Here is a 68,799-nt window from a genome sequence, read left to right as displayed (position 1 = left end):
AGCGCTTCCGGACTGTTCTGTGATGAGTCCGTCAAAGGAGCCAGCCTGAATCCTGACTTTGACATTGCTGTGTCCCCTCAACAACTCTTCTACACCTTTTATGGCTTTGTTTTAATGCAAGACAAAGAAGGGCTTTGACACTGACAAGATCACTCATTTGGTTATGCTTGTTACTCAGTGACTACAGCTTTTTGGGCTTCCTACGCTCCAGAATCCAACCTGTCCACATGTACTTTCTAATCAAGACCTGAAGCGGAACTTCTTGTAAATAGGATTTCACTCAAATGTAGCTGCCCCGCAACTATCACCACTAATGGCCATTTCCTGACAGGACCCTAACAGTGAAGACAGAAGGCAGACAACACATGCATAACACAGTTTAGGAACATGGTTGACAGCAAGTCAGTTGTAGACTAATGTTATTGTTACTGACTCTGTGACAATATCATTGCATCGTCATCGTCACCATGGGCCATCCTTAATGAGTTTTGTTTGAAATCCGTGTTACCTGGGACGACTTCAAACAGAAATTTTCCACCTTCATCCCCATTGGTTGGGTGCTCTGTAACCCTGTTTCCAGGTAAGAAAATGGTTCCCTAGAAACAAGAGGAAAGGAGAGCAAATGGGAAAAAGAGAGAGAGAGGGTTAGGTGAAAATAAACAACTCCAGAACCCATCACATTCTAGCTTGTGGCCAACCCTTCCACAGCCTGTGTGCTGTCCGAGAACAGACCTGCTACTGTATGCAGCACATGCACTGTTTACATTTGTGCCAAGCTTGCACCTCCAGCCTTCTTCTCTGGTCAGAGGGGACATACATTTTTAACTCAGCATGGTTTGGAGCGATTAACATAGAGAAAAGTGCTTATATCATCAAAGCGTTTGTTGGAGGATGCGGTTGAGCCAGGTGGGGGAGGGGCCAGGGGAGGGAGGAGGAGCCAGCATCTCTGCAGACTGTGTGCTGAAGCACCACTCCCCCAGGGAAGGGGGGGGGGGGGGGGTTAAGATGACAGAGTTGATTTGTTATTCAATGTGACAATGTGACAATGTGGTAGCTTTATGGGGAACACCAACTCCTCTGCAGCTCCTGATGCTCTGGCACCAACGAATAGATCAATGTTTGACACTTGTGACCTGGAGTCAGCTTTAAATAGTCCCAACATCAGCATGTTCCAGCCCCCCCAAACCCACTCCACTTCAACAACCTTGCTGGGCTATTCTTAGAACCACGGTAGTTACAGCTCCACCGGTCTGTGTGGGGACCACTGGTGAAGTGTGGAGCCAGCCTTCGGTCTCCTCCTCTCCTCCTCCTCTCTCAGCTGCTCCACTTTCCACAAGTCTCTCTTTGTCCTTGTAATTGTGTCTCCCTCTCTCCATCGCTGACTGTCAGCATTAAAGCTCAGGACTGACCAGATTAAAGCCTATTGAATATTGTTATTCAACCCGTGTAGCACTCCTGGTTCCTTGTATATTAGAGGGATCACAGTATGACATTAAACAAAGAAAAAGACAGGTTTTTATGTGGGTTGATGTGCATCTGTGGCCAGTTCTCTAAACCCCAGAGTATGATATTATGTCCTCTCTTAGAGCAGAAAGGGGCCATTCATAGAACTTTCTGCAGATTGGATTACCAAAGATAATGCATGATGTAAAATTATCTCTGCTGGACCCATCAAAGGTAGCAGCCTGTATCAGTTTCAGTAGACACACAAGATGGAGAGACTCTTATGTCTCTCTTCCTTTGATTTGGATTTTTGGATTCTTCCTCCCCTTTACTGGCTTTTACTTCAGTAAATGTGTGGACATTGTATCTGTGCACTCATTCAAACTATAGCTCACTTCAGAGTAAACACCACTAGTGATGTAGTCGATCAGACCGACAAACGTAAATGTCAAGCTTGGATTTTTTGGTAGCAGTACCCTTTCTGTCTATTCATGTTTGGACCATATTGGCACCATTAAGATGTATTCTATCTGGGAATGTTTTTAATGTTTCCAAGATGTGTGCGGATGCGTTGGTGCTAAAGGCCCATAAAGATAAACAGGATCTGAGGGCGGCTTCCTGCTGTGAAAGAGCCTTTAATGAGCCATGACCGTGACAAGAGGAAGTGGAACCTGCACCTGAAGCCCCAGATGTAGAGCGTTAATGGTGCTCATAAAGACAGCACAGACTTGCCCCCAAAATGAAGGGACATTTTTTATGTGGTCCACAGGTTCTGCCAAACATCAACGTCCCGACCGGAAACTTCCGTAAGGGATTATTAAGTACAACTGTTTCTCAAATGACAATGGTCTTTCCTTCATGTCCTTTTGCCTCTGGTGTTTAGCAAACTGGCGATGACTTGCATCAAAAAAGGCTTCAGCACATGCTTCCCTCCCTTGTTCCTGACTGCTTTTTCCATCGACAATTAAGACAAGAAAGGCCTGTGAAATGAAATACAGTTTCAGAGCACAACAAGCAAAGCCACAGCCAACCCAGTGGATGACTTCAGCCTATAAAAAGCTGCTTGTTGTTAACACACCCTTCTGATTGCTAAGTGTGAGTGTAGGGGGTTGCAGACATACTGTAAGGGCCTGCTACAAAACCACAACACCAGCCATATTATTCCTTTCCAATTCCCTACCACACTTTCCATAATGACACCCTTTTGGGTTGATGTTGTTTGCTGCACACAAACCCAGTTTCAGACAGGGCCCTGTTTACCCTGTGCAGCCCAGCCCAACACAGAGGGGCTAAACACAGTTATTTAGATGCTGCACCGTAGCTACTGAAGCCAGACGTTACAATCCATCACAACCTTGTTGCCAGGGCTGTTTCTGGGCTTCTGTTACTTGTGGGCCAGCAGTTCGATTCACACTATGACATTGCCCTCTGTAGTCAGGGCTGTTTTATTACGGTCATTAAGAACAGGGCTGTGGGCCAGCTCCTCTCTGACAAGTCAAAACCCAGCATGTGAGGCTCTCCCCCTTCCTCTTTCTCCCTTAAGTATATTGTGGCCAGTCCAGACAAGGGAAGTTGTGAACGGAAGTATGACGGACAAAATCATGTCCACATTTCGACAGTTCACTGTGGTGCATGCCTTTGGTGACAGAAGTTAGTGCAGTGTCTTAATTTGGTCCCCCCCCCCCATTCCCATCCAAGTTTGGGAGATAAATGGTGTGTAATAAGAGAAAGGCATCATTATGCCATAGGCATTTCCTACCAAGGAATGTTTGTGGTGACGTTTTTTTTGTCAACCCTTGTTGGGTGGCTAAACTTATTTGAGGCAGAGATGTGAGACCAACTGTGAGTTTATTTACTGAAAAGTCAGAAAGAATAAATCGGTGGGCTATGAAACAATGACCAGGCAAAGTTGAAGACTTGATAGATTTCAAATTGTAAACAGCCGAATGTGAATGGCCACTAGTAATGAGTCAATTAGGGAGCAGCCATTGATGAGGCCCAGTTCAATAAGAAGGTCATTAACTTTGACGAGTCGACCACTGGTCTTTTCATCCACCCATCATCATAGCCCTGTCCCAGTGGCCTCTGCTTGACTTAGGAAACGGAGGGAAAAATCTTACATACATATGAAACAGCCAAGGTTTCTTCTACAAGTTACTTAATAAAAACGAATAAGCTGCTGCAGTGTGTGTGTGTGTGTGTGTGTGTGTGTGTGTGTGTGTGTGTGTGTGTGTGTGTGTGTGTGTGTGTGTGTGTGTGTGTGCGTGCGTGCAAATTAGTAGTACATGGCAAGTAACTTTGCCAATACACCATGCTCTTTTTTCTAGGCATATCAATTCTGTCAGTATGGCAGATAGGCCAATCCAATTATCCAGCAATCTCGTAAATGCAGTAAGGACACAGATTTGAGGTTTTTATGGTACATTTTGGGGGGGATCACATTTAAACTTCAATAAATTATGAGCTGGGTAGAATGTTACAGTTCAAATGTGATTAACCTCAGATTTTCCATTACAGTCCTATTTAAATCAACCACTACTAGCTTCATATGTTTTCTTACCCTTAAGTAATGTATTCCATCTTAGGTATTACCAGTTCCATATTGCTTCAGGACTTCCTCCCAGATTTGCACAATTCCATCCACTTTGACACCAATTGCCTTAAATTTGTGTGCTCGAAATGCCTACATTTCGCAAACTAATTTCTGAGTGCTCACTAGTCATTATAACATCAAGTCAAATGTCATTTCTGAAGTGGGGAACAGGCTATCTAAAGAACTACACTCAGTTAGCTTTGAAGTAGAAGGGGATCATTGTGGAAAAAGTCTACAGTGAGCATACTTGATCTCCAAAGGCCTGTGATACCTCTGCTTTGAAAGGTTGAAAGTCTCTACTCCCACAAGCATTTCACCATCATCTGTAGATACTGTTACTGCTTCTGACAGCAGAGTTTTTAAAGTGCTGCTTTGGAGTTGGACTATACATTATCGATGATGATGATATGGTCTGGGTTGATCAGGGGATTCAAGTCAAATCAAGTACCTAACACAATATTAGAAGTATACCAGTATACCAGATACCAGATTAAAACCCAGTCGATGTGGCTCATATATATTGCATCTTATGTTTATGTTTATTACCACATCTCGGAAAGATAATATTTTTCATGGATTAAGCATATTTTTATTTGTGATTAAAAAGACATTGACTCTGTGAGGATCATCATGCCCTTCATCTCATGGGAGGGACTTAGATGTACAGCAGGTATAATGACAGAGAGAGAGATAAAGTCTTCATAGATGTGCAAACTCTAAGCAAACATCCTTTGAAGGAACAAAAGGTAATCTTATGCTCTGCTAACGAATGTTCAAAATCTGTAATAATGTGCAAATATCCCAAGGATAATAGGTAATATAATCTCATGGTTGCATCTGACTCGCACGTGCAGCTAACCACATAAACTCAGCCACCCATAAGCTAGCAATCTGATGGCGTAGGTGGGCTTTATAGTAAGGAATTATTTTCACCAATTCAATGTCATTACAGTAAGGTTAGGTTTAGGCTTGCAATGCCCCCAGAAAAGTACTTCAAATGTGTCCTTGTAAATGACTGTTATTGTAGTAGTAGTTGTGGAGTTGGTTAATTAATAACCTTGGTAGTCAGGGTGCTTCACCTTCATCTACCCTCAGCCTAGACCCCTTACCTCGTTCTTCTCCTCTGGCTTAATCAGGTCTTACTTAATGGTTGGGAGGAATCAACAGTTGCTATTTATCTTCAGCAGATGGGTATATCTCAGTGGTACATTGTCTAGTGTTAGAGAGAACATTGAATCTGACCAAAACGTTGGCCCCGTGTGAACCAGGCTGTTCCTGTTGCGATTAACAACCCTGTGAAAGCCTCTATTGATCTTATGGAGCCCTGCACAAGCCCCATAGCCTCCATCTTGCTGCCTAGGGCACTGCAGACATCGACGTAAGTGAGTGCTGTATCTGACCTGAGTTCAGTGTCCACACCCTCTGTCCTGAGAACATCCTCAATGATTGATACAAGGCTGGATTTCAAACAAGCTTTGAAAAAGTACCAAGAAATCATTTTGTAGTCTCTTTAATTAGTCTCGGCCACAGGAGAAGCCTAGCCTCAGAATGGTTTGATACATTTAATACGTGAATGTACACCTTCCACCCTATTCACGTTCATCACTTCCGCTAACATCTAAGAGAACTAAAGGGTGGAGGTTAACAAAGAGAGAAGGCAAGCTGTAAAGGACAAAGGCAATGCCTCAAGCCCAGACGTGGGCCACAAATGTTTGACCTGGAAAGCAGCCCTTCATCTTCTGATGCTAGCTTCAGCGCAGGAGTGGGAGGTAATGCTGCGCTTGATGAAATCAGAAATGTTGTTATGTGTTGACAGGGCAACACGTGTAAAGGTTTGGCCAGTCACTGGGGTGGGTAGAAGATGCACTAATGATTCCACTGTTGAACTCTGCAAAATGCAGCAGTCTGAACAATTATAAATATGTTATGGGTTTGCTAAATGCTGAAGGTGGAGAAGTCCAACAAATACTTTATCAACCGTTTTCTTATTCAGTTCCTGTAACTGGTATTTCCTCCAGATTTTAAAATGGAGTAAATAACATTCCTTTGTTCTTTTCACATCAGGTATTAACATAAATACTGCGATAAAATGTATCTCACTTATATTAATGGATTACAACAAACAAATCAGCTCAGTGTATTTTTGTAGACACTGTCTCTGTGTTGGTCCTAGGATAAGATGGTCCATCTCCTCTTCTTGAAAAGGGTTTTCTTTGTAAAAAATATGAGTGTGTGTGCGAGTGTGTGTGAGCGCTGGACGAGCAGGGGCATGTAGAAGGCGTGCTGATGCCAAGCCCACACGTGCCAAGCCCCACACACACACTCCAGTGACCTTTCAACTCTCCCCATTCCCATTCCTAACATTCCAACCATGCCTGAGAGGGGTTGGCCTGGACTCTAGGGACACAAAGTCCTTCTTCTGTGACAATGGCAACATCAAACGCTCTATATCCTCCTACTTGCACATCAAAAATCAAATACTAGACAACTATGGCAAGCATGACTGGGTACTGTGACATGCTATTATTGACTGAACGTGAGGCACACTGTGTGTATGTGTGTGTGTGTCTAGCCAGTGCTCCCTGTCGCATGCCAGTATGTCGCAAATCCCCTAGGCAACAGAAGAGGGCAGATGCTCATGCACCTGTGTCGGAGACAGCAATTAAGCTAACAAGGCAGGTAACGAATGGAGATATCACGTCACATGAGTGGTGTGATTAATAGACACTCTAAAGCCTGCTCCACATCATCTCCCTGTATCGTCTTCAGCGCTCGTCGACTCCTATTACAGGACACACACACTGGCTGGGCCTCACTGATGTTCAGTGTTACACAAAGGGGGGTGATGTGCTGTGTGGTATTCTGGCCATGTTCTCTGACTAGCGGAGACTCAGCCTTTGCTTATTTGTTTCAATGATTTGCTTGCGAAGTGTTCTTCAGGTCACAGATTACCAACTTTGAAAGAACTGCTTGCTGCCTGGCCTAGTTTCACTCCAGTTTTTTTCCATGCAGACAAAAAGGAGTTTTTGGAAGTATTGAAAATGTTCTGGCATCTTTTCAAAACTGGGCCAGGGTATGGAAAATGTAGTCGCATGGAGAATGAGTCACTAAGGTAGGTCAGGCTTAAATAAATGACAGAAAAACACAGAGAAAAAAATGTATGCGTAGCACAAACAAATGAGGAGAAACTTTGTCAATGCATTCATTCATGTACAGTACATTTAGCCAGTTAGGTGTAACAAAGAAACAATGTAATATCAAAGAAGAAACTTTGCCTATTTTCCATGCTCACTTCAATCCAATACTTTAGCATTCAGAGTGGAGCAGCATACTGGGATCAGGGGCCAGCATCAGACTGAGGTGTGACAGTTCTCTCCCACCAGCTACACTTTGGGGTTTTGACTTTGTTTCACTTGGTGTGACTGACTGCCCACGTTCACATCTGCGAAATTTGGCCCTCAGAGGCTTCCATTCCATATTAGTCCAAAGATCCATCCATCTAATATGCATTCTAGATCTTCCCACAATGAAATACACAGACTTAAGTACCCCTAATGCACTCCAACACGTTGTCATGCATTTGTGTTCCGCACTGAAAGTTGGATGGCTCACCCTTTAAAGCCACTTTTCATCCTAGTTTTACACTACCCAGCCAGTTATCAGCTTATTAAAATATCCCTCATTCAGCCAAGCGTGTGACATCAAAGTCCAGTACCTTGAGCGGACTAAATTGAGCTTCACTAATGAGCTGAAGGGAGCTTGGTTTTCTGTGTCTTCGATTTTCATGCTGAGTTACTGGCATCAGTACTGAACTGTATGTTTCTTTGTACAAATGTAATTCACAAAACTGTATGGGCCACATTTCTTGCAACTCATATTCAATGTAATACACTACACTGAGAACTTTATGTATCAATTAGCTTCTTTGTGTGTGTGTACGAACGCGCATGTGAGTTTGTGCTTGTCTACTCCCAGGGCCTTGTCAGAGCATGCCTAGAGAGCAGGCTGCCTGGTTACAGTAACTTGAGAGACTGGGCCTCTTGTCTGCCTCAGTCATTGTCTGCTCTCCATTAGTCAGTCTGAGTCTGTTCTGAGGACACAGCTGACAACTCCTACAGACGCTCTGCAGTCAAATGGAGTCAAAACAGCCACACCATGGCATCAGACTCGACTCTCAGACCATTTCTTGTGTTACATCCTCATTTGCCCACTATCGTATGACATCTGTGCTTGGCTATATAAATTGAACCATGGCTGGTGATTCTTATTTAGCTCTATTGTGAGAATTTAAAATTTATATTAGCACTTCCTGTCCTGCTGCGTTTGAGTACTACCCCACCACTCAACCGTAACAGTTTATTGTCGGTGATCAGACAAGTCTACTGCTAGGCAAGCTATGTCTCATCATGCTAAATGATGTTCTGAAGCACAGGTTGGAAAATAAAGTCCTTCAAAGTATATTTTATAAAGTAGGTGGTTTTACTGTAACAGAATGCAATCGATGATTTCCTTCCATATCCATTATATTAACATGCTGAGTCACAGTACACTGTTTAATCAAAGTTGGGTTTGAGTGATTGAGGTTTTGTGATACTTCAACATGAACCAGGTATACTCATAGCTCACTTGAGCCACTAGCTAAGCGGTGATGCTGACTAACGCAGACAGCACACCACTTCAAGACAGAGGGAGAGAGACAGAGATAGAGAGAGACAGAGAGAGAGAGAGAGAGAGGGAGAGGAGACACGGATGGAGAGGAGGAAGGTCCATTGTATTTCCTCTGCAGTTTTGTTAAGACAATTAAATACATGTTCCTCCACCCCTCCACACCCCCACGCCCCTCACCCCCTCACACCACTCACCCCCCAGTTACTGTATACAACAAGAAAGGGGTACTGAGGAATCTAATCCCGCATATCAGCGCTGCCACTTGACAACTCTGCAAACCTGACGTATTAATTAGTGAGCATTCTAATGGAAAAAATAGTGCATTGAGCCTACGGAATGCCTGTTGAAAAGAGGATGGTGCTTCTGTCATTCACAGTGTAACATGATTTAAACTAAGAGTGTGTTGAGAAACCCAGTCGTGTTGCGCGACTGGGAGAGTTGCAGGTCTGCTTGACTTACCAGGGCTTTGGTCTCTTCCTCATCTTTGTAATAGTGGAGCTTGTCTCCCCGGAGCACGAACCAACGGGTGTGCCAAGTCTTGACAAAGCCCCCTTGCTTCCTCAGCCACCCACACCTGATGACATTGTGCTTGGCCTGGCTGTGGCCATGGCCTCGCCCATGCTGGGGACTGCTGTTGGACGCAGCCTGTTCCTCCATGAGTAGGCTGCTGGATCTCCCTGGACACACAAAGCAGAATAGGGTTGGAATGAAAGGGAACTTGACTGTTGTTGATGATGGACCAATGGGGTTAAGGCCTGCTAACGCGCAGCTTTATCTTAAGTAGGCTGCTCTTCGAGAGGGAGAGGCAGTAATGGTAGGTAGTGGGACAAAGAAACCCAGATATATCATCCATTCACCAATAACAAGAATTGACATTGACTGTCATATCTGATATACAGTACATCCGGGCCCATCTTGTTTTGACTGTTTTCTGTTTTCTTAGTCCACAAAGCCTCTATTTGAATGTATCCAGATAAGCAAATGTGTTATGGCTTGTGAGACAGCAACAGAGCCCCATGCTGGCTGTGGGATGTGAGTAAAGGGTGCATGGAAATGTAGGAGGGAGGGAGGGAGAGGGTGTTCAGAGGCCACATAATAGACATTACCAAACTTTTACTTGAATGAATCTGCTTTCTTCACCTCTATTTCATCTTTTTCTGTCATTAACTGTCTCTCTCTCTCTCTCTCTCTCTCTCTCTCTCTCTCTCTCTCTCTCTCTCTCTCTCTCCACCTATCTCTTAAAAAGACAGACACACACACACCATCTCTCACTTTTTGTCTCACTTTAAGTTTCTCGTTCTCTCTCTCTTTCTGGGCTTTGCTTTTGTGAATTGTGAATGTCAATCTACTTAGAGTAGGGCGGATCAACTTTGTTCAAATACAATCGGCACATCAAAAGCACACTACAGTATATTTGAGGTCAAGGCTTATGTAAACTAGTACTGCCTCCCTTCGTGTAGTAGTTATCATTAGCATATGATAAGGGTAAGGAGACTCTTCTCACAGTTTGTCACAGTTTATTCACCCCCAGGGCTCTCTGACATGCATTCTAAAACAGTAAGCAGTCTATGATCCAGACTGTATACATAAAAACACATGACCTTTACATGTAGGGCTATGGAGGTCCAACACCATTACTCCCTCTTTCATTTGATAAAGTTGAGAAAAAACAGACTCCCTCAACGCAATAATAATTTCAACAGATTAAACCACCCTCCACTAGAACATTTGGATGTGCTGCTCGTGAGTACACTCACACATGTATTTGTATTGTCTGTGTATGGATGGGAGGGGGGATGCTCCCATGATGATCTGATCAACCCAAACGATTCCCTCAAAGATCCCAAACATCACATGGATGGCTGCCATTGTTTTCCAAGACAATCTGCACACCCATGCACTAATGAGTCCTGACTCTTTGGATAAAGCATATTGCCACGTTGTCATCAGAGGCTCTGGCTGTGCTTTGCCTTAACAGCTCCAGAGAGAGAGAGAGAGAGAGAGAGAGAGAGAGAAGAGAGAGAGAGAGAGAGAGAGAGAGAGAGAGAGAGAGAGAGAGAGCGAGAGAGAGAGAGAGAGAGAGAGAGAGAGAGAGAGAGAGAGAGAGAGAGAGAGAGAGAGAGAGAGAGAGGAAGAGAGCGAGGAAGAGGGAGAGCCCAGATGAGGACCAGATGTGGCCAGGCGTTCCAGTTCTTCTATGGAACAAGTGCAGTAGCTTAGCTGGTGCAGTAGTGTTGATGGTGGTGAAATTCAGATTCCATCACCAGACCATTGCTATGGTCCTCAAATATCTGACTTGCTTAATAACATAGTTTGAAACTCCAATATTGTGGGTTTCTAAGCAGGGAAATCAACATGTTTGAGTCCTCAAATTAATGTTATACTTTTAGTTAAAGTGTTTAAAGTGTCAGTGTCTACATACTATGCCTTGAAAAGTGTTTGTTGTTATTGTTAAGTCATGTTGTCATGATATAGATAAGTTGATGGATAGAGCTGTATGAAAGTAGAATGACAGAGATCTGTCAACCAGGGTCTCACAAACAGTATATCACAGTTTTAAAGGATGTACTCTTCACGTCTGGATGTATTTGATGTTCCTCTTATTCTGTGAGTACCAACATGCCATTGCAGAAGATAGCACAGCAGAAACTAGCACAGCAGAAGTGAGCATGCAAAGATAAGCTTAGAGTGACAGTTCATCCTGGCCACTGCTCTGTTATCTAAAACAACATGTGAATACATACTGTACACTGCCACACAACCACCAAAGACCACATCTCCACACACTCTGACACACACACACACACACTCACCCACATACACATTCCCCCACTGCCACACACACACATACAAACAGAGCAGAGGTGACACACCCATCTGTTGAGGAAACCCCTGTTGTGGCTGCTGCCTGACTCGTGCCACAGGGTTGTCTTCATGCCAGACTTCCTGGTCTGTGATTTATAGGTCTTGTCTAATGCCACTGGTTCTAGCTGCTAAGGCTGGAGCTATGTCCACACAATAAACAAACTATATGTACAGTGCTTAAAAGTTTAAATGTGTGTGTTCGGGTGTATTTCAATAAATCCTTAGTGCACATACGGTACTTGGGAGTCAATGGGATGTCCGATTATGGGGGGGAAAAACAACAAGGAACCATTTTCTCATTCCCTCCCTTCAGATGTATCTGTACCCTATGCTCAATAGGGAAATAGATGACTTTGCCCCAACTCACTGTTCAATACCTCACGACTGGTTGTCATATCTTAAAAAGAAGTCACTGCAACTCTGTGAGGGTCAGTGTCACAGTACAGTACATGACACTATTTGACCACCATCCTGAACATCAAAGTCACTAATTGGCTCCTGTGGAGCGACAGACCATCCCTGTGTGTCGGTCCTGACGCGTACATCATGTGGCTTGTGGGCCAGCGCCCCCCTGTTTCTGACGGAGGTTCTGATGCCCCAGTCACACTGGCACCCTGTCCCTTCTCTGTCCCCAGAGCCCTGTGCCCTGTCGAACCTAAAAGGCTCTATTGATGAACCCTCATGAATAAAATATCCACTACTGTTTGGCAAATAAGCAATGAGGAGTTGAATGTTTTATTTATGACTTTTTTCTTCTTCATCAGCACTAGAGAGAGGGAAAGAGAGAGAGAGTGAGCGTGAGTGAGTGAGTGAGAGAGAGAGAGAGAGAGAGAGAGAGAGAGAGAGAGAGAGAGAGAGAGAGAGAGAGAGAGAGAGAGAGAGAGAGAGAGAGAGAGAGAGAGAGAGAGAGAGAGAGAGAGAGAGAGAAGAAACAAAGAAATAAAAAATATAAGCCTTTGAATAAAACTCATGCTTACTCCCACTCGTAAAAAAAGTTTTTGAGGTTGTAGGTTTAACCTCTTGAAATGCCATCTATAACACGACCACTGTTGTATCCGATTTATTTATCCTCTCTATTTTCTGTACATTTTATTTTTTTATTTTTTCCTTCTTATGGAATCCCAGGCAGAATATGCTTTTTTGGGGAATTTCTCTCTATGGTATTTCTCTCATTTTTGTATGTGCATGTGTGAGTGTGCATCTTTGTGTGTGTGTGTGTGTGTGTGTGTGTGACTGAGCTACAGAGTCAATGGGAAAAACACCCTGACCTTTGCCATAAGATTACAGGACAAGGACTAAGGATGGGATTCTGCGATGGGACACATGTAAACAGGATGTGCCATATTCCCTAGAGCTCTGGGTTTCAAGGAACAAACTCTGAAACAAACTAAGTAAATTTATGGTCTCTATTTTTGCATGTCTGGAATACGTCAACGTTAAAAACAATTTTCAACATAACCCATGATGTTACTATTGTCTCTTCAGTGTTCACATCACGAGTAATCTTGCCTGCGATTGTGGCACGCATTTTGGCTCACCAATCTATCAACTGAGAGTTTGGCTTTTGCATACTGTACTAAGTAAGTGGTGTGGTGTGAAGGATACTTCCATCTGTGGATGTATCAACTGATGGACATGGACGTTTGCTCTCAATCACACTCCAGATATTGCTGCTTCTGAACAAGCCACAGTTTGTTCTGTTGTGGGCTGATGGGTCTCTCTCAAACAAGTCCTGAGATAGAGAAAAACACTGTGGTACAGCCCTAGATGACATTCCCAGCCTGATGGAAGTATGCATTGTCCATTTTCATTTCAGACAATAAGGCTCTCAATTAAACTTGAAACATTAATTCTGCTGATAAGACCAAACTCATCAGCAGTGGTAAACAGTATGCAGTATTGAAGGCATGGACTAGGGGAGGAAACAGACTCCAGCTTGTGTACCCTAAAACAAGAAATTTAAATACAACATTTAGAATTGATTTGCCTATTTGATAAAAGACTGAGTTAAGCTTCATTAAGGGTTTCACTATATTGTATATACAGTATGTGCCTTCTGCAAGTAGGTTGACTGTTGGGCTGGTTTGATGGTGAAGTTTCTGCTGTTTTCTATGCTTTCTCAGGGTGTTTGCTCTCTGTATGGGAATGTAATGAAGCTCACTGCACACAAAGGCCAGACTGGCAGTCTCAATGTTTGACATTTCTCTGTTGGAACCCTTCATTCTTGAGGGAAGAGAGAGAGATCTTACTTGCCTATCTTACCCTTTGGGAAGCCATAGACAGAAGAAGCTGTGTAGAAATTCAGTAATGAGACCAGTAGCGTAGCCAGAATTATATTTTTAGAGGGACCCATCTTTAAATGAGGGGGTCACTAAAATATAATATTTATACACTAATACTACAATTTTTCAAATGTATTTTTAATCCTAAATCTGTGGAGGGGTCTGACACGTGAATGAGGCGTCTAGGTCCCCTGGGTCCCTTCATGGCTCTGCTGCTGAATGAGACTCACAGAACTGCTTGCTCTTGCTAAGATGGTGAGAAATCAATTTTCTTGTCTTACTTGGAGGGTGAAAGCATATTAAAAAGATGAATGACTGCCTTGTTTATATTTATGATCAAAACAAGTGCAAATGACTCCCTTAATCCACTGTTTAAAGCTGCACTTAAGACCTGTACAATAATTCCCTGCTGAATTTCTGACATAAATTCTTTATTTACCAAGCTGATGAAGCCATTACTGTGACCATCTGTCTGTCTGTCTGCAGGCCTCAGTACTGCAGCCTTGCAGCTGTTGCTCTGAGATACTACCAGGGCTAGGCCGCTAATGCCCATGCTCACCAGGTCTCTCTGGGTGATGCATGGCCAATGGGGCGTGAACCTACAAGGCACTACGGCAGGCCAAAGAGCATGTACCACAAGACTGAGCAGGTTGATGATATCTCTTTTGGCAGACTAATGTGCATGTGTCTACACACCAGAATGCCTCCTTCACAGACCAGCATTGAAATGGTTAACAAGGAGGCAGCACAGAGGTTATATCAGTCACCGTGGCAATAGACAGCACCTGAGGATAGAATAGGAAAAGGCTAAAGTACAGGGGGAAATGACTACTGTAACTGACTGCATCCCATGTTCCTAATCTCCATCCATCAGGAGAAATTCTAATTTAACACTTAAAATATTCAGTGTTAAATCTAGACACCACTGAAAGAAAGAAAAAACAGATTCCAGCTAGCTAGATTACTAGATATTAGCCTAGCTGATCTTAAAAGTATTGCTTTTCAATAGAAGGGCCCCAGACCATTTCCTTAGTGGGTGCCTGGCTGGCCTCTGCTAGACCTTGCGCTGAAGACAAACAAAGCCCGAAGATACCCCAAGACTCCACCACAGGACACAACGTTCTGGAGAGCCCCTGCTGAAATCACACCAGGGTGCGAGGAGCTCATTTTTCCTGCACAGTGTTTGCCTGTGAGGGGTCGGACGGAGGGTGCAGAGGAAGGCATCGCATGGTCCATCAGCCCACCAATATGAACGTGAGTCCTGCTGGATAACTAAGGGTGACTTCATCGCCATGAAAAGAGAGAGACCTGTCGATGTTTGCTCACACCTTACCACTAACTGTCAGTCATAGTGGAGACATTGAGAGACGATACTAGTTCTGGAGAGATAGGAGGAGGACGCATGAGAGAGAAACCCTAACCCCAAGAATGAGACGGTGACCGAGACAAGTAAACATGTTGATATTTGTATGCATGTGTCTATGTCTTTGTAGGAATAGACACAGACAGAGAAAGGGCGAGTGGGAGAGACCAGCTGCCTTGCTTCTCTATGGTGGTCTATTTAGTCTAAACCCATTCACAACGGCTTTCTACATAGAGCATATGGAATCCCTTTATAGCTGGGATGCAGCTCTGTTTTTTTTTTTAACTGTACACCCTTCCATCCTCCTCTCTCCCCATCTCTATTCCACCTTCCTTCTACTGACATGTGTCGCAATATGTCTGAGCTGAGATTCTTACAAAGGAAAGAGAGGAGTAGAGTCATGCTGAAAGTGATATTTCTGGAGAGCCTCAGTCTGATGTGTTTGGTACCGAAAGGAGGACAACGTCACCACATCCTCATGGTCTTAAAGCAAAGCAGTGTGCTTTCCTTAAACATATTGCATAGCCACCGTAGGAACTTCACTGACCTGAAGGCAGCGGCGAGTAAACTCAGCTTCTCTGCTGCCTTCCTCCAAGTCAAAGCTGCCCTGGAGTCGCTACACCTCAGCAAGACCACATGAACACCGTCCTGCTCCCCCCCCCCCTTCTCCCTCCCTAGATAAACAGATATGACAAAGCCAGACCTGGGGGCCGAGTGCAGCAGCTGACGGAGGGAATCTGATCCCAGGGCTCTCCAGCGGAGCAAGGGCCCTGCAGACATTCCTCACCCAGTGTGGGGGGCTGGATCTGGCTCTCCCTCCCTCGCTTCCACCCCCTCTCACCCTGTCTCGTAACCACCTCTGTGCACAGGAGGAGGACAATGTTGGAGGAATGGGGATGGGGGGGGGGGGGGGTTATGACATGTTACAGGATAGCACATTTATCCAGATATGACTTAATAATGTCATGTGTTACAATGAATTAATATGACTGTGCGTGTCACTGCCTCCCTCTTTGTGTGTCTCCAAACAGGGTCCGTGTGTCCTTGAGAGAGTACCTTCGGACAATCCCGTTGCATGAGTATCATGTACTACCAGACTAAAATATACTCTACCCACAGAGCTGGCAATTATAATGCTCCCTCTTGAGAGATATTTCAAGAGAATATATATCTCAAGAGAGAGATATATTCTACAATGTATGTGCTGTTTGTCCTGTGTGTCAATAGAGTTTTCACAGTCACATATAGAAAGGTTCTGTCTGAGAGTGTTTGTACACTGTTGTGTTCATATAACCTCATACTGGTCTATGATCCTCTCTTCATTGCAGAGTGCCAATGACCCAATCTGAGTTTAAGAAAGAAAGAAAGAAAAAGTATATTATGCTCAACCAGGGAGGTGAATATCTCAGCAGCTTTCTATGTTGAGCACTGTTGAGATCTGTTGCACTAGAAAGTATTTGGAGAACAGTTCTGCTTTAGTATATATAGCACAGTGTGTCAAAGGGATATGACACCCACTGACTCACATGAAGGGAATTAAAACCTCACAGATGAGGATACAAGATGGCAAATAGTGAGGCTTACTAAAACACAAAACATGACATGTACATTCACAATAGTAGAGTTAATGGCTTGACAATGGGAAGGATGACAACGCTAAACAGTCTTTTTTCTCCACAGAGAGGCTGATAAATGACGGCCAAATGACTACGTTCAACTCTGCCTACAGTCTGCAGGCATGCCACAGACCTGAAGAACTTGCCTGGTGAAAATAGGACACAACCTTTAAAACCAAATCAAAACACCACCAGCAGGTGTACGCGTAGCCCCAGAGTCCACATTGTTCAGCACACCACTATGCTCAGAGCAAAATGCACGCAAACACTTACCCCGTGAAAACAGCCCCTTGGGCTCTCGAAGATGCGACGCTTGGAGGAGAAATCAATTAGATCCAATCCGGGGACAGGTTCAGTCAGAGAGAGGGCAACAATCCTGAAGAGAGAGAAGCTCGATTTTAGCCCGCTCCTGCCTCGCTGTTGTCACCTCCATAGAACTGGCCAGCTGTCTGACCGAGTGCCTGCCTGCGTAGGCAGAAGAGGCTGTGACACGCGCTGTCAAAACCTTTCTCCTGACTGCTCACACTATCTGCATGCTGGGAGCCTCCGCGGGGATAGGACGGCTGTTGTGATCAGCCAAGCAAAGCCACACGGGGCTCCCGGTCACACACACACATCTACACTGTACCCCTACACCCACTTGAACACACACACACCCCTCCGGTTCAGTACCGTCCACACACACTTCCAGCCCCAGCTGACTGTCTACGCACTCATACTGAAGTTCAGCTCTGCTGTCTGTGGGAGCAGGGGCTGGAGGAGGAGGGAGGGAGGTGGACGGTGAGGGGGAGAGAGAGCGGAGGAGGAGGAGGAGGAGGGGGGGGGGAGCAGGCGTTTGCGCGAGCATGTTTAAGGAAGTCTGAAGATGAGTGCCCCGACTGGGCTGTCTCCACACAGAGTTTTGGTTTCAGGTTCCACACAACTGCTAGCCCACTCTCACCCCCCCATACACACACATACACACACATACACGTTTACACACGCATTCTCTCTCCCTCACTCTCTTACAGACACACACTCCTTACGCTCTACCTCTCCTCGTAGGAACAACTGCCAGCTCTGTGGCTCACACTGTTCCCTCACGTTCCTTGTTGTTCCTCAAACAGAACATTTAAACATATGTGAGGGTGTTCCAGTCAGTACATTTGCAGCTAGATGACTGTACAATGAACAACTTTCATTACGTTTTTTTATGTCCAGAAGTATTCTTTCACAGAAAAGAAAGCAACACGTGCATGAAGTTGCCCCAGATATGAGTGATTTCTAGGGTGGCAGGGAAAAATGAGTTTTTATGAAGCCTCAGGGACAAAACAATTGGTCTCCTCAACTCAGTTCCCACACAGGTGTAAGACCAGCTGTACACACAACCAAAGAGAATGCACCTTGTTTGTCTGCTCCCATTGTCAATTGACTCTGTCTATATCTGTGCGTTTGCCGAGAGAAAAACTGGAGAGTAAGGATGGTGGTTAGTGCACTGTGAGAGGTGCTGTCACATAAGCACATTAATCGTGGCAGCTGGAGAACACAAAATACATACCAGTGAGCAGCCATGCCTCACTAAGCTTCTAATCTAGTCCTTATCATCTACCTCATAACTTGTGTATGAATAGTGTTTTATGACAAGGTTATTGCTGATATAAACTTCTTACGGAGGAATGAATCACTGGGAATGTTATTGGTATTTTAGTACAGCTATTAATACTATCTTTGAGTACTTATTCTGACAGCACTGAGACATTATGGTTTAACACTGCCCCAACATATTGTACTTTCTGTATCCTTCATAGCAATAACATTCATACTGTTTGTCAACTGATAACATATGACATCTGTGTCACATACTGCAGATTCCAAGTTTTCCAGATATTACAGTGACTAAATCAATTTAATGTCAGCATTTAACTGCCATCTACACCTTCTCAGGATTATTTTGAGCTGCCTGTGTCTGAAATGAAATCTGCTACTTGAATGTCATTAAGACAAGACATACTGTAGCTATGACAGAGAGGGCTGTGTGGGCGTTCTTCCAAACTGAAATACTTCCAAGGAAGATATTTGTCTTTTAAAGAATCCAATAAGCTAAGGTATTTTACATTATACTAATTTGACCTTACTTCACATGGATAAGTGAATATTCTTCAATAGCGGTTTCTTTGTGTTTTGAGTAATTAAAACAAAGATTTCTACTTTCTATGCTTAATTTTTTTTATTTATTTTTTTACAGTAGAACAATATTGATACAGTACATCTGCATAGATACATAACACATATAATATACAGTAGATGGTTACAATTAAAAATAAATAAATCCCAATACAAAGAAAACACAAGAAGCTCGTTCAGTTTGTTGTTCATTGTGCAACATGTCCAGTGAGTTTACAGAAGATGGTTAAATACAGGAGTTGAGGTTCCATCCCCAAGGTTTGGTCCTCTAGAGCCATCTGGTGTTAACATGTATTACTCCTCTGATTCCTAGATTATAGTTGCTTCCACCATTGTCGCTACTTCAGAAACTTTAGTGCACGTCAGGCATGGAGGGTGATGATGTGCACTGGTAATATGTAAATATTGAGAGGTACTGTAACTATAGAAGCCAAGGAAACTTCTTAACCTTTATGAATGTGATCATGCGAAAGGTTGTGTCAAAAGAATGAAGTGCTAAAAGGGATTTAGGTTGTGCACATTATTCAATTTAAATTAACCTAGACTAACAATCTAGGCAGTCTGAAAGTTAATGGATGTACATTCAATTGTCTAACAGATATCAAGCTGTACTGGTGCAGTACTGAATGGGGTTACCCTGACTGCAGTGTACAGTACTGAATGGGGTTACCCTGACTGCAGTGTACAGTACTGAATGGGGTTACCCTGACTGCAGTGTACAGTTCTGAATGGGGTTACCCTGACTGCAGTGTGCAGTACTGAATGGGGTTACCCTGACTGCAGTGTACAGTTCTGAATGGGGTTACCCTGACTGCAGTGTACAGTACTGAATGGGGTTACCCTGACTGCAGTGTACAGTTCTGAATGGGGTTACCCTGACTGCAGTGTACAGTACTGAATGGGGTTACCCTGACTGCAGTGTACAGTACTGAATGGGGTTACCCTGACTGCAGTGTACAGTTATGAATGGGGTTACCCTGACTGCAGTGTACAGTACTGAATGGGGTTACCCTGACTGCAGTGTACAGTACTGAATGGGGTTACCCTGACTGCAGTGTACAGTTCTGAATGGGGTTACCCTGACTGCAGTGTACAGTACTGAATGGGGTTACCCTGACTGCAGTGTACAGTACTGAATGGGGTTACCCTGACTGCAGTGTACAGTTCTGAATGGGGTTACCCTGACTGCAGTGTACAGTACTGAATGGGGTTACCCTGACTGCAGTGTACAGTACTGAATGGGGTTACCCTGACTGCAGTGTACAGTACTGAATGGGGTTACCCTGACTGCAGTGTACAGTTCTGAATGGGGTTACCCTGACTGCAGTGTACAGTACTGAATGGGGTTACCCTGACTGCAGTGTACAGTACTGAATGGGGTTACCCTGACTGCAGTGTACAGTACTGAATGGGGTTACCCTGACTGCAGTGTACAGTACTGAATGGGGTTACCCTGACTGCAGTGTACAGTTCTGAATGGGGTTACCCTGACTGCAGTGTACAGTTCTGAATGGGGTTACCCTGACTGCAGTGTACAGTACTGAATGGGGTTACCCTGACTGCAGTGTACAGTTCGGGGCCAGGCTCAAGTGGGCTCCACATGGGCGAGGCCAACATTGTGATCGACATTCACAAAAGCCCCCATATGTCTCCCTCATCAAAACATGTATAGAAGCATGCTTTTTGCTATGTAATAATCATGTCAGACCATCTATCATCCATCCATGCATCATCTTCCACTCATCTGGGGCTTGGTCGCCGTGGCAGCAGGCTGAGCAGCATATTCCAGACATCCCTCTGGAATATGCCCATCCCCATCCCCTTACGCTATACTACACACTGAAACACACTAACCTCTCTTATACTTTCGACAGAGTGGAATTATATTAATAATATTTACATCTGTACCTGTTCCCCTTTCCACAAATATTGTCTACCATGTAGGCATACATGTCAAATAACCTGTGTCTCATTGCTGTAATGTACTCTTATTCCCCCTGGTGGTGACTTGCAGCACTTGCATGTTGAACAATCAAAATGGGGCTTTTCCTAACAGGTCTGTAGTTTGTTGAATGATATAACATACGATAACAATAATAGCTGTAGCTAGTTGATTTCAAACTCATATTTATTCTATACTATAATACCATATTTGATTCACTCTGTTTTAGCATTCCCAGCTGATTAATGTTCACATCTATTGGCTCTCCTTGGAATGTCCTTGCAACATTCTGGTCACCTTCAATATCAAGAGTCTAAAGAGTTGACCTTAGTGACCCCAGGACTGTTCTATCAATGCAAAACAATTATTAAATGGTAGAGATGCGTTCATGAGAAAATGTTTAACTATCATCCAATGTGTACAATTTGTGCCTGATCTAATTGTTTACAATAATCAGCAACTAAAATGTGTTTGTAGTTATAGTATCTGGGTAGCATTTAAAAAAAGAGAATGGTTTGTTTTATACTAATGTCAACATTAAATCACATCTGTAGTTGCTCATTGTATAATATGCCAACGAACTCCATGACCAAATTTCTAATCAGCAGATTCATAAGAGCATCAAAACAAGATTGATGTTTATGGTTTGACAGGGAAATGGTAATGCAATGTCCAATGTGGTTATCATCACCCAACAGATCCACTGGGTTTTCCCAGATAATATTATGAATATAGTACTGCAGGAGCAACAGGGTGTGGTTGTAGAAGGATAACATTAATTTGAACCATTCTGTAGAACAGGAAGAATATACGTTTATTTACACAGAATAAAGGCCACCATGCATTTAGACCAAACCCAAAGGTCAAATAAATCAAGAGAAATATATCAACAAACATGGTGTGCGTCAATTGGTTTCCAAAAAACAAGTGAGTTTGTGTCTAGACAGTGTCTATTCTTTGCAATAATGCTTTCTCAAAGCTACAGCTGACAAAATGCAACATCTGTCCAATCATCCAGTGGAATTGATGACCCCAATAAGAAGATCTGCATTAGATGTCATACGACTTCTAACTAATTCTGGGAAACAGGTGACACAACTAACCTTTAGACTTGAATGTGCTTACCAAAACAAGTAAATAAAGAGATCATTGCTTGCAGGGGGGAGGATGTTTTTAGGGTCACTGAGGTCCACGTTACAGCTGCTAGGAGTCTTGCTATGGAAGGTCACCAGAATGTTGCGAGGACACCAAAGAGTCAATACAATTGAACATTATTCAGACTGAGAATTTTGGGACAGAGTCAACCCACCCCAGCATTACACTCCCACAACAGGCTTCATACGTGCAAAGTTGCCACTTATCACATCAAAAGCGTGCCTTGGTCTTTCCAAGGCACAGGCCAACCTAGGGAGGCAGTGGAATTCCAAACGTCCAATCAGTTTAGATTTTCTTTTGATTCCTGAATTAGATATCCGACTCATTGTTGTTCTCAAGTGTCGAGACCCAGACATCACTTAATTTCCTAGAAGGTCACGGTGTATGTTGCCTTTTATGATCCCTGCTCCTGTGCTAACAAATAACCTGTTGAAGTAGAGCCCGTTGTAAATACCAGAAAGGGCATTTGCCGTAAATCATGGTTATTTACTGCTTCATTCAGCCACCTTTGTTTCTGTAGGACGGTGTTGACGTGTTCAGGGAGCCAGATAAAGGGTATTTCTCACCAACACTTTCCTGTTATTTTGCAGTCCTGGCCTTTGTTTGGTTGTGAAGCCCCTGTGTGTTGGTTCTCAGGGGAATGAGAGGAACATGCGAGCAAATAGGAACACTATCAACCCCCCACCCTCCGACTCATGCACGCACAGACACATACACACACAGCCCTCTCCTCCTGCTACCCCACCTGTCTGTCTACAGTACTACATTCTGAAACTCAAGCAGACCCGATGCTATGGGCTCTACCAAATGTTCAGAGTTTTACTATTCTATCAGTTTTAAAATGACCTCTTTGAGACTTTCAAATTGGGAAAAACTAAACACGAATATACCATGGCTATCATTAATGCCTCTCTCATTTAATGACGGCAAACCTTCACCACAGAAAAGGCAAGTCTAAAGTCAAAATCCTCATCTGACAAGAAATGGTGTACAGTTGGTGCAGAGGTTTAGAGGCCATATATCCCCAGCCACAGTAACATAAACTGCCATCAGGCCTAGAAAAAACCTTATAGTTAATGAATTAAGAGTAATACATATTCCAATTTGTGTTATTGTATCCACGTGCCTCTTAAGGAATGTTTTCTGTTGTTAAGCAATTATATTTTCACTGTGAGAACTTGTTAATGTTGAGGTGTCAGAGTTGTGTCACAGGAAAAAAAGTCAGATAAACGAGAGAGGAAGCACGGTATCTTTCTGCCGCGACAGTCCTCCAGTGACGTGTGTCACTTGACAAATTCCTGTCTTTTCAATTCCTGTCCTGGGCAGACACAACAACAACAGGAAGAGTGACCATTTTCACAGGTGTCAGGAAGCACAGGAAATAAACAAGCTGGATACTGGAAAACTGTTGTGTACCGGTTGTGCATCGTAAAGTATTGGAGGTGAGGCTCATAACATCTATTTTTAACACCGACCGGGTATTTTCAGCACTTCATGACAGCAAGTGACTGGGACAATTGGTTTTATCATAAGCATTGAATATTACATATTAGTAAGAAGTCTAATATTATTATTGTATTGTTACTCAGTTTTAATATACACATGTAAAAAGGTAATCCTTTTATTATCTAAAAACCTCTTTAATTTTGTATTTACTTGAGCTTATCTAAGACAAACTGTTCATTAAAGTAAAGACAGAAAGTAATCAACAACTCACACAAACTAAATTTCATTCAATGGTAACTTTGGCTTTAATTTCAAGACTATTCTGTACATTTGCTGGTGAACATGTCTGAGTATAAAGTATAGTTATGTACTATAACATTAAAGAATAACAAAAGCTCCTCAGAATTCACAATATAAATGAAATCTGTGAAGAACAGAAAATATGCTACTTTGCTTCTTAACAGATCATTCGCTTTGCCAGATACTCACAAATGCTCAGATAAAGTGTGGTCAAATGAATGTTAAATGATATTCTTATGTTTTCACTGATAATCTTCCATCAACAAAGCGCCATGGAAAGGACATGGAATATGAAAGTACAGACCTAGATCATGGCTAGATTAAAAAACATTTTAAGTAGTTCTAGAACCACTCAACATTAGTCTGAGGAACCAGTCCAGTAACCATGGTATAATGACTTTTCTAGCTCCTACAGGAATGATTATAGGCTAAACCGGCTGTAAAGCACTGATTTTTTGTACAGTACTTTTGTATTTATGTACTGTACATCAAGTGTTAATCACCTACTATTGTACATTCTTATTTAGCTCGTATCACGGTGACGGATATTGGTTTGAAACATAAACAGAAATCAACTTTCAAAATACTGTAGAAAAGTTGCTTCTCTTAAATCATGATAAAATATATCCTTCCATCATTTAAGTTACTACTTTGCTACATTGTCACAGAATAAACTAGAAAGTCCTGACTATTGCTTGTCAGCGAGGGTTCAACCACTTAGGAGCAGTGGACCTGTCCGCGTTGTCATCCCCGTTCATGCTCACTTCACCTGAGCCTGTCTCACCACCTGATACAGAAATGAAAGAATACCCTTTAGTCAAAATAAATAATGAGTTAAGATAACGGCATATGCCTCGTTCAATTTGTAATGGTTTCACAATTACTCATTGAAAACCACAGAACTATTGAAATAAGAGGCTTTATGAAATATAATTCAAAAAATGATTGGTGCTGGAAGATGCCACACAAAAGCCCTGGACACTGATGAGAAGATGCTTCTCAGCTGTAACATATAACATCGCACTGTATGTTGCATGGACGTTATCTGTGTCTGAAAAGCATTACTAACCCTAACCTTATTATATAGATATATATGTCATCTCAATTACTTACTTGCTGGAGGCTGTGCCTTTAGCTTACTGGCGATTTTGGCAAAGAATTTGAAGGTGAGACAAGCTCCTGTTTCCCTGTCACAGAGGCCCCCAGATTTGCAGTTACACGTTTTGCGGCACTCCACACCATATGTTCCGTATGTGCAATCTGTAAGGGATGAATACCATAATTATGTGTATCAGAACTCAAAATGTATCTGACATATTAAATGTGAATGTATTATACTGCAATAAATGACTTTCCTTTGGCAAATGTTTTACTCTTACATGCATTGTGAAGTGTCAAGTTATGTATCTAGATTCTAAAGAAACTGAGTGTAACTTTAGAAGCACAATATGCTGACTAAGGTTGTTAAAATAATGTTTAAAGTTTAGAAACGTAATCACTGCCTATCACATTCTAGGATTGTTTTTACAATCCTTATTAATAATTAATAGGCTAATTACTAACATTAGAATTCAATAATTGTGAGAGTCCGGATCATGCCAGTCTGCTTTAAACGAACACTTAAATCACAGAATGATGAATTGGATATCTATTTGAAGGAGACAGCTATTGTGATCATGTTACAAAGATACCTATTTATAATTGTTTTGCCCTACCACTACTATGGTATAGGGCTAGGCTACTCGAAGGTTTAAATACTGGAATTTGCTTAAGGCTTTTTGTGATGCGCGCTTCAGGTGCGTCATGGACTGTGAATCATACCTTTACAAATGCCATATTCATCTCCATAGTCATCCTCATCTTTGTAGAACTCGCAGAATAAACCTGGTCCGCACTTTACCCCGTGCATCCCCGACACAGTACGGTAACAGTGCTCTCCTCTGCCGGCAGTGCAGACCTGGCAACAGCCGCAGTCATCCAGGACAGTTAGTCTGCAGCGCTGAGTTCCACCGCACAGGTCAACGTTGCATCTGTCCGGGCAGTTGACGGCGTACTTCACACTTGCGCCCCATGCTTCAACGTTTCGCACAATTAGTGCAGACAACACCGTGAAAAACAGAAAATACATCACTGGAAGGTTTCACTAGCGCGCCTATGGCAAATGCTTGAATGAACAGGCTAAATCGCAGTAGAGCTATTGTGGAGAGGCTGACCACAGAGCTACTTGGATAGAGTGACCTTGGGGATACATCAGGTTGCATAGTTATCTGCTTTAAAATAAGTTTGTTTTGTACATGGTTTGCCCTCGTCAATTTCCTCAATCCGGTGTTGTCGTCGATTTGCCAGCTAGCCTCCTTGTTTTAGAAATCCGGCATGGAAGTGGGATTGACACTAACCAGCCATCCAGGAATTGAAATTCATGCTAACTGATGTCATGAGTTATGTTTAGTTTGTTATTGTGACTGCATTGAAGTGCCCCTTTGACCTGCACTTTGCAGTTCCTCACCAGGTCTGACCTAAGAAGAATCACAAGTGCAACAAAACTCAACAAAATAAGTGTTCATTCATAAATAGTGTATACACGCTCTCTCATACTGATGCTTTTTTGTACGTCAATTTTTTTGAAGCTTAAATGTTAGACTAGATGTCATAAGTAAATTAATTTATGTGGCTGTTAATAATGTTTTTGGAACGTAGTTTGATAATAAAAAAAATTGCGGTAAGACGTTGTGGAGTAGACAACCTATGTGCTTTTGGACAGATTCTGTCTGTGTGGTGTGCTGTTTCTCATGGCACCCACAGCCACACAGAGCAGAATGTTTTGATCGCGTCCTGTCCTAGGAAGACTATCAGCGGGACGTACGGGGACATATTTACAAGGAGTGTCGACTCCTTCTATTGCTGTCATCAATCTAAACAGTCAGTAATCTTTGCATATGTGGACTAATTTTAATTGTTAATACAAACCTTAACTACATAGATCTAACTAATCATTCGTGGAACTAGTTGGTTGCAAGCTGTCAGCTAGCGGCTTGGTCAACCGTTCAATCTGACACTGACAGTTTGCAGCACTTAGGCTAGCTAGCTAGTGCTAGCTACTGCAGCTACCGTACCGGCTGTAGCCTAGCTAAGTTATGCAGCAAACTAGCTAACGTAGCTTGTGAGTGGAGAAAGCAGGCAAACACCGGTGTGACTGACACACTGGAGAGAGGTAGCTATGCCAGCTATGTATTATTTTATGTCACGCGAATGTATTTTGTTAGGTTAGCTAATTGTAGATGGCAGTACTATTTCGATGGGTACATAGTATGTACGTATAGCGAACTAGCTGATAATGCAATTACTAGATAACACCACACAAGCTAGCTTGTAGAGTAAACCGGATAGCACTGTGTACTTAGCCTATATAGGTAGCTATAGCTAGCTTACCTAGTTAGCAATTGAGCTAGCTCTTGCTATTAAGCAATCAACTGACTTCGTTGATAGAGCAACTGCTGGCGTGTGAGTGACAGTTATGCGTGACTAACTTGTTCACACTAACATCGAGCTAGCAAGCAATGAACGCTTCGACAAAGTTAGCATTACTGTACCTACAGTACATGTGATAGCTATAGCTCATAACATCTTTTTGACTATCTAGTCAGTTTAGCCAGCTAGCTTATTTGTCTTGGTACGTGCTTATGAGCTTGCTTATTCATCTTCTGTTCTCACGTTGGTGTACAGAAGATGACACACAGACACAGTACTACTACTAGATATCCAGGTGACTGTATGATTGCATAAATGTGACTGATTCGGTCAGCAAGTGTTGGTTCTTGTAGGCTACAGTAGTACCTGTCTCGTAGTACAGCCACCGTAAGCTGCAGTATTCAATCTATTATGATTGGCACTGGTAGACGTCCTTGAAGCATATGCAATCTGTACTGTGAGAGTTTTGGTATGGAGGTGACCTTGTATTTGAAATGTGATGATCAACTTTCCTCAAACCCCAGTTGTCACAATTGTCTTTAGTTTGTCATTGTCAATTTCACCACTTGATTAACAGTACCTTAGAACCAGATACGTCCTGGTAAGAGTGATGGGGTGATGCATATCTATGTAAAAGGTTGATTGACATTAGTGTGCATGTCTTATAATCATATCTCTTTTGGAACCTTTCTGAGAAGGATAAGCTGTTTATTGATAATATCAGCCTAAAATCATGTAGCCAGTTTGCATCCAAAGTTAAGCAAGTTGAAGGCAATTGGCTTTATCTTAATGCAATGTGGTCTAATAGTCTCTTACAGTGAATCTTTATTTCGTATGCCATGTGGCTAGCCTATTTTTAGTAAGGTGTAATTTAACCTAAGTTGCGCTAGCATATTGTAAATAATCAAGATAGTGACAGGTCTGCATTTGTTTACATGATACGGATTCACAAAGTGTATGGGTCAAACTCTAGGTTTGTAGTAGTTGTGGTCATGAAAAAAGTTGTCGATAAAGCAGTTGACTGAGTGCTTTTCATATGAGTGAGTTATTCTTGTCCTTACTGACTCTCTTGTACTGTAACATTGAAGTCTTGAAGTAGCTTCCTGTTATTTTTGTCTTCTGGAAACCATATAGCTTAGGACCAGGCTGGACTACATTGGGCTAGAGCATGCAATCACCCTGCCTTGCGTTAGTGTTGATGGGGCTCTTATTAGAGGGCTTCAAGACTACATGTCTCACATGCAGTATGGAAGCCTAGCCTAATTGCCCCCCCCCCACCCCACATGCAAAGTTAGCTTAATGTTTATAAGTAGAGCCATTAGGCCAAGTTGAAGTGCTGTGTTATGAAGGCCGGCAATGAGACTGATTGTTTGTGCCGTCTGTGCATTTAGTTATTAGCTTAAGTTTCAAATGTATGCAGAGAATGCAGACTGATAGAGGATAGGCCTGTTGTTTTGATGTTTGTTTTGAACAGGAAAAAAATGGCCAACAACTGTCAGTATGAGCTTGTTGAGTGTAATATCCTATATTAACAATATTATTTTATTATCTAGAGAAGTGAAACTCATTGACAACATTCCTTCATGTTTCCAGTTGACATGCCTTAGTTGCGTGCTTGAAAAAGTCCTTCCCTGGAACTCTGAGGATGTTGTTGTTGTTGTTTGTGTAGGCTTGTGTGAACTTTGAAAGTTGAGTCGTGCCCCGTTTGCCCCACACCCTCACTTCTGCACATGTTATGTTCCAATCTGGAACAGAAGTAGTTTGAAAATGTCAGGCAAGACATCTGAATGCAGACTGTGGGTTAAAAAAGAGGGGAGAAGGATAGTATGTCATATGCTCATGTGCCCGCCCAGCTGAAAGACTGGTGGTGGTGGAAGGCTGAAACATTATGTATTTATAAATCAAATCACAGGCAGCTCAAATTACCTTACTATCACTACTAGTCTCTGCTGTGTCATTGACCACAACAACTATATCAATACACATCCCCATATAATTGAGCAAAATTGTTATGACTGTCTTTCAAAGTATGGGAGTATTTTTGATGCAGACAGGTTGTGGCAGGCTAGACACATCGGGTTCAGAAGAGCCATTTGTTTAATATGACAGAAGCATGAGGTCATGTAATTATGTCTAATCACATCAACTCTTACTGTGCTAGATTAGAGTTAAACATCACAACACCCTGCTGGTGACAGTGCCCTAACCCATCCTCACCCACTGGGACAGGGACGTCTGGATTGCATTCTGGGCTGGGCTAGACTAGGGCTTGATACTACCTAGGACTTGATCAAGTTGTGATCGACTGGCTGCCACTGGCTGCCCTGCTTAGATTTTCAGCAGAAAAATGGAGCTAAACCACAGGCCTTCACATCCAATATCGATGATAGCCTAAGCCAATCAGCTCATGCCTCCTAGATGTCATGCATCGTAACAGTCGCATATCAACCCGTGTTTTCTCTCCTGTCTCCCCCTGCCAGCTGTGCTCCGGAGAGTAGACTAGATAATGCTCAGACATGGTGCCGTCCCAGACCCATGTCATGTTGAAGTGGCAGGAGCACCTGAACAGCTCCTGGGCTGCGGAGGACAGCATCCAGACCTCCACGCGGCAAGGCGCCGCCGGCCTCTACGCCAAGCTGCTCCACAACAAGGAGGTGGTGGGCCTGTCCGAGCCCGTCCAGGACCTCGTCGGGCCTCGCCTGCCTGATTTCCAGTACGAGTCCAACGCCGAGGAGGAGAGGGAGGAGTACCTGGGCGCCCTGCTCCACAGCCAGCGCTGCCTGGCCGTGAGGATGCTGGCCCAGACCCCCTACGCCCTGGGCCTGCACCAGAGGCTGGTGGTTCTCCAGAGGATCTACGACGCCCTCCACAGCAAGTACCACGACCGCTTCAGGTCCCCGCCGCCTCCGCAGGCCACGGCCAGCGCCGAGAGCGCCGCCCTGGAGCCCGTGTCCGAGCCCTGGCTACCCGGGGGGGCGTCCCGGCCCAAGTCGGGCACGGATGTTTTGATAGAGATGGGCGTGCGGACGGGGCTCAGCCTCCTGTTCGCCCTGCTGCAGCAGAACTGGCGCTACGCCCAGCAGGAGCCCGGGGCGGCGCTGTGCAACGACGTGCTGGCCACCGCCTCCTCCGTCCTGGCCTCGCTGCCGCCGCTCTCCCTGGCCAACGAGAACAAGATCCCAGCCGTCGGGCTGGACTGCTTGGTGCAGGTGGCGGACTTCCTGAAGAAGACCTCGGTGAGCTGTGGCAGCGGCGGGGCCGACCAGGCGGGACGCAGGCTGGCTCTGGAGCTGCTGCTGGGCCTGGCGGTGCAGAGGGGGTCTCTGCGCTTCCTGCTGGAGTGGGTGGAGGTGGCCCTGGCCACGTCCTCCTCCTCCCCGTCCTCCTCGTCCTCAGGGTCTCCGCAGTCCAAGTGGGAAGCGGGAGTGGGCTACGACCTCATCCATCAGACCCTCCTCCAGATGAGGCAGTACTCGGTACGTGGCGTCCTTCCTCTCCGCTCACGCTCTCCCCTCAGACCCGGCATCTGGAACAAAGCTGACGCGCGCGGCCGAAGACGCCCCGCCAGCTGCCCCAGACAGACAGAGTATTGATTTCAAGTGGTCTGAGCGGAGCGTTGGCGTTCCCACCGAGGCCCCACAGGAAGGAGGGATGAAGCCTCTTGACTGACTCCCTGCCCTCTGTCACATTGACACGTTCAGCACACTCCTAGCCGGCTTAGCAGCCTGCCTGCACGCAGCATTAACGACACGCTTTTAAATACCCTCCGTTTGATATATGTCCCCTGTAAAAGGAGATTTTGGAGTCCACCTCGCTGGGTGTCCTGGCCTGCTGCCGCGGGCTAAAAGCCTGCTGAAACCCATTTCTGCCTCCATAGCCTCTCTGAGTCCAGTTGATTTATCCATTCCTTAATCAATAGGAAAGGTTCCAGGAGCAGGCTTCTACAGGAGGCTGTATGTGTGATAAAGGACTCTGCCAAAGACGTTTCAAGTGGACCACAGTAGTCTGTATTGTGTTATGCACATAGGCCCACTGCACTCTTCATTAACAATCCATATAAAGAATCCATAGTGTATCGGTGAGCCAGCTGTCCTCCACTGGCTGGCTCCGTAGAAAGAGTTGGTGGATGTGGTGGGGCTTTGTAGGGAAGTGTGTCTCTGTCTGAACTCTTTTCCCACCTCTGCTGGTTCCCTCAGGGCTTCCGGGGTGACTCGCTCAACACTCAGGTGCTGAAGAAGGATGCGGACGGCCTCTGCAGTCTCTCCCACGTGGCCCTCTGCCTGTTTGAAGAGGTTTGTCAGATTTTGATAATACTAACGGTGATGTTGTTGCCTCGTATCCAGCCGTTCGTACCTAACCCAGAATGCCCGGGGTGTTATATGGACAGTCAGGACACCGTGACTGGCACGGTCAGGTTCACTCCCCAGCCGCGTGACTCCCACATCTCCATCGCTCCCCCCCCCCCCCCCGCAGATCTGCAACCTGGCCTCCAGCTGCCTGTGCTCCTGCAGCGCGGGCACGGCCGCGCCCGGCACGGACAGCGACGCGGTCATGGTGTACGTGTGGGGCAGCAACAGCAGCCACCAGCTGGCCGAGGGCACGCTGGAGAAGATCCTGCACCCCAAGCTGGCGCAGGGCTTCAGCGATGCCCAGATGGTACGAGCCCTCAGCGCCCCGCACAGGGCTGCTGGATGCTGTCGATGGCTTGTTTGGCGGCAAGGTGTTCGCCAGGTTGACACGCATGACACCTCATTAGCAGTGAATTAGCATTTAGCTTGACATCTCAAGGTGCTATGAAGCAATGGTTGAAATGAGAGGGTATATGGTCTTTGACTCTGGGATATCGCAGTGAACATTAAGCTCAGAATCACACACCATTAAAACCAAAGTAGAGAACATGTTTACTTCTGTTTTGAGGGCATGGACGCACTACTCACCAGGCTGATAACATGCGTCTCTAAACCCTTTAGGATCTGCCAACACATCATTTCCTGTTTCGAATGCCTGTTTCAGGCCTAATTGGATCAGCGTATCAGTTACCTCCACTTCCTCCTCCTCCTCCCTGCAGATCGAAGCAGGCCAGTACTGCACGTTCTCCGTGTCGGCTGACGGCTCGGTGAAGGCCTGCGGGAAGGGCAGCTACGGCCGCCTAGGCCTGGGCGACTCCAACAACCAGTCCATGCCCAAGAAGCTGGTGCTGGAGCCCCCGCGCAGCATGAGGAAGGTGTCCTCATCCAAGGGCTCCGACGGCCACACCCTGGCTGTGACGGGGGAGGGGGAGGTGTTCAGCTGGGGGGACGGCGACTACGGCAAGCTGGGCCACGGGAACAGCGCCACGCAGAAATACCCCAAGATAATACAGGGACCCCTGCTGGGCAAGGTGAGACTTGCAGGGGTGGGACAGCTGTGTAGTGGGAAACTGAACATGATCTTATTGTGCATGGGTAAGTGTGACCAGAGAGAGGGCCTCTGAACTTTGTTCTCCATTTGTGTGTGTGTGTGTGTGTGTCAGGTGGTGGTGTGTGTGTCTGCTGGCTACAGACACAGTGCCGCGGTAACAAATGATGGAGAACTCTACACGTGGGGAGAAGGGGACTTTGGCAGGCTGGGTAAGTCCGTCTGTGGATCACATGATTTCTCAGCTCAGCCTACGGAAAAAACACCGAGCGAGCTCTCAAACGGCAGCACGTCCGTCGTTGGGGAAGTGACTCGCGTGTGATGTTGTGTCCAGGCCACAGCGACAGCCACAGCCGGAACGTGCCGACGCTGGTCAAGGACATCAGCGGCGTGGGCCAGGCGGCCTGCGGGAGCTCCCACACGGTTGCCGTGGCGCAGGACGGACGCATCGTCTGGTCCTTTGGAGGAGGAGACAACGGTAGGACTACAGAAAAGCTCCGATGAACCAGACACAACTACAAGGTTTCCTATTTGTCATTTCAAACGCCCCCCGGCCCCGCCCCCAGTAAGACGTTACTCATGTGAGTGTGTCCCCCCCCCTCCTCTAAGGTAAACTAGGGCACGGAGATACCAGCCGTGTTTATCGGCCCAAGGTGGTGGAAGCGCTGCATGGATTCATCATTAGAAAAGTGTGTGCCGGGAGCCAGTCTTCGCTGGCTCTGACCTCTGCTGGACAGGTACAGTGTGCATGCACGTGAACGCACACACACACACACACACACACTCGCACACGCACACAGAGTTTGACCCAGTGTTTGTCTCCGCTGTCCCAGGTGTTTGCGTGGGGCTGTGGCTCGTGTCTGGGCTGTGGCTCCTCCGAGACGATCTCTCTACGGCCAAGGTTCATCGAGGAGCTAAGTGTCACCAAGATCATCGACATCTCTTGTGGAGACAGCCACTGTCTTGCCCTGTCGCATGGTGAGACGAAAAAACAAAACAAAAAAAAACACATATTCGGAGCAGTACTAGCACCATCTGTTGCAACCGTGCTGTGATTTTCCACTCCAGAGAACGAGGTTTATGCCTGGGGCAACAACGCCATGGGCCAGTGTGGGCAGGGCCACACCTCCACGCCTGTCACCAAGCCCAAGAAGGTGATTGGTCTAGAGGGAGTGTCCATCCAGCAAATCACGGCAGGCACCTCCCACAGTCTGGCCTGGACTGCAGTGCCGACAGACAGGTACAGAACAACGGCAGTCTCTAAGCCTGTATGCACTTTCGGAACTGATAGCTGCCTTTTGTCTTCCTGATAACAATGGAGGTCATTATGGCTATGTGTCTTAAAAAACAGGTTTCGTATGTGCTTATTAATAGCCAGGACTTCCTCTGTGTTCCTGTTGTGCAGGCAGCTGGTGGCGTGGCACAGGCCCTTCTGTGTGGACCTGGAGGAGAGCACCTTCACCTACCTCCGCAGCTTCCTGGAGCGCTACTGCGACGGCATCGGGGACGAGACACCCCCTGCCCCCTTTCCCTCTAAGAGGTAGAGGATCTGCTCTCTCTCTCTCTCTCTCTCTCTCTCTCTCTCTCGTGCTTATTCTCTGTCCCTCTCTCACTCTAACCCTCTCAACCTTCCCTCTTCCTGTCACTGAGAGAAAATCTGGCACCCTTCTTGAGCCCGACGGTGGAGAGTTGGAGGGCATACGGCCTGACACAAAGGACACTGCTGTCCTCTTAAAGAGACACAAGCACACTCACTCACTTCCTGTCACTCTGTCTCTGTGTTGTCTCCCCAGGGAACACCACCAGTTTGTCCTGCTGTGTATGAAGCTGCTGTCCATCCACCTGTCCCTGGCCCATGCGGGGGGGACGGGGGCGTCGGTCCTGGGGGCTCAGGGGAGGCCCCTCCGGAACCTTCTTTTCAGGCTCATAGACTCCAATGTGCCAGACTCTATACAACAGGTAAACTACCTATCCAGTCGCAGCCCAGTCAGTGGTTCCCCTAGAAATAGTTATATCTGTTAAGACAGAGAATCTGTTATGTGTTATTTCCATCAGTATTGGCCACCCAAAAATGGAAGCTAGTGTTGACTTTATCCATGTGATTCAACGTGATTGTGTTCTCTTTTGTGTGTGTGTGTGTGTGTGTGTGTGTGTGTGTGCGCTTGCTGAAGGCGGTCATGAACACTCTGTCCATCGGCGCGTCCCTGTTGCTGCCCCCCCTCAGGGAGAGGACGGAGCTGCTGCACTCCCTCCTGCCCCAGGGCCCCGAGAGCTGGGAGAGTCTCTCCAGAGGACAGGTACACACCATAGCTTGGCCCTCTACTACTTCAGACGCATTTGACTCGTTGCTTTCCAGAGAGAAAGAGTTTGAGCTCCGTGTTCTCCGTCCAGCGTCTACAGCTGGACATGGTGCTGAACAGCCTCCAGGAGCAGTCCCATGTGGCCTCCCTCCTGGGGTACAGCTGTCCCGGGGAGCTGACTGCTCAGGGGCCACCCGCAGCCCCCAGCCCGGACCACCCCGAGCGCCCTCCCTCCTCCTCCAGCGCCACGGAGGTCCAGGACCACCTCCACCTGGCGGAGGTGCTGCTCAAGACCCTGCTGCTCAGCATCGGCTTCTACACGGTAAAGCTGAAAGGAAGAGCGTGTCTGTGTGCGTGTCTGTGTGTTTGTGCGTGCGCCTTTTTGTGCACTTCATCGTAGAGTTCATCAAGTTACAAATATTATAATTGTTCACTTAGGAAGGGCCGTGACAAAAGTGTGTGTGTGTGTGTGTGTGTGTGTGTAGGAGCGGGCGTTCGGCGAGCTGGAGAAGAACAGTGATAAGCAGCAGTCCAGCCAGACCCAGAAGCAGAGTGTTCCTCCCTCTCATTTCCACCACCTGCTGTCAGCCCTGCACAAACACCTGCTGGCTCACTGCTACATCTACCCCCACGCAGAGGTACACAACGTTCACTCTGACAACCTCTTCTCTGCTCAACACAACACATCATGTAGTCACTACAGTTGGTATATCAACTATTTTTGTAGTCACTACTGTGTGTGTGTGTGTGTGCCTGTAGGACGACAGCAGCGTGACGTTGCTCCACAAGCACCTGTGTCTGCTGTTGCCCTATGCCACGGAGACGTTCCACAGGTCGTCCGTCCTGCTGGAGGAGAGCTGCCTCGACAAGCACGTCATCACCAAGCTGCACAGTAAGACCTGGAGCCTTCAGCCCCCGGGCCCCAGCAACCAGCACCACAATGATGATGGGGAATCATGATCATGAGGATGACGCCGATTATGTTCCTCGTCTCCCCCCCTCCCCCCACAGTGGTGCTGTTCAGTTCGGTAGCGGGCAGCCTGCTGTGCCAGGTCATGTACTCCCTGCTGCTGCTGCCCCTGGGCGTGGTGCGTCCGCTGCTCTGCCACCTGCTCACCCTGCTGGAGAACCTCAACCACTTCAACTGTCTGCTCCCTGACACGGGCCTGCTGGAGGACAAGGAGCTGGAACTGGAAGGAGCAGCCTCAGGTCAGCTGGCTGGGACGGCTTCTCTTTGCTCTTCTACCCCTGCATACATCGAGGAGTTAATGATATGTCCCTATTGATATGAATAACGATAATTGAGTATTAATCAATGTTTTTTTGTGTTTATTTGAGCCCTATAGATTTTCGGACATATTGGTTCATATTCATTTGTTATTAATTGAAATATTGATTGCTGAAAATTGTTTATCGATTGCTGTTATTGTATCTCCATTGGATCTTGGATGACTATTGATTGATATTGATATTACTTTGGAAGTTGTGTCAGATAAATCAGTGGGCGCGGGGCCTGATGCTGGAACTAAAGATGACGGGTGGGTGTGGCTTCTGGACTTGGAGCGATCTGTGGCGCTGGCGATTGGTCGTTGCCTGGGTGGGATGCTGCAGGGTCCGCCTCCGTCGGTACAGGAGAGGATCTCCGAGTTCTGGCTTTGTAACCCCCTCCTGACCAATGGTCTGGAGATGGACTTTGAACAGCTAGGTATGACCACACGCTGACCAGACATCAGTCTGACGTATAGCAGGTAACCTAGTTAGTTCATCTGGCATCTGGATATCTGGCCAGTACAGTACATTAGAGGGGAATTGTTCTGTTACAGAGGCACTGAGAGGCACAATACAGAATAACATGATCATATTAGGCCAAGAAAAAACCCTCTTAAAGTGCTCAAACAATATGCTTGCCTATTACATACACAGGGCAGTACTCATGACATGGCCCAAATTATACTACTAACTCACTGATGAGCCTGTGTCCATCAGAGATCCACAGCATGCTCATGCTGCCATGCTCTGTGTGTGTGTGTGTGTGTGTGTGTGTGTGTGTGTGCCCTGCAGACTCCAGCACAGCCTGGCTATCCGAGGCTGTGTTACTGGGCTGCTCTGACGCCAAGCTGACAGACCTGTTTCTGAACCAAGAGAACAGCCAGCTGATGGAGCTGGCTCTGGGCTCCTCACGGGAGCCTGCCTGCAGCCTATGGAGGAAGATGAAGGACTACTCCGCCAGCAGGGGTACACAATTATTATCCAACACGGTACCCCCACACACACACACACCTCTGCCAGTAATAACAAACGGATGCCCGTTCTGTAATGGCGATCCTTAAAGGCCCCCTTGATCATATACAGGAAGAGTGTCGAACCATCCTGAATCATTGAAAACATACATATAGCAGGAATCATTCTTAATCCGTTTAGCAGACCGTACCGTATGTAGGTTGTGTTCGATCACTTCTGTTGTTTTGCCAGACTGGGAGAGCGGCCTGACAGGCGACCCCCTGCTGGAGACCACGTGCCGCTGCAGCCTGGCCGCCCTCCTCAAACACACAGGCCTTCAGGACGAAGCCTACTGGCAGGACAAGTGAGTCACTGCTACTGCGGGGCCTCAGAAGGATTCCTGCTGTTCAGACGTTAGCTTCGCACAGCTTGTCGGCTTGGAGATACATCTCCTCTGGCCTTTTCCCCCTGGATATGTTCACTGTGTCATGGTGTTCATCACCTCCATCCCTGTTCTCCTTGGCAGGTATGAACCGTGTGAGATGCTGATAGAGATCTATGAGATGGTGTATAAGATCAGGAACACGCTGCTGGCCCTCAAAGATTTGCCGGTGACGTCCGCCAGCACTCAGGCCGCAACCAAACAGGTACCCACGAACTTAACCGTGCCCCCTGTCACTTCTGACCTTGGCAGAGGGGTGAAAGTTCAGGTTTAGGAAGTAGAAACCCTGTATTGACTGCATCCCAATCAGGGCTCTACCCTAACTTTTTCCCCGAGGAGTACATGCGCTCCTAAATGAAAAGAATCAGGAACACACAAAGAAATGCACCTCTTAGACTGTGGTAGGTGTCAGGGACATCTAAACCAAGTCCCGGGGCCTCCTCTGATGTTCCTGGTGTGTGTCTCTTTCCCCTCCAGAGCTCGCAGGGCTCCCAGAGTCCCGACGAGGACGGGCAGGAGGCGGGCACCTCCGGGGAGCAGGCAGGAAAAGACCCCGAGCTCTGCGGCCGAGGGGGACATTCTGCCCCCGCAGCCGAACACAACCAGGAGGAGGGGCCGGAGGAGGACACGCCCAGCATCAGCAGTATGTACCTGCCGGGTAAACATTGACTGTCTCTTCCTCTGCTTCGCGTCCCGTGTGTGGTAAGAGTCGTGAGGCTCGCCGCCGTTTTCTGAAAAGGGTGGAGAACTGACGGGTTCTGTGGGTGCAGGGGGTTCCACGGGGTATTGACAAAAGCAGAGGAAAGACGTACTTTTGAAAACCAGTCCTCTACTTGCGTGGCCTCATACTTCACACATAAAGTGTGCGGGTCACTTCCCCAGACTCACCATGTGGTACCTCTCCACCCCAGACTCACCATGTGGTACCTCTCCACCCCAGACTCACCGTGTGGTACCTCTCCACCCCAGACTCACCGTGTGGTACCTCTCCACCCCAGACTCACCGTGTGGTACCTCTCCACCCCAGACTCACCGTGTGGTACCTCTCCACCCCAGACTCACCGTGTGGTACCTCTCCACCCCAGACTCACCATGTGGTACCTCTCCACCCCAGACTCACCGTGTGGTACCTCTCCACCCCAGACTCACCGTGTGGTACCTCTCCACCCCAGACTCACCGTGTGGTACCTCTCCACCCCAGACTCACCGTGTGGTACCTCTCCACCCCAGACTCACCGTGTGGTACCTCTCCACCCCAGACTCACCGTGTGGTACCTCTCCACCCCAGACTCACCGTGTGGTACCTCTCCACCCCAGACTCACCGTGTGGTACCTCTCCACCCCAGACTCACCGTGTGGTACCTCTCCACCCCAGACTCACCGTGTGGTACCTCTCCACCCCAGACTCACCGTGTGGTACCTCTCCACCCCAGACTCACCATGTGGTACCTCTCCACCCCAGACTCACCGTGTGGTACCTCTCCACCCCAGACTCACCGTGTGGTACCTCTCCACCCCAGACTCACCGTGTGGTACCTCTCCACCCCAGACTCACCATGTGGTACCTCTCCACCCCAGACTCACCGTGTGGTACCTCTCCACCCCAGACTCACCATGTGGTACCTCTCCACCCCAGACTCACCATGTGGTACCTCTCCACCCCAGACTCACCGTGTGGTACCTCTCCACCCCAGACTCACCGTGTGGTACCTCTCCACCCCAGACTCACCGTGTGGTACCTCTCCACCCCAGACTCACCATGTGGTACCTCTCCACCCCAGACTCACCATGTGGTACCTCTCCACCCCAGACTCACCGTGTGGTACCTCTCCACCCCAGACTCACCGTGTGGTACCTCTCCACCCCAGACTCACCGTGTGGTACCTCTCCACCCCAGACTCACCGTGTGGTACCTCTCCACCCCAGACTCACCGTGTGGTACCTCTCCACCCCAGACTCACCGTGTGGTACCTCTCCACCCCAGACTCACCGTGTGGTACCTCTCCACCCCAGACTCACCGTGTGGTACCTCTCCACCCCAGACTCACCATGTGGTACCTCTCCACCCCAGACTCACCGTGTGGTACCTCTCCACCCCAGACTCACCATGTGGTACCTCTCCACCCCAGACTCACCATGTGGTACCTCTCCACCCCAGACTCACCGTGTGGTACCTCTCCACCCCAGACTCACCATGTGGTACCTCTCCACCCCAGACTCACCATGTGGTACCTCTCCACCCCAGACTCACCGTGTGGTACCTCTCCACCCCAGACTCACCGTGTGGTACCTCTCCACCCCAGACTCACCGTGTGGTACCTCTCCACCCCAGACTCACCGTGTGGTACCTCTCCACCCCAGACTCACCATGTGGTACCTCTCCACCCCAGACTCACCGTGTGGTACCTCTCCACCCCAGACTCACCGTGTGGTACCTCTCCACCCCAGACTCACCGTGTGGTACCTCTCCACCCCAGACTCACCGTGTGGTACCTCTCCACCCCAGACTCACCGTGTGGTACCTCTCCACCCCAGACTCACCATGTGGTACCTCTCCACCCCAGACTCACCGTGTGGTACCTCTCCACCCCAGACTCACCATGTGGTACCTCTCCACCCCAGACTCACCATGTGGTACCTCTCCACCCCAGACTCACCGTGTGGTACCTCTCCACCCCAGACTCACCATGTGGTACCTCTCCACCCCAGACTCACCATGTGGTACCTCTCCACCCCAGACTCACCATGTGGTACCTCTCCACCCCAGACTCACCATGTGGTACCTCTCCACCCCAGACTCACCGTGTGGTACCTCTCCACCCCAGACTCACCGTGTGGTACCTCTCCACCCCAGACTCACCGTGTGGTACCTCTCCACCCCAGACTCACCGTGTGGTACCTCTCCACCCCAGACTCACCGTGTGGTACCTCTCCACCCCAGACTCACCGTGTGGTACCTCTCCACCCCAGACTCACCATGTGGTACCTCTCCACCCCAGACTCACCGTGTGGTACCTCTCCACCCCAGACTCACCGTGTGGTACCTCTCCACCCCAGACTCACCGTGTGGTACCTCTCCACCCCAGACTCACCATGTGGTACCTCTCCACCCCAGACTCACCGTGTGGTACCTCTCCACCCCAGACTCACCGTGTGGTACCTCTCCACCCCAGACTCACCGTGTGGTACCTCTCCACCCCAGACTCACCGTGTGGTACCTCTCCACCCCAGACTCACCATGTGGTACCTCTCCACCCCAGACTCACCATGTGGTACCTCTCCACCCCAGACTCACCGTGTGGTACCTCTCCACCCCAGACTCACCGTGTGGTACCTCTCCACCCCAGACTCACCGTGTGGTACCTCTCCACCCCAGACTCACCGTGTGGTACCTCTCCACCCCAGACTCACCGTGTGGTACCTCTCCACCCCAGACTCACCATGTGGTACCTCTCCACCCCAGACTCACCATGTGGTACCTCTCCACCCCAGACTCACCATGTGGTACCTCTCCACCCCAGACTCACCATGTGGTACCTCTCCACCCCAGACTCACCATGTGGTACCTCTCCACCCCAGACTCACCATGTGGTACCTCTCCACCCCAGACTCACCATGTGGTACCTCTCCACCCCAGACTCACCATGTGGTACCTCTCCACCCCAGACTCACCATGTGGTACCTCTCCACCCCAGACTCACCATGTGGTACCTCTCCACCCCAGACTCACCATGTGGTACCTCTCCACCCCAGACTCACCATGTGGTACCTCTCCACCCCAGACTCACCATGTGGTACCTCTCCACCCCAGACTCACCATGTGGTACCTCTCCACCCCAGACTCACCATGTGGTACCTCTCCACCCCAGACTCACCGTGTGGTACCTCTCCACCCCAGACTCACCGTGTGGTACCTCTCCACCCCAGACTCACCATGTGGTACCTCTCCACCCCTTGCCCCTTGCCTTCCCCTCTGCATCTCCCAGAGGTCCTGCAGTGTTTCCTGGCCACGCGGGAGGCCATGCAGCTGCAGCAGAACGAGACGGTCTACGAGTCGTCAGGGACCTCCACTCTCCCCAGCAGCGCCGAGAGCCCCGGCAGCCCAGAGAGGGAGCCTGTCAGCAGGGCGTGGGACAGGCGGGCGGGGGCCGAGGAGGGCCTGTCGTTCCCCACGTCCTGCCAGCTGGTGGTCTCCCGCTGCGTCTTCCTGCTCCTGGGAGTGCGCCCCGCGTGGCAGGAGCCTCAAGAGGCGGACAGTGGGACGGTCGAGAACGCAGGATCCAGGTTTGTGTGCGCAGGATTTATGTGAACGTTTTCGAAGAATGACAATACGTCCATGTGACTACTGTCCTCTAAAGTGCCACCATGATTATTATGAGCTCGTCAAACAAATCATGTCTAGCCACGATTATAGCTTGTGTGTGTGTGTGAGAGTAAAGGAGGTTTGTTGTGTTTAGTTTGTGTTTCTTATCCTCATCTCCACCATCTTCCTCAGGGAATCCTCGTCCTCCACTGAGGCTGTGCTCAGTTCAAAGTCCTCAGAACTCCGCTTCACCACGGAAAGTAGAAAACAGGTCAGCCGATGTAATCATCTGTGTACGTGAAATGGGAATATATTCCAAAAGGATTATTTTCATATCCATGTGACCCTGCTTTTCCTCTCTCATGTAGACAACAGACCAGTCCAGAAACTCTACGGCGTCTTCCAAGAATAAAATGGGTAAGTGTGAACATGGTTAACATCCCCCCCTTGCTTCTGACTGGGCAGCTTGAACGCCGTGATCCACCGGCGACATTCAGAGGGCAGCGTTTTCAACGGGACACGTCACGTGACTAAACGTGCTAGGCCCACCTGTACACCCACTATTCGCACAAACCAAGCACATACGCAAGCGAAAATTGAGCGAAAAAAAACAAGTTTGCCAATGGATTGCCTTCACAGCAGAAAGACCTCAACAACTTTCCCCCCAAACCTTCTCCACCACCCTGCACCCCCAGGTCTGCCTCTGTGCTCCCTGGGCATCATGAAGGACGCCTGGGAGCGCCTGCGCCAGTGCATCAGCCCCACCACCTCCACCACGTGTCAGGGGGCCTCGGGCGGCTCGCCGGTCCTTAGCCAGGTCTTCCACTTCCTGTGCGATGGCCTGCTGGAAAGGGAGGAGGGCTGCCAGGCCAACCCCAGTGCCATCACCCTCGCCATGGCTCAGCAGCAACAGAGGGCTGAGGTACACTGACAGGCACACACACACACACACCACTACTCATGGCTTCCGGATGTTTCTTCTAGTTGGCCTCACCCTGCTTTGGTCTTCTTCTGGCCCTGTTGTCCTCAGATGCGTCTGGAGGCCATGTGCCAGATCTCCTCCTTCCTGGCGGAGATGGAGGAGAAGAGCAGCGGCTCGACGGCGCCCCCTGGCTTCCCTGGCCTGCTGCAGTCGGTGCAGCTGCAGTTCCTCTCTGGCTGCTTCGGCCTGGCCTCGCCCATCACCCGCTGTCTGCTCGGAGCCAATGACAAGATGCAGCACTACACTGTAAGCCCCCCCCTGGTCATGCCGACGACCATTAGATGGACGATCTGGTCCGTTCATTGGTCGAGCAAAATGTGTTGTGAATGTGATGTCACAATGCGGTGCAAGTCAGTGATGGATGTTGCCTGCGTCCGCAGTCCGGCACCCGCTCAGCCTCCATGGCGGCCCAGAGGGAGCTGCAGGCGGCGGCGCACACCCTCTACCAGCAGGTGGTGCGCGTCCTCAGACAGAAGGTCCTCCTGGACAAGCAACAGACAGGTTTGTCTGCTAACATGTAGCCACACAGGTACCCTCAGTCACTTCCTGTGCCGTTGGGATCGGAGCCATTAGGATGTAGAGCCATGGCTCTCTATCACCTCTCTCCGCCTCTCTCCCCAGGGTCCTCCCAGCACCTGCTGCTGGCGACGGTGTTTGTTTTGAACCTGAACTACCAGCCCGTGGACCTGGTGGTGGTCATCAACTGCGGCATCCTGGAGATCCTGTCCGCTCTGACCAACAACACGTGCGTGCTGATGAACCAGCGCTGGCTGGCCGCCTCTGTTTCGGGCCACCTGCTGCTGAGCGGCGCGGTGAAGCTGGCGTGCGCTCGCCTGCTCCAGATACTGGCTATGGCCGCCAGGTGAGCCTGACTGGAAGGGAGTCCCGATTCCGGTGACAACTCGAGTCGTTCCGCTGGATACGTGGAGTCAAAGTGAAATCTCTTTTCCGTGTGCCCCTGCGTGCGTTGTGTGTGTGCGCTCAGCTCCTGTGAAGAGGCGCTGCCTGTGGACGTGTCCCAGTCTCTGATGGACGTGATGTGCGACCATCTGCAGAGTCTCCTGCACTCTGTCCAGCTGCAGCAGGACTCAGAGACGGGCGCGGGCCAGGAGGCAGAGGTGGACAGCGGGGCCAGAAGGCCCCGGGCTAAAGGTAAAAGGAACATGTTGACATTGTTACCAAGGTTCAAGAAGTGAATGTGTGGAGATGTTGTGTTCTGCGTGTGGTTTGGTGACAAGGGACTTGTTGTCCATCGTGCAGGGACTGAGGTGGCAAGGAGCAGTCGCATCATTGAGTCTCAGCTCGCTGACTTCCTGGTGTTTCTGCGGCGTATCTTGTCGCTGCGCGTGACCAAGAGGATCTCCGCCTTCGTCAAGTGGATCGATCCACTAATGAGTATTATCTCCCACAAGTGCACTTTGGGTGAGACCTCATGCTCAGCTGAACTGCTTGGTTCGAATGATTCGAAGAAGTATTCCTTAACCAAGGTTGATGTTTCCGTTAGGTTCGCCACAGAATCTCCGAACCAAACTACTTGCATTCCACATATTGGAAGGCCTGTTACCTGGGTGTTCTGACTCGGCACAGATTCAGCAGGTAAAAACTAAAACAACACTAGTGTATAGCACCTGTACATGGATGTAGACTCTCACTAACTTATGTTTCTCCCTCCCTCCCTCTCTCTCTCTCTCTCTTTTTTTTTTTTTTGTTGAAGATTGTTGATCAACTGTTTGGGCTGCTATCTGCCTATATGTGGGAGGAGTCGTTAGCCACAAAGAAGAATCAAGAAAAGACATCTGAGAGCCATATCAAGGTATCAGGCTGGTCACTATAACAATATCACCATTATTGGGGGGGGCGGAGATGTTAAAGGTTGGTGTCACAGTATTGTTGCGTTCCAGGAGGCCGTCAGCGACGATGAATGTATCCCTATTGGAGATTTCTCCTTGGACCCCTACAAGCTGATATGCTGTTCCCTGGAGAGTGGGAACATCCTCTCCCACGGCTCGGGAGGGAAAGGTTACGGCCTGGCCACCACCGCCATCACTTCAGGCTGCTTCCTCTGGAAGGTAGAACACAAATCATTCCAGTAATTCAATTTACTGTTTAAAAAACCTGCCGAGTCATGACTGGGCCTCCTGACCATGTGGTCCCCCCTCTTCCCCCAGTTCTACATCACCAAGGAGAACAAGGGCAACGAGGGCACTTGCATCGGTGTGTCGCGCTGGCCTATCCGAGACTACAACCACCGCACCACCACAGACATGTGGCTGTACCGGGCGTACAGCGGCAGCCTGTACCACGGTGGGGAGCTGGGCCGGGCCCTGCCCTCCTTCACCCAGGGAGACACCATCACCTGTATCCTGGACATGGAGGCCAGGACCATCTCCTTTGCCAAGAACAACAAGGTCTGGAGCACACAGACGAGGCTAGACCAGACGAGGGCTATGGGTTATGGGATGTGCTGGGGGGGACAGGCTATGTCATGTTTCTTCTTGTACTGCTGCCCGCTAATGCGTGGTGTCTCTGATAGGAGCCCAAGCTGGCCTTTGAGGGTGTGGATGCGACAGAGCTGTACCCCTGTGTCCTGTTCTACAGCAGTAACCCTGGAGAGAAAGTAGGCACTGGAGGCTGAGATTATCAGCTTCAGTCGGTTCTCAAAAGATAGATATATATATATATATATCGGTATTGACATTTACGCCAATGAAAATAACCAAATGATTTTTGTGTCCCCCAGGTGGCCCTGCGAGACCTGCAGATGCGAGGCATGCCCAGCGACCTGCTCCCTGGGGAGCCCCTGTGCAGCCCCAGGGCCACCGTGCTCCTGGAGGCCACCGTCCAGCTGCTCCGCAGGCTGCACCCCTGCGCCCCCTGGACGCCCCACCTCAACCAGCACATGCAGGCCCGTCTGGAGCTCATTGGCCCACTGATGAGGGACGCCCGCCTGGCCAGCGCCACGCAAGGTCTGCCAAACACCCATGTGTTAAACCCCGCCCCCCCAGTCTACAGTATATTGCCAGAATGAACCGAAGCGAGGATGAAGGCTAACTGTGTCGTTTGTTCTCACGGCGCAGAGGACAGGGAGAGGGAGCAGGCCCTTGGGGAAGATGGAGGGTCAGAGGTGGTGGTGGGTCCCTCCAGCCTGTCTGAGGAGCAGCTGGGCGCCCTGTGCGTGGAGGTGTGGCCGGCGCTGGCCGTGATCGGAGGGGTGGACAGCGGGCTCCGGGCGGGGGGGGTGTGCCTGCACAAACCCAGCGGCCGTCGAGCCACCCTGCTGGGGGTGCTGAAGGAGGGAAGCCCCCTGGCTAAGCTCCAGTGGGAGGACGCTGATCTCTCTGTCAGGTATTGCACACACACGCACACGCACACGATGGTTGTGCGAAACCTCCATTTAGATCTTCACGTTGTTTCGGTTTAATTCCAATTTGCTTGTCTCTTGTCCTGTTGATTTCTGTCTTGATCATTTTTTTCCTTTTTGCCTCGAGCATCCTTCTGATCTTTCATTTCCCTGCTTTCTTCCCCCCCCCCCCCCCCCCCCCATATTCCTTTTTTTCCTCCTTTCTCACTTCGTCCGCCCCTCTCCACCCTCTCATCCACCTTCCACCCGTCTCTCCGTGTTGCATGTGCCGCCCCGTCACTAACCCAAGCTTCCTCAATTCTTGGTCACCCAGCGACACGCCGCTCTCTTCCCTGGAGCCCTGTGGCGCGCCCCAGTGTGACGTCACCAGACTCATGGAGCTCAAGCCCTCCGTCCTGCTGGACCTGATCCTCCTGACCGGCCTGCTGGAGGAGCGGGATGGGAGCCAGGGTCGCCCCCCTCCTCCTCCTCCTCCTCGCCCCCCCGGGGGGAGGAGCTACTCCGAGGATGAGAGCGTCCCCCGCGGCGAGCTGGAACGGCGCCTGGACGAGGACATGGCCCGCGTGATGTCCGCCGACGGAGGAGGAGGAGGAGGGGGGGGGGCGGCCGAGGAGGGGTGCGAGCAGAGGGCGGAGAGGGACAAGACGGACCCTTCCTCTCCCCCTCCCCCTCCCTCCCCCAAAGCCACCAGTGAACCGGGTGATGAGCAGGAGATCCTCGCCTGCGCCCCCCCGCCTCCCCAGGCCGTCCAGCTGGCCAAGCCGGACGTCTTCTCCCTGGAGCTGAGAGCTGTCCGGGTGTCCTACCTCCTCCTGGGGGCCCTGAAGTCCCTGGCCGCCATCCTCAGCTGCGGCAGGTTCACCGACCAGCTCCTGGTGGCTCAGCACGACCCGGCGTCCGCCGGGCCCAGAAGCCCCGACAAGGCCAAGGAGGACGGCGCCGAGCTGAAGTCCGTCCTGCAGTTTGTGGTGCGCAGCATGGTGAAGTGGGCCGTCCGGCCTTGCCCTATCAGGCAGAGCGTGTCGCTGGCAGATCTGGAGAGAGCTCAGATCATGATCTACAAGGGAGCGCTGAACAGGTCACAAGACAAAGGAAGCAAAGACCGGAAAGGTAATATATGTGTCTGCAAGGTGTTGGAATGTGCGGGGTTGGTTGATGTATCTCGCTGGTTTGGAGGTTACATACTGTACTACAGACAACACCATGACGTGCCTTTTGGAATTGAACTAGCATCCTGGGAGGAATGTTTGATGTCTTTGGTGATGGATTTCTCGTTTTGGCCCTGATGTGGATGTGCATGTGTGCTTGTGTTCCTCCAGAGTCGGGCCCCCGCTCCTCCTCCCAGCCCGTGTCCAAGTCCTCCAGCTCCGTGTCCCTCTACAGCACGGGCTCCGAGGGCACGGCCGTCTTCGGCCAGTCCAACGGCGCCTCGGCCTCCTCCTCCACCAACGACCTGGCCGCCTCCCTGCTCACGGCGCTGCAGGCCGACAGCCTGGACAACTTTAACCCCTTCCTTCCCATCAACCTCCTGCAGTGAGTACTCCTCGGGGGTCAGAGATTGGCATCTTTGGGAACGTGGAAGGGGGAAGGGAATTTTTTTTTTTTGTCTTTTTTTTTTAACGCCGTTCAGTGACGCCAAACCCATCCGCGCTCAGAGGGTAGCTTAGTGGTCACTGACTGGCCTGGGTTGTTGTTGCTGCAGATCTGGGGCCGCCAACAGTGGCAGCATCAGCTCGACAGAGACCCAGGGGATGGGTGAGTGTGTTTGTGTGCGTGTGCGCGTGCGCGTGCGAGAGGAACCGTGCACTCTAACCCCCCCGAGGCTGTGGTTGCGCGGCTCTGCCTGTCTGATGTCAGCTGACCTGGCTAACCTACTACCAGCTCCACCCCCGTCCCAAAGTTGAGCACATAGACAGCTCGTGGTAACACTACAGCGCCACACCCAGGAGAGCTCCGATTGAGAACAATTGGAGCGTGGCGCTGGAAACCTTGCAAGGGCTACTCACCGACGAACGGTGCAAATATTCCGTTAACAAGCGAGGGGAAAAAAAGGCTTTCTTGGAAGATGTGTCTTCCTCACATCCCTCAGGGTTCCACAACCTTGCTTTTTTTCCTGCCCACACTGGATCCAGACCTTCTGTATTTCAGCTCTCTTTATGCATGAGTGTTGTGCCTTACTACCAAGCTCTACCACCCTGTTGTGTTGTGTCGGCTCCCCCCCTCCCCCCCATAGGCGGATGGTGCTAGCACGGTTCCCCACGCTGGCCGGCCTGGTCCATAGCCCCCCTATGCTGCACCCAGGCTTCAGCCTGGCCAGCTCGGCCTCCTGTGAGGCCTTCACAGAGCAGCAGACCAGCTTCCTGGAGCCGGGCCACAGTAGCACGCAGGCCAGGAGCGGCGTGGGTAAGATCAACCAGTGATGTCTTTTACAGCTCAGCGCCACAGGCCTACGGTGCTGGGTCAGTACATCTAGCGGTGACCTCATTCAGGAGGCATATTACAACTACAGCTTTTGATTCATTGAAATAAATAGGCTACACTGTATATTATACATACAGCATACTGTATAAACACACACAGTATATTATCCAATTTGTCAAATCTTATTTTTCTGAACAGTGTAGTTATTACAGATAGCACTATATGTCAGGCATATGTTTATTTACTATAATATCGCTCTGGGTACCATCTGTCTGTTCTGCATGGTCTGAGATGTTCAGCTGTCTAAGACCGAGCTTCATTTTCGTTTGCCAGACACCTTCCTAAAGAAGCATGTGGTACAGTAATGCTTGTTCTGTGGAATGGCGGAATGGGTTTGTTACATTAACGTGATGGCCTGTGCACTCAAACACTTGAAAGGCAACATGGACCACCACTCCACTTTGGTGTTTGAAGACAGGATGTTTTTAACGTTCCTAATGGAACATTTGGTTTGGTTAGGCTGTAAAAAAAGATAGTGCCCCACCGGGTGGATTATCCTTGCCCTTAGGCCACTTAACTATCCTGGCCACTTAACTCAAGAAACCAAGCACTGAACATCTTTTCACGTTTCCATTGACCAAATGAGCAGCACACTGTGAAAGCCTGGCTGAAATATCATATGACACTCATGCCTGCAACTTCAGCATCTTATAAGACATTGACTTTTTGTCTTTCTTTCTATTGTTTTTCTATACTTTGCTTCTTCTTTTTTTCTTCCCCAATCTCTAGAACGACCTCAAATGTTTGTCCCAGTGCGCTTGCTAGAAATGGGCTTCTCAATGAGGCACATCTACAGGGCCATGGAGGCAGCAGGTATTGCTGTGTGTGATGTCTTCTGTCTGCTGTGTGTATGGGCTATCGAGGGCTGATTATTTCAATGCGTTTCCGTTTTATGTATCCCCCCTGGTCATCCCCGTGTTCCATTAGTGTCTCAATGGCACGGTCAGTCAATTAATGAGGTTTTTTTCGGAAGACAATCTGGCTACAGAAGAATTGTGTTACCTCCCTCTCAGGAGGAATGTTTTGTTGAGCGGACATTTAGGTAACTGGATCATATCACTATTCAGATTTTCAAAGCGTTTTTAAAACGTGCAAGCACAACAAAAAAAAAGGAAACCCTTTGACCTAATCTACTAGCCATGTTAGATCAAATCCTCACTCTCTGACTTCCCAGCTTGATGAGACAGCATCATTATAAACTCAGTTTATCCACAAATCTCCAAACCCTTAACCCATGGACCAATGTAACTCATCCTTCCATTTGAACAGTCTGACTTCCTGAACCAAACGTCTGTGATTGCAGGGGTCTCGGGCGAGGTGGACTCCCGCACCATCGAGGTGTTGGCCAGTTGGATGCTGGAGCACCCCCTGGTGGAGGAGCAGCTGACAGATGAAGGCCCACCCCCGGGAGCCCCCACTGACACCCCCTCCCCCGATGGACCAGAGACTGTGCAGTGTCCTGAGGGGCCCAGCAGTGAACCCAGCGAGAGGTCAGGAGGAGGCTTAAAGTCACCAAGAACATGGGCTTTGACAGGAAGTTCATTACAGGCTTTTGCAGAAGTCGTTATAATAATAATAATAACAATAATAATAATAATGGAAGCTTGTTATGTGGAAGCTTTGTCCAAGTGTAGTGTATTGTAGTGTGTATAACTTTATTCACTTATACACACTACAATACACCACGCCAAATAAGTTATGGACGTAGCAAATCTTTCCGCCGTGTAACGAATGGTCACAAACCCTTCATGCACCCCTTGGCACATCAATTCACATTGGAAAGAATCCACCACTGGCAAAAGAATTATGCATCAAACATGTTTATTCCAGCACTCAGCAATTATAATTCTATGAGCACTGTAGCTATGTTGTTCTACTGTATTTTAAGCAGGCATCACAAAACATCTTGTATGTGCATTAGGAGTTGTGTGTAAGGACTTATGATGCCCTCAAGCGGCCTTGCGGGTGAGCATGACCGTGGTGTTCCTTCTGCAGTCTGCTGGCAGGCCTAGACTTGGTGGAGCGAGAGAACTTCCTGGATGTCCACCTGACTAGGAACAGGCCTCCCCCAGCCCGGCGCCAGCGCCACCCCACGTCAGGCCTGGGACAGAGGACCTCTTTCAGGAGAGCAGGTCTGCAGCGCTGCTGAGCTGGTCTCCAGTCTGGTTCACTGAACCATTCACTTCCAATCCTAGTCTCCTCTTTGTGCTTTCAATGGAACCTCTTTATTGAAGATGCCTTTTAGAGCGCTTATGGAATATTATATATATACAGTACCAGTCAAAAGTTTGGACACATTTTCCCATATATATATATATATATATATATATATATATATTATAATATAATATGGAATCTTATTATAACAACCCAAAGGATAATACTTTTTTCTTGTATTTATGTAACCTACTGAATTATATATTTCCCTCTCTATCTGTTCCACTAGACTCTCCATCGCCCAACCCCATCCCTCCCTTGTACAGGCAGGACCCAGGAGGTTCAAACTGGCCGGAACAGGCGGAGACGCACCCCTACGCGGCAGAGGAGGAGTCGGAGCTCGGCTACATGGATGACCCGTACCACGAGGAGCCCTACGAGGAGCTGCTGACCCCGGAGTTCATCAGCTCAGAGAGGGACACCCTCTGGATGGTGGAGGTAGCTACAGTCAGCAGGTCAAACCCGCATCTCTCCCCCCCCCCCCCCCCCCCCCCCCGATATGTCTCCCATAAAGCTTAGTAACAGCAACGTCAGGTGTTCATCCAACCAGCCAGCCCAATCATGCTGTGTGTCAACGCCTAATCCATCCTCCTTTCCCCTTCCAAGGGTGGGGAGGAGCACCACGAGCACCATGAGATGGTGGAGTGTGAGCTGTGCAGCACCCTCACCCTGCAGTTCAACACCCACATGAAGCGCAACCACCCGGGCTGCGGGCAGAGCGCCGGGCGGCGGGGCTACCGCAGCACGGGGGCCTACGTGGACGGCTGGTTCGGGGGCGAATGCGGCTCCGGCAGCCCGTACTACCTGCTGTGCAGCACCTGCAGGGACAAGTATCTCGCCGCCAACCTGGGAGAGCTGGGCTCCAAGCACGACAGGTAATCACACCAAGATCCAAGGACTAGACTACAGAGTTCTAACTTCAGTGGCAATTTCATAATTTTGAGAAATTCTAGATTTCTTTGTACACAGTTTTAAGTCTAGATCAGAAGACCTGTGCTGTAGTATGTATACACCAGATGGATGAATGGATGTTTTTTTTTTTGGCCTTTCTTCAGGATGAAAGGCCACGCCTCGGATCTGATTGGTCGTTTGGACAGTACCTCAGACGGTAAGTGTCCGCTGGGTCAAGCCCTGGTAACGAGCTACCCCAGTGCACGTTTGACTGTGTCTGTGTGTGTTTGTTCTCTCCATAGACGACTGGGAGCTGGGTCAGCAGGGTGACTGCGACGCTGAGCGCCTCACAGGCCTGGAGGACTTCGGCCTGCTCCTCAGCCCCCTGGGCCTGAGTGAGAAGAGGATGGTCCCTGATCCCATCTCCTTCTCCGAGGCCGACCCCCTGGGAGCCATGGTCAACACCACCAGCAACACTGAGAGGGCCCTGGTCCACAAAGGTACCGTTAGTAGATTTACCTAGCTATGAGAGGGTGGCCCGATTCGATAGATGACGTTAAAAGAAAACACGGTTTTACAGGCTATTTTGATATTTGATTTCGGACAACAAATGCTACCGTATCATTCCAAGAATAGCAGAAAAACAGGACAGTTTGGTCGTTTTCTGGTGCATCCAGGGGCGGCCAGTGCTGAGCAGAAGGGCCCCCTCAGTCTGGGGGAACAGGCCTCCTTGCTACGAGACCCCCAGGACAGACTGCAGGCTTTGAGGCGGGTCACGTCCACAGCCCAGATCCTGCTGGCCTACAGCATGGTGATGAGGGCTCTCTCCCAGACCTCCTCCAGGTAACTGCATACCTACGAACCACCTACATACCTACAGTTTTTAATTTTATTTCTATTTTACCAGCAGAGTCCCATTGAGATTAAAAATCTATTTTTCAAGGGAGACCTGGCCAAGACAGGCAGCAACATAAAAACACATAGTTTCAGACAGAAGAACACAGAATGAGACCAACAAAAATAAAATAAAAATAATTAAAAACTATGAGTATGAAAACATTACTGGTACTGTACCTTCAATATCTTCCTACTCACCTACTGATGACTACATACTTGACCTACTCAACTGGTACCTGCAATATCTACCTACCAACTACTAACCTACTTACACTTCTTATCCAGCAATGTTCTTTTTCGATTCATATCTTTGTTTCTTTGGGCTTCGACGATTCTCATTGGCTCAAGAGCTGAAAACCGTCCAACCGAATATATATACTGGATGTATAACGCTCTCTGTTTTCCTCTTTCATTTCCTGTCTGACCTAGTGCCTCAGAGAGTAGCCAGTCGAGCGGCCTGGAGGCCCTGGGCCTGGCCGACATCCGTGTCCTGGTGCGCCTCATGTGCTTGGCGGCGGCCGGCCGGGTCCACACGGGGGCGGAGCAGCAGGGGGCGGGCAGGGGGGCCAGCAGCGAGGGCAGCAGCTCAGCCTTCCTCAGCTTCCTCAGCTCAGCCATCGGCAGCCTGGTCTCCCACAGCGCCTGTGCCTACAGGGAGCTGGTGGACATCTGCACACAGGTCAGTACTCTGGCCACGTCTGCCTAGAGACATCGGGAATTAACCCATAAACCTGCTAATGTACATTTACACAAAATAGTTTAACTAGCATCCTGTCATTTCCCAGAATTCTAAAGTAGCTTCATCCAGACTCGTATCTACACTGACCTTTCCTGTGTAGGACCTTATTGCAGCGGCCACAGGGATGAACCTGGGGGCCATTAGTGACCCTCAGCAGAGGGCTCGTCTCAAGGGGGGGTCCCAACAGCAGCAGCGAGACTACAGGGATCTGACCTTGGCCATGACCCCCCCCAACTTCCTGGTCACCCAGAGCCTCGTGTGTCTGCTCACAGAGAAGGGCGTCCGCTACCGCTACAGCGGGGAGAGGATGGAACAGGAGATCAAAGGTGTGTTCAGGGTCTCTCAGCACAGGTCGGATGGTTTTAAACCCCATTTTAACCCCTCCCCCTCCCCTGTTGTTTCTCACTGGTCCAGACGCGGGAAGTCCAGGACCTTCCGTGAGCGCAGCTTCTCCTCCCCCCCCGGCCGGGGCGAGGGTGGGGCCCCTGGAGCTGGCCAACGCCCTGGCAGCCTGCGCCCTGTCCGCCAGGCTGACCAGCAAGCATCGTCAGTGGGCGGCCCAGCAGCTGGTCCAGGCCCTGGCCGCGTCCGAGAGGGACAACCCCCCACGTCCCCAGACCTACAGCGACATGGCCGGCGACCTGCGCAAATGTCCACTCAAAAAGTTGGAGGGACACCATGGCAGGGTAAAAGAACAATAAAAAAAAAACATCTTCGCTAATACAATGACACGTCAGAACCCATGTTAAGGGGAGTCATCAAGCCTGTGTGATCTCCTGTATGTGCTCGCTCGTGGTGTTGTTAGGTCACCAGCTGCATGTGGAGCAAGGAGCAGGGCGTGCTGGCCACGGGCGCTCAGGACGGGGCCGTGCGGCTGTGGGACGTCAGCCAGCACAGCACAGACCTGCTGCGCACGCTCTCCTGCAGCAGCAGGTCTGACCACATTCAGCACGCAAACACCCAAACACCAACACATGCTAGCTAGCATGACTAACGGGTCCAGCCTCAACAGTGGGGCAGTAGCTGACCCTCATGACACTCACTAGCTGTTGCCTGTTGTACGTCCATCTAATGCTTGTCCTGTGTTGCCCCCCCCCCCCCACACACACACACACACACACACAGCGAGGACAGACAGAGGTCAGAGAGAGCGGGCGGGGCCCACCTGGTTTCGCCCGTGTACTGGAGCGCGGGGGGAACCCTTCTCGCCGCCTTCCACAACAAACTCATCAACATCTGGGCCATTAGCGGTTAGTCTGCTTCGCCCCGTGTGTGTCTGGACACCTCACAAGACCTTTCAAACAAGACAATCCTGAGGGCTTCGCGTCGTAACAAGTAGTGCACGTTTTCAGTACGTGGTGTGTATGTTCGATGCTGATTCTGGTTGTCTCATTGCGGTCCAGGAACTGAGGGTCACGTGGAGAACCAGGCGTCCTGGGTGACGGCCCTGGGCTGGGTGCAGACCTCCAGCCCCTTCCCTGGACAGGCGGGCGTCTGCCCCGACAGCCCAGCAGAGAGCCTGCTGGTGGGCCGGCTGGACGGCTCCCTCTGCTGGCTGCAGGTGTCACCGCAGGACCTCCACACCGACAGCACCGAGCTGACCCTTTGTCACAGGAAAGAAGGTGAGATAGCCTTGTCAAACTGGCTCTGTCCGAACGCTCTCGTACACCCCTCGCACAGGAACGCAACCACCGTATTTGTCCCATAGGATCTTAAATGAGAATTGCATGAATAATTGACCTAGTGGAGGTTTCTCTTTCTGTTCCTTCCCCTAGCCCCTCAATGTGTGGCTTGGCACAGTGTGGACAAGCCCTTTGCAGTGGGCTATCCCGACGGCAAGATCCTATTGGCCTCCGCTGGATCCTACGAAACTGATCAGCCCCTACTGCTCTCGGCCTTCCCCGTGAGTCAGCAACTTTCCCCCCTGATACACATCCACGCTTACAGACTGCACACAACAGACTGGTGTGCTTGAGTGGGTTTGTTATGTGTGTGCGCGCGTGTGCGTGTTCAGTGCGTGAGTGTGTGTTGTCATAATTATAACATCATTACCTCCCTCCCCCCTCCTTCCTTCCTTCCTTCCTTCCTTCCTTCCCCCCCTCCCCTCCCCAGGAGTGTGTCAGCTCCCTGAGGTGGGACCCTACAGGCCACCTGCTGCTGTCCACCGGCCGCTCGGAGGTGGTGAAGATCTGGGGGCGCACGGGGGGCTCCTGGACCACCCTGCACTCCCTCTTCCACACGGGCACGGTCAACGTGGTGGAGTGGAGCCTGCTAGCGGGCAGAGGGCCCGAGCCCCGGCTCATGATGGCAGCGTGAGTGGACGACGTTCAACTGTACCATGCTGAGTTCATCGTCACAATTTTACCCACCTCTGTCTCTCCCCCCCCCCCCCCCCCCCCATCAGCTTTCAGTCGCTATTTACATAGTTCTGATTGTCTTCCTAGGGGTTGCCAGAATGGGCTCCTGTATGTCTGGACATTGCCTCAAGGGGGCACTAGCGTATCAGTTCCCAACTTCCTCAGCGGTTCGTCCAGCCAGGAGAAGAGTGTCGTCAAGGTCAGTCTGTCTGGACCCGTGTCTCCGACACAGAACCCTGTGGTATCACTGACTCACTAAATTAACGAGTTTGATTAATTAGTTATATGTATTGCACCGTGTGATTGTGATCTAGGCTGACATTGACCCGGTGTGTTTCTGTCTGGGATTTCTTTCCTCAGCGGGGCAGTACAAAGTGTGTGTTCAGACTGAGCGGGCACATCACAGCAGTGAAGACCCTCTCGTTCTGCCCCAGCGGGCTCGCCCTGGTATCTGGAGGGATCGGAGGGTTACTCAACATCTGGTCTCTACAGGTGAGACAGCTTTCATTAACTTCATCTTCATCAGCCTCATTATGTTCCCATCTGTCATTCTACTTTGCTAAGAAGCAGATTTAGTATAGTTATAGTGTTAGTGTTCTACAGTATGTTCTAATCCATCCCCGTTTTAACCACCCCCACTCCCTTTCAAAAGGATGGTTCAGTCCTTCAGACTGTGGTGACAGGCCTGGGCTCAGTGGTCAGTACCACCTGGATACCAAATGTAGGGGTGGCTGCCTGCTCCGGGAGGTCAAAGGTAAAGTCAATTTTTACAAATATTAAACCAAAATAATAAAAATTATGCCTTAAAACTCTGTGTTTAGAAACACCAGGGATAATGACATTTCCCTCGAAAATGGGTGTAGATGACATGTTCCTCCTCTCTTCTAGGATGTTCTGTTGATCCTTTGCAACACTGACTGGATGTCCCAGAATCACGTGCTGGCTTCCTGTCGCACTGTGCTGAGGACCCAGGGCATCCTGGGGCTGAGCCGGGCCCCATGCATGGCCGTGTTCCTGGAGAGGCTCCCCGTCCTGCTGCATGAACAGTACAGCTACGAGAGGGTTAGTACTACCTGCCTCACTCACTGCACCATAGTAACTGGAGTTTTACTCACCTTGCAAGACAGCTGGATTCAAGAGATCACAACAACGGAGAATCCATGCACGTTTAATTAGTATTTTTTTTCCTCGTTTCCAAGTACGACTCCCCAGATGGTTATGTAACAAACGGTTGTGTGTAACAAACCATCTGGCGAGTCGAGTTGTTCCCTGTTGTTTTTGTCCTGATTTATTTTCTTCTGTAACTTTGTGACGTGTTTTTATAGACCGTCTAATCGACCTTGGTATCTGTGAAATGGCTGGAGGTCTGGATGCAAGCAGGCCATATCTCTGTGCCCTCTGTCTGTGCCGCTCTCTGTCTCTCTCTCTCTCTCTCTCTCTCTCTCTCTCTCTCTCTCTCTCTCTCTCTCTCTCTCTCTCTCTCTCTCTCTCTCTCTCTCTCTGTCTCTCCCTCTCTCTCTGTCTTTCTCTGGCTATGGTTCGCTCTCCCTTTGTCCCCCATCTCTCTTTCTCTAGACAAGGTTAATGGGTCCCAGGGGAAATGACTCACATTGGCTGAGTAGTTTGCCACCTCGCTGGGTCTTAAGGACTGATCAGTGATCTGTGTCTGTCTGTCTGTGTGTGTATTGTACGTGCACACGTGTGTGTGTGTCATTCCATTGGGCAGAGCCATGTGATGGCCGGCGACCAGCTGGTCCACAGCCCCTTCCTCCAGAGCCTGGCCTCTCTGACAGTAGGGCTGTCTCTGGAGCAGCACTTGTGTCGCAGCCCCCGCCCCCCCCACCACGCCGGCCTGGACACGCACGCCTGTCCCCAGGAGTGGACGTGGCTCTCCACCTTCGCTACCACCGTGAAAACGGCGGAGGCCATCGCAAGGGGGGTCGCATTCCCACAGTCCTTCACTGTTCCCGAGTTCCAAGAAGCGGGGGCCACTGAGATCTCCAAACCCTTGGTAATTGCATCTGTGACGTGTGTGTGTGTGTGTGTGTGTGTGTGTGTGTGTGTGCGCGCGCGTGTGTGTGTGTGTGTGTGTGTGTGTGTGTGTGTGTGCCTCAGCAGGGAGGTCTGACTCACAAGGGGCGCAACCAGCATCTAGAGACACATTTACATAACAATTTCCTGTTGACAAGCTTCTCTTTTTGTCACTAGGACAACAGCAAGTGGAGTTTCATGATGGACGAACAGCTAATGTCTTGGGCCACCACCAGACCTGAGGTAAGGCGTCACGTAAATCATGTTCATCTTACATATACAAATAGGATGAGCTTAATTATGCTTGCTTTTATTTCGCTTTTATTTTTCCGCGTCACAACATTCTGTCTGTACATAAGTCCAATTAAGTGTCCCGGTTCCCAACTCTTGGAACTGACAACGCCCTGCCCAAGGTCAGCTCGTAGCAGAGATTCGTCACCGATAGTTCACGTTGCTATTGTTCAGCGTTTCAAAGGAGTCTGCATTCCAATTCCACACCTCACGCTCCCAATGATGGAGGGTTTCCACAAACATTTCCTGCCTGCAATTGTTCCTCCTGTGGGGCCGCCACGGGTTAGCTTCTGCGTCTGCTCCTTGATGTGTCCCCGACAGGACTGGCAGCACGGCGGGAAGAGCGAGGTGTACCTCTGGGGGAACGGACGCCACGGGCAGCTGGCCGACGCGGGGACCAACCTCATGGTGCCAACCCTCGCCCCCTCTCTGTCCCAGACACAACAGGTGCCACAGAGACCCAATGACAATGCTCTTGTGAAAGTCATGTGACCCGATCCATGTGTGTCAGTGGGAGACCCGTTCCCTTGCCCAGTGAGTGACCCGCGGTGTGTGTGTGTGTGCTGCTGTGGCAGGTTGTGTGTGGGCAGAACTGCACCTTCCTGGTGCAGGCTAACGGGACGGTGCTGGCCGTAGGGGAGGGCAGCTACGGCAGACTGGGCCAGGGCAACTCTGACGACCTGTACGCCCCCACCATCATCTCCGCCCTGCAAGGTGATAACATCCGGCCCTGTTTATGTTATTTTGTTTCACTCCTGTGACTATGCTGTCTAAACAGTGGTCGTTCTCTCGTCTAAACCACGGTCCCCCCCGCCCCGCAGGCTACGTGGTGACCCAGCTGGTGACGTCGTGCGGTTCGGACGGCCACTCCCTGGCCCTCACAGAGACAGGGGAGGTGTTCAGCTGGGGGGATGGCGATTACGGCAAGCTGGGCCACGGGAACAGCGAGAGACAGCGTCGGCCCAAACACATGGAGGCTCTGCAGGGGGAGGAGGTGGTGCAGGTAAGGACAGGACACGTTCAAAAGCTTTGTGGTCTATTTTAGGATGCGTGGTCGTGTGTGTGTGTGTGACCAATTTACATTTCAAAATAAAAGCGTGTGGAAATTCAAGGTTGATTTAGTGTGTACCACAGCGTAACTGATGGGGTGTTTTCACCCCTCCCCCCAGCTGGCCTGTGGGTTCAAGCACTCTGCCGTGGTCACGGCCGATGGCAAGCTGTTCACCTTCGGCAGCGGAGACTCCGGCCGCCTGGGTCAAAGGTCAACTTCCAACAAGATGCTTCCTGAGAGGGTGGCAGCGCTGGAGGGCTACCACGTAGGACAGGTAAGACTCCGGCGGGACACCGTCACTGCTTTGTCTTGGTGGGGGGGGGGGAATCTGTCTTCGGGGATCCATAAGCTTGATAAGGACAATCAAAAAAAATGACAGGAGTGTAGCCACAGTAGTGCTCGTTCAGATCCACTGCTTGTGTGAGTGACTATAAAGAGGTTCTCCCCCCCCCCCAGGTGTCATGTGGTATCAACCACACTCTTGTGCTGTCCTCTGACGGCATGACTGTCTGGGCGTTCGGGGATGGTGATTATGGCAAACTGGGCACTGGGCTCTGCACTGTCAAGTGTTACCCTCAGGTACAGCCTCCTACTCACACTGTCATCACCACGGCATTCAGAACCTTCAGAACATTCTGAACCTTCCCACTCACAACATGAGACTGTGTTGTGGTTTTCTCTAGAAAGTGGAGCCTCTGTGTAACAAGGGAATAAGGAAAGTTGGTTGTGGAACCCAGTTCTCGGTGGTCCTGGCCAATGACGGACACGTGTACACCTTTGGGCAAGGTAGCCATGGCATGAATGTCACCCAGTCACACACACAGGTCACATGTCACACAGGCTGGAGAGGGTTTGCCACGCCAACACATTCACCAACACATTATTAGCACACCGACATTATCAAAAATTGAACCATTTTGTATATATAGAAGGACCCTAAACATGTCAGAGTCTTACATATTCATGTGTCTCTCCGCCTCAGAGCGTTTGATAGGCCTGCCAGACTCCATGCTAAAGAACCACAACCGGCCCCAGCTGGTTCCAGCGCTGGAAGGGGTGTTTGTGGAGGACATTGCAGTGGGCTGTGAGCACGTCCTGGCCCTCTCCTCCACTGGTGATGTTTACGCCTGGGGCTGCAACTGTGAGGGTCAGGTACGAACCAAGCTGACCGGGACACACTGAAACACAGCCAGAGAGTTTGCTGTTTTATTCTAGTTTTGTGTGTGTATGTGTGTGTGTGTGTGTGTGTACCTGTGTGTGCATCCGTGTGTTTCAGTTGGGTCTGGGCCACTCCAACCCAGTGAAGGAGCCCACCCTGGCCACAGCTCTTCAGGGGAAGAACATTCGACAGATCTCCGCTGGCCGCTGCCACAGCTCAGCGTGGACCACGCCCTCCGCCAAGGCCTCAGGTACACGCAGGAGCGTGGACACAGGCACACACAGACACGCACACATGCCCTCCCCTTGTCTGCGTTTGCCTGGCCTCCATGCGTGCTTAACGGTGTGCGTGTGTGGAAACCCTGTTCCCCAGGCGCCTCTCTCCAGCTGGGCCTGCCCCAGAGCATCCCGCCTCAGTACAACGCTCTGAAGGACTGCAGCCCCAAGGTCCTCAACACGCGCCTCCGGGTCCTCTTCCACTTCTCCGACCTCATGTACAAGTCCTGGAGACTGCTCAACCTGGATCCACGCAACCAGGTGACCGCACGCTCCAGAGACGCGCGCGCTCGAGTCAGTGCCGGTTGTCACCGTGCGCAGGTGCCTTCCTGCGCGTTGTCGGGATCTCACCCTCTGTCTCCCCCCCCCCCCCCCCCCTCCCTCCAGCTGTCGTCATCGCGCTACAGCTCGGGGACGGCAGCTATCGTCCAGGGCCAGCTGAGGGGGCTCCTGTCCCCCAAGGTCAACACCCTGCCCCTGGTCCGCTCCATCGGCAGGACCATGACGCAGGGCAAGACCTACGGACCCCAGATCACCGTCAAGAGGATCTCCACCAGGTACATGGACCACACCCAAACTCCCGTGTCCTGTAAACCCCGGGATACACACACACCCCTGGGTCCTACACACCTGGGTCCCGCAACTTGGATCCACAAAGCCGGATCCTACTGTACAACCCCCTGGGGCTCGCTCCCTTGGGTCCTACGTCCCTGATTTCCCACTGCTTATTCCGGTGACGTCTCCCTGATCCCCTCTCTGTAATCCCACTCCATCTGTGCCTGCCCTCCCACCAGGGGCCGCTCCAGCAAGCCCATCTTTGTGCAGATCGCCAGGCAGGTGGTGAGCCTCAATCCCCTGGAGCTGCGCCTGCCGTCCCGGGCCTGGAAGGTGAAGCTGGTGGGGGAGGGGGCCGACGACGCGGGCGGGGTGTTTGACGACACCATCACCGAGATGTGCCAGGTACGTGGAAGGGCCCCGGCCGACAGGGCCGAGGCTGCCCATCGGTCATCGGCCGGCGTAGCAATCTGGAATGTGTCGGGCATAATCATGTCACTGTTTCTGTGCCCAGGAGTTGGAGTCGTGCGTGGTCGGCTTGCTCATCCACACCCCCAACACCTCCACTGATGTAGGCAGCAACACTGACAGGTACTGTAGCCTCTCAAGTCCACTACGGAAACCCATATCCGCCCTGCCTGTAATTTGGAGTTTTGTGATTGGCTGAAATTTGCCTCCTCTGCGATAGGTTCCTGCTGAACCCTGGGGCAGTGTCTGAAGAGTACATGGTCCAGTTCCGCTTCCTGGGGATCCTGATGGCGGTGGCCATCCGCACCAAGAAGCCCCTGGACCTGCACCTGGCCCCATGGGTGTGGAAACAGCTGTGCTCCATCCCCCTGGGCGGGGCGGACCTGGAGGAGGTGGACCTGCTCACCTACCGCTCCCTGCTAGGCATCCTGCACCTGGACAACACGGGCATCACGGAGGACAACTTCCCTGTGGTGAGAGAAAGGCAGAGAAAGGCTAGGGTCGCTAGGACGAGAGCAGCTTGCGCGTAGAATCCCAGGAAAGGAAGGTTTCCGTTTTTTTTTTATCTTTGTTTCTGTTCCCCGTCTCCTTTGCCATCTTCTCCCCTCTTCCGTAACTCCTCTCCATTGCCTCTCTGTCGCTCTCTCTCTCTTTCCCTTCCTCCTTCCCGACCTGCAGATGATTCCCCTGGACTCGTTCGTGGCCCACAGCGCCGATGGGACGCTGGTGCCGGTGGTCCCTGGAGGCCAGCACATCTCCTTGAACTTCTCCAACAGGACAGAGTACGTGGAGAGGGCTCTGGAGTACAGGCTGCACGAGATGGACAGACAGGTAGCAGGCTCGCAATGTCCCTGGCGTTGTTGTCCTCCTTCATGTTTTGTTGTTGTTTTTGCTGTTGCTTGTGTTTTTGTTGTCGTGGCCCTCGTGGTTGTCATGCACACGACTGCCTGACATCATCTTTTTACCTGTTTGCACCTCCACCCGCCCCACCTCATTTTTTCACCTCCGCCATTTGCCCCACCCCTATCTCTGCGGGCCCAGATGTACCGGCTGTTTACCTGAGCAAACCAAGATGTTGTTGCCATGTCCTGCAGGTGGCAGCAGTGAGAGAAGGCATGTCCACCATCATCCCTGTGCCCCTCCTCTCCCTACTCACGGCTCGGCAGCTGGAGCAGCTGGTCTGCGGCTTGCCGGAGGTCTCCGTGGAGATGCTGAAGAAGGTGGTGCGCTACCGTGACATCACCGATGGCCACCAGCTGATTGGTTGGCTGTGGCAGAGCCTTGAGGAGTTCACCAATGAGGAGAGGGTCCTCTTCCTGCGCTTCGTATCGGGCAGGTCCAGGCTGCCGTCCAACCCTGCCGACATCACTCAGAAGTTCCAGATAATCAAGGTGGACAGGGTAAGACCTTGTTTACCAACGCTCGCATGGTTTCATAAGCCACGGACGCCAGAGGACCATTCACAACCCCACAAAATGATCTTTGGTACCACAAGAAAACGTGACGGATCATCTCGAACCTGAGCTTTAATATATTGTCTCTTTTTCCCCCCTCCCAGCCCATCAATGGTCTCCCCACCGCCCAGACGTGCTTCTTCCAGCTGCGCCTACCTCCCTACACCAGCCAGGCCATACTAGCCGAGCGCCTACGCTACTCCATCCACAACTGTCCCTCTATAGACATGGATAACTACATGCTGTCTAGGAACACAGACCCTGCGGAGGGCTCCGATACAGAGTATTGACTCCTCTAGTTGACACACAGGAACAGGTCAACATGGCTCCCATTACTTGAAAGCACAAGCTTGCAGGTTGTCTTTTTTGTTGTTGTTGACTCCTCTCTTGTTTTCCTTATTGTTGTTATTATTATTATTATTAATAATAATGTTTTGGTGCAATATTCCTCTCACTGAGCACTCTGTCAGTGAGGTGACAATAACCTTGAGTGCGTTCTGATTGGACCTCCCTCCCAACTGTGCTCTGGTTCGCAACATACCTTTTTGTTGTTGTTACTAAGCGTTTTAATAAAGGATTCAAGCCGTTTCTGCATGGTACAGAGTTCCATAGACTTTGTTCAAGGTCTTTTTTTTGTTTTATCAAGACGGTGCATACTCTACTGAAACATTTATTCAAGGAAAACTGCACTAAAACATCGCCTTAAATGGCAAGAATTGCTATCCCTGCTGGAGGAAATGTGATTCTATCAGTGCTACTATTGTGTATAGAAAAGCTGTGAATAATGACTGTCCTTTATTGCCATGGCTGGCATGATCTGACAGAATGTCAGGTTCTAGACTACAGTACTGTGGTACTGTGTCCTTGGCAGACGTAGAAAACAAAGTATACACCCATTTGTCTGGTTTATACTGACCTTGTCAGGTTGCAGGCTTTAGAACTCAATGTCAGAGTGACATGCCAGCGGTATTGAAGTGTCAATCAAGCAATCATGTGACTGACACCAATGTCGGCGAGAGTGAGGCAGTGTTGACACACTGATAATGGGTCGAATCCCAATGGAATTTCTTTTGACTGTTAGCGGTGTGTCGGATTTACTTAAGTTTTCAATTGAAACAGTGGATTTGCTAAAGCGGTGCAAACTCACTGGGCTGCACTGAGAGTCAAATCAGGTGCACCTTGACGGATGTGACAAACGAGTCAGTGCTGTTGCTGACATTAGGTGTGGAAGCCAACGAGCCTCAATCCATGAGAAGGGACACACATACATTACAAACACAATGTATTCTGACCTGTACTATGAATGTATGTCCAGCAATGCCATGCACATATGCACTCAACAGATTATCTTTTGCCAAAACTGTACTGTACTGTATAATTCTTTGTAGCTACGTGATCAATGGGTTTTGGCATTTTTGGCAGTTGTGAAAAGTGTAATGAAACAACAAATGCTTTCCCCCTACAAGGATGGGGGAATATGAGATGTATTTGAACACAAAAGTCAAGCTATAGGCTGCCTATAGATTGGAATTTTCAGGCTTAGTATACCATTTATTTATTTTTAATTATTTTTAAAGCTTGGTTTCAAACATGCGTGGAGAGGAGAGACTCAACCACCTACTTCTGTATTGAGGCTTCAGTGACTGTGCTGTGTGGTTTATTATATAGTGTACAATTGAGTTTTTATATTTAAGCATTATCGGGTGTTTTCCCATGAAGGTTTTGGAAATGTTTTCTTTCTCTTTTTTTCTGTATTTTTTTTTTTTAACTCAATGATTCGATACTCCTGACAGAGAACCTGGATCTTTACATAACAGTGGAATGGATTGTTTTGGTTGTTGTGATGTAAAGTGTGACGCACTTTAGAACATGTGTACACTTGCTTGTGCAGAAAAAAAATATATATTAAAGTGGAATTCTGACTTCAAACTGAAATTTGCTCCCCTTGGTCTCTCCCAACATTGGTGTAACATGCGGTTTCATTGTTGTTTTGAATCTGAATGCAATTGGGTATTATTTTGGTCATCACAGCATCAAAAGGACACAACCAGTCATTCGTATTCTTAGCTGCACAATCAGTGCAGCTAAGAATACTCAAGTTCAATTCAGGGTTACCTGTTTGATTGAATGTTTTTCTAAGGAGAATGATCGGCAAATATCTTGTTTTGTTGGGCCGTATTAAACTTTCTTTTTAAAATATTTAAGTAAGGAATTCGATGCAGCTTTCCTTACTTTCTGTACGAAGAAAGTGTTTGGTCACTGCCTAAAAATGTTCCACAAAACTCGATGGACCTCTGACAAGTTGGCCCCTGCAGTCCGGGATTCACAGCATGACTCCAAGACGAACCATAGAAGCCTCACGGGACACAATCAATGACCATGATGAACAATGATTCCTCTCCCTCATCCACGGCTCTCTAGTACTTGAACACGACACCTCTCCATATGTAAGTGATTGAGTCAAATGGAATTGCTGCATCCTTTCCCCACCATGTCTAACCTACACTCTCCTTGCAGACTAAATGATGCTCTGGTGCACGTCTCAGATCCATGGCCCCCTGTGATGTGATCACACTGATGAATGGGCCTGGCAATGAACCAATGAGAGGAGCCGAGCATGACAGAGGCGATGGCTATCCTTGACTCAACACTTAGAATCATGGGAATGGGCAGCTAGTTAATACTGGGATGCATGACTAGTAATAGGTCATCTCTCATCTACTGTACACTGCTCCACACTATGTAGATAATTGCAGTTTCAAAATGTGGGAATGAAACATAGTACAGTGTATCAAACGGGCTTTCCTTTGATTTGTATATAGCCTTCTGGATTTTATCATAGCTTAACCACAAAGACCTTGTAAGACTTGTCAAAATGTTGCTATCAAATATCTAACACACACACACACACAGATGAAGGGTAATGCTAAGTATAGCCATCAATAGCTTGCTCTTAATTCAATTCATCTGAGTCAGATGGTATTTGAGGAAGCACGGTCAATGGTATGTCTGTGATATACCCCCCCCCCCCCCCCGCCCCCCCCCCATGCAGTATCTGAAGCATGCTCTTACGGAGGATTCAGCTTGAATTCTCGTAATTGGGGACAGGGCCACAGGGCCATTTTCCCAGTATGAATTGCTCTGTCCATCGATCACCGTAATTACAATAACATTAAGAAAGTCCAAAAATAAAATATGTCAATGTATGTATGTCAAGTTGGATTGTAGTTAGGTGAGTTCAGCTTCATTCAGGGCCAAAAGGTTAGAAGTATTTGAGTGGAGAAGCTTATTGTGTATATTTGCCACAGGGGAACTGGATAGTTATGCAGCTGTGAATGACCTTTCACTGCATCTCAACAAATAATCTGCCCCAAATGCACTGTGTGTGTGCATGTGTGCTGAGGGAGGGAGCTACGAGTTTTTTCTGGTTTGAAATTATTCAATAAAGACGGAGGGTTCTTTGTCCTTCCTGAGATAATGGAGGATTTAAGCTTGATCCGCACGTCAAAGGTTGTGTAATAGGCTATGAGAAGAATGGCAAAACAGCAGATGAGATAGCATGCCCACTGCCTTCTAAAGATTAAAGTAGCCAACAGCTGGGGCACTGTGCACACACACACACACTCACTCACTCAAAACCCTGGTATTACACAAATTAATTATAAAGTCCGAACTTTTCATCTTATTTAGACCAGTACCAGAACAGGGTAATAGGCTGACCTCAGATGAGCTTTGATCTCTGAGGATCTGGACTGTCTATATCCCCATCTGTCCTCTCCGTCGTCGTCGTCATCTGCCGCTTGTCCGGGGGTCGGGTCGCGGGGCCCTAGTCTAAGACCATTGACAAGTTGTGTGTTGCTGTGTGACCTTGAAGGCCCAGTGCATGCAGTGGTCATCTCTACCGATGTTAATGGTCACTGATGCAAGATATGCAGCTCCTGGTGTTTCGCTGATCATGGCTTGATTTGAGAACCCGACAGTATGAATAAAGTATTGTATAAACTGAGAAGGCTGAAAACACACCAAATTGTGTTTTCATCATTGGCCACTGGAGGGCAGTAAAGTTATTGTGTGTCTATATGGTGCTGTGACTCTTGGCAGGGTTTGTAGATGCAGATATACTGAATGCATTGGGAATGAAGAGAGTGCTCCATAGCTCTGCAAAGAAAGAATGTGTTACGGTGGACATGTTGGTTTGATCTTCAAGGCCCAGGGGAATTGCCAGGCATATGTCAAAAACAGAATGTAAGACGTTCCCTGATTCACACTGCTTTGAATACATAACCAGTAGACCCCCACCTCACATTTTCTCTCTCTGTTTCTTTCCATTTCCCTCTCTCTCTCTCTTCATCCATCTGCCTGTAACCCCTCCTCCCTTGCTCCACCCCCCTCTCTCTCTGCCGGCCCCTCTGTCTCCCACCCGCCCGCCCGCCCTCACACACACGCCCATCTCTGAGCCTGCCTTCCCCCCACCGCTCCTGCAGAGTTGATGATGCAGGTGAGTGACAGGCACTCTGACCCCTGACACTCTGGTTTCCCCCTGTCAGCCAATCTGATATTGACAAATGAGATGCCTACAGCAGGCTCAGTTGATGTTTCAAAGCAATGAGTCTCATCATTTGATCTGTCCTCTGAAGTATACCCTAAATTTGGTTGTGGCTGTTATTTCAGGAGAGACACCTTGGTAATTCACTTGTTTAGGTCATCTTACTTTACCTTTGAACGTTTAATAATATATAGCATCATTAACATCAAAGCAGCTTGAGAAATGATTCCATTTTAATTTGCTTCTGAAAAAAATACGAAGGTTATTTACTGGGTAGATATATCTTGGCCAGAGAGATCAGTAAGTATATTCTGGATCCTTGTAAGAGTGACTTTTAAACAATTAAATGTAGCATTCATCTTGGGAAACCATCAGTACAGAAGAAATGTAGTTGTCTAGCGGTCTGCTGCAGCACACACACACACACACACACCAATACACACCCACACATTAGTTCACGTCTTTTATTCGGAACTGCACACTGTTCTGTAGCAACAAACAGCCTGCTGTGGGGCCCTTGGGACTAACCAGCGAGGTCCGCTGGGAACCCTGGTCATGTCCCTGTATTTGGGGCTCCTAAGTCTGGCTGCAAAGGCCCTCAGGGAGGCCTGCTCCTGTCCTTTCATGTGGGTCAGCTGATTGTTGGTGCTGCTAGCAGATGGTGGGACAGTGTGAACTCATATATAGGAAGCCTGCCAACAGTGAAAAGGAGCTGTCCTTCACCCTCCCTCTGTCCAGGTTTCAAACCCTCCCTGTTCCCTACTCCTCAGGGCTTGACACCTGTGTAGGTCTAACAACATGTGATGGGTTTAAGCAAGATACCAAGACACATTCCCGAGCCAGTCTGGCGGGTGATTTTGTAAAATTGTTGTTGTAGTATGTCTTTCCAAATGTTCGAAAGTACATTTGTTGAGATGAGAGAGGTTGTGTCTGGCCATAGACTACTTGATCTGTGTTTTCAGCAGGCCCTGCTGATGTCAAAGACCTTGGATTCATACACTGAGATGACAGCTGGAAATGACATGATAAACTGATGGAACAGCACGGACATGCAAGATAGACTTGGGGATTTGGACGG

At 49.2% G+C, this 68,799-nt stretch overlaps 3 protein-coding genes across 3 annotated transcripts in view; 1 reads left to right on the top strand and 2 right to left on the bottom strand.

Annotated features, from left to right (window-relative positions):
* Positions 1 to 17,546, bottom strand: part of arhgap24 (Rho GTPase activating protein 24) — a 53,073-nt gene extending 35,527 nt beyond the window's left edge. The window contains exons 1-3 of the mRNA XM_062477625.1: positions 17,104 to 17,546; positions 9,164 to 9,381; positions 509 to 596 (exon numbers count right to left, since the gene is read on the bottom strand). Of these exons, the coding sequence (XP_062333609.1) occupies positions 509 to 596; positions 9,164 to 9,361 (286 nt within the window). The 5' untranslated portion in view covers positions 9,362 to 9,381; positions 17,104 to 17,546. The remainder of the gene's footprint in view (positions 1 to 508; positions 597 to 9,163; positions 9,382 to 17,103) is intronic.
* Positions 17,547 to 23,808: 6,262 nt separating this feature from the next.
* On the bottom strand, positions 23,809 to 26,335 carry esm1 (endothelial cell-specific molecule 1). The gene is made up of 3 exons (XM_062477888.1): positions 25,658 to 26,335; positions 24,950 to 25,096; positions 23,809 to 24,623 (listed from the first exon to the last, which is right to left on the bottom strand). The coding sequence occupies exons 1-3, from the start codon at positions 25,962 to 25,964 to the stop codon at positions 24,535 to 24,537; spliced, it is 543 nt and encodes a 180-aa protein (XP_062333872.1). The 5' UTR covers positions 25,965 to 26,335; the 3' UTR covers positions 23,809 to 24,534.
* A 443-nt stretch (positions 26,336 to 26,778) lies between these two features.
* LOC134034307 (probable E3 ubiquitin-protein ligase HERC1) lies at positions 26,779 to 65,104 on the top strand. The gene is made up of 79 exons (XM_062478773.1): positions 26,779 to 27,047; positions 29,785 to 30,780; positions 31,501 to 31,596; positions 31,778 to 31,960; positions 32,373 to 32,684; positions 32,817 to 32,913; positions 33,036 to 33,179; positions 33,311 to 33,438; positions 33,535 to 33,679; positions 33,770 to 33,941; positions 34,107 to 34,241; positions 34,495 to 34,660; positions 34,873 to 34,998; positions 35,093 to 35,323; positions 35,487 to 35,639; positions 35,761 to 35,893; positions 36,013 to 36,210; positions 36,485 to 36,706; positions 37,063 to 37,236; positions 37,474 to 37,585; positions 37,748 to 37,868; positions 38,141 to 38,321; positions 41,650 to 41,947; positions 42,159 to 42,237; positions 42,335 to 42,383; positions 42,662 to 42,888; positions 42,997 to 43,194; positions 43,329 to 43,449; positions 43,570 to 43,810; positions 43,934 to 44,100; positions 44,209 to 44,370; positions 44,453 to 44,544; positions 44,663 to 44,761; positions 44,850 to 45,017; positions 45,117 to 45,356; positions 45,482 to 45,565; positions 45,689 to 45,914; positions 46,026 to 46,293; positions 46,623 to 47,419; positions 47,629 to 47,842; positions 48,543 to 48,712; positions 49,520 to 49,603; positions 50,094 to 50,280; positions 50,786 to 50,922; positions 51,237 to 51,445; positions 51,614 to 51,882; positions 52,063 to 52,115; positions 52,201 to 52,398; positions 52,576 to 52,741; positions 53,225 to 53,474; positions 53,635 to 53,860; positions 53,949 to 54,220; positions 54,340 to 54,467; positions 54,660 to 54,784; positions 54,938 to 55,156; positions 55,310 to 55,437; positions 55,647 to 55,846; positions 55,979 to 56,090; positions 56,252 to 56,383; positions 56,544 to 56,645; positions 56,780 to 56,953; positions 57,618 to 57,902; positions 58,100 to 58,165; positions 58,535 to 58,660; positions 58,789 to 58,927; positions 59,035 to 59,216; positions 59,383 to 59,538; positions 59,721 to 59,843; positions 59,948 to 60,050; positions 60,247 to 60,416; positions 60,541 to 60,673; positions 60,796 to 60,959; positions 61,086 to 61,255; positions 61,493 to 61,658; positions 61,768 to 61,844; positions 61,942 to 62,194; positions 62,400 to 62,552; positions 62,816 to 63,121; positions 63,280 to 65,104. Exons 2-79 carry the CDS (start codon positions 29,821 to 29,823, stop codon positions 63,463 to 63,465), a joined length of 14,418 nt encoding a protein of 4,805 aa, XP_062334757.1. The 5' UTR covers positions 26,779 to 27,047; positions 29,785 to 29,820; the 3' UTR covers positions 63,466 to 65,104.
* The last annotated feature ends 3,695 nt before the right edge of the window (positions 65,105 to 68,799 follow it).

Source organism: Osmerus eperlanus, chromosome 14 (assembly GCF_963692335.1).
Source record: "Osmerus eperlanus chromosome 14, fOsmEpe2.1, whole genome shotgun sequence".
In the NCBI taxonomy this organism is placed as follows: Eukaryota; Metazoa; Chordata; class Actinopteri; order Osmeriformes; family Osmeridae; genus Osmerus; species Osmerus eperlanus.
This window is presented reverse-complemented; position numbering and strand designations above follow the sequence as displayed.

Coding starts and splice junctions, on each gene's coding strand:
- LOC134034307 (XM_062478773.1), top strand. CDS start 29,821: ATGGTGCCGTCCCAGACCCATGTCATGTTGAAGTGGCAGGAGCACCTG. Junction 31,961..32,372: donor GCTTCAGCGATGCCCAGATG/GTACGAGCCCTC, acceptor TCCTCCCTGCAG/ATCGAAGCAGGCCAGTACTG. Junction 59,844..59,947: donor CTGTCAAGTGTTACCCTCAG/GTACAGCCTCCT, acceptor GGTTTTCTCTAG/AAAGTGGAGCCTCTGTGTAA.
- esm1 (XM_062477888.1), bottom strand. CDS start 25,964: ATGTATTTTCTGTTTTTCACGGTGTTGTCTGCACTAATTGTGCGAAAC. Junction 25,097..25,657: donor TGAATATGGCATTTGTAAAG/GTATGATTCACA, acceptor CATCCCTTACAG/ATTGCACATACGGAACATAT. Junction 24,624..24,949: donor AAAGGCACAGCCTCCAGCAA/GTAAGTAATTGA, acceptor TTTCTGTATCAG/GTGGTGAGACAGGCTCAGGT.